This window comes from Salmo salar, chromosome ssa20, assembly GCF_905237065.1.
Source record: "Salmo salar chromosome ssa20, Ssal_v3.1, whole genome shotgun sequence".
NCBI lineage: Eukaryota > Metazoa > Chordata > Actinopteri > Salmoniformes > Salmonidae > Salmo > Salmo salar.
The window spans coordinates 91,921,020-91,993,108 of record NC_059461.1 but is presented as its reverse complement, the minus strand read 5'-3'; the positions used below and the strand labels follow the sequence as shown (position 1 = coordinate 91,993,108).

Below are 72,089 nucleotides of genomic sequence, written 5' to 3'. Positions count from 1 at the left end.
TCCAGACCTAACAGTAACCCAGTCTAACCCAGTCCAGCCCTAACAGTAACCCAGTCTAACCCAGTCTAGCCCTAACAGTAACCCAGTCTAACACAGTAAAGCCCTAACAGTAACCCAGTCCAGCCCTAACAGTAACCCAGTCTAACCCAGTCTAGCCCTAACAGTAACCCAGTCCAGTCCTAACAGTAACCCAGTCTAACCCAGTCCAGCCCTAACAGTAACCCAGTCTAACACAGTATAGCCCTAACAGTAACCCAGTCCAGCCCTAACAGTAACCCAGTCTAACCCAGTCTAGCCCTAACAGTAACCCAGTCCAGTCCTAACAGTAACCCAGTCTAACCCAGTCCAGCCCTAACAGTAACCCAGTCTAACACAGTATAGCCCTAACAGTAACCCAGTCCAGACCTAACAGTAACCCAATCTAACCCAGTCTAGCCCTAACAGTAACCCAGTCTAACCCAGTCCAGCCCTAACAGTCTAACCCAGTCCAGTCCTAACAGTAACCCAGTCTAACCCAGTCCAGCCCTAACAGTAACCCAGTGCAACCCAGTCCAGCCCTAACAGTAACCCAGTCTAACCCAGTCCAGCCCTAACAGTAACCCAGTCTAACACAGTCTAGCCCTAACAGTAACCCAGTCTAACCCAGTCCAGCCCTAACAGTAACCCAGTCCAGTCCTAACAGTAACCCAGTCTAACCCAGTCCAGCCCTAACAGTAACCCAGTCTAACCCAGTCCAGCCCTAACAGTAACCCAGTCTAACCCAGTCCAGCCCTAACAGTAACCCAGTCCAGCCCTAACAGTAACCCAGTCCAGTCCTAACAGTAACCCAGTCTAACCCAGTCCAGCCCTAACAGTAACCCAGTCCAGTCCTAACAGTAACCCAGTCTAACACAGTCTAGCCCTAACAGTAACCCAGTCCAGCCCTAACAGTAACCCAGTCTAACCCAGTCCAGCCCTAACAGTAACCCAGTCTAACCCAGTCCAGCACTAACAGTAACCCAGTCTAACCCAGTCCAGCCCTAACAGTAACCCAGTCTAACCCAGTCCAGCCCTAACAGTAACCCAGTCTAACCCAGTCCAGCCCTAACAGTAACCCAGTCTAACACAGTCTAGCCCTAACAGTACTAACCCAGTCCAGCCCTAACAGTAACCCAGTCTAACCCAGTCCAGCCCTAACAGTAACCCAGTCTAACCCAGTCCAGCACTAACAGTAACCCAGTCAACCCCAGTCTAGTCCTAACAGTAACCCAGTCTAACCCAGTCCAGCCCTAACAGTAACCCAGTCCAGACCTAACAGTAACCCAGTCTAACACAGTCTAGCCTAACAGTCCAGACCTAACAGTAACCCAGTCTAACCCAGTCCAGCCCTAACAGTAACCCAGTCTAACCCAGTCCAGCACTAACAGTAACCCAGTCTAACCCAGTCCAGCCCTAACAGTAACCCAGTCTAACCCAGTCCAGCCCTAACAGTAACCCAGTCTAACCCAGTCCAGCCCTAACAGTAACCCAGTCTAGCCTAACAGTAACCCAGTCCAGACCTAACAGTAACCCAGTCTAACCCAGTCCAGCCCTAACAGTAACCCAGTCTAACCCAGTCCAGCACTAACAGTAACCCAGTCTAACCCAGTCCAGCCCTAACAGTAACCCAGTCTAACCCAGTCCAGCCCTAACAGTAACCCAGTCTAACCCAGTCCAGCCCTAACAGTAACCCAGTCCAGCCCTAACAGTAACCCAGTCTAACCCGGTCCAGCCCTAACCCAGTCCAGCCCTAACAGTAACCCAGTCTAACCCAGTCCAGCCCTAACAGTAACCCAGTCTAACCCAGTCCAGCACTAACAGTAACCCAGTCTAACCCAGTCCAGCACTAACAGTAACCCAGTCTAACCCAGTCTAGCCCTAACAGTAACCCAGTCTAACCCAGTCTAGCCCTAACAGTAACCCAGTCTTACCCTAACAGTAACCCAGTCTAACCCGGTCCAGCCCTAACCCAGTGGCTAGTCTAACCAGAGTCCAGTCTAACCCAGTCTAGCCCTAACAGTAACCCAGTCTAACCCAGTCTAGCCCTAACAGTAACCCAGTCTAACCCAGTCCAGCCCTAACAGTAACCCAGTCCAGCCCTAACAGTAACCCAGTGTAGCCCAGTCTAGCCCTAACAGTAACCCAGTCTAACCCAGTCCAGCCCTAACAGTAACCCAGTCTAGCCCTAACAGTAACCCAGTCTAACCCAGTCCAGCACTAACAGTAACCCAGTCTAAACCAATCCAGCCCTAACAGTAACCCAGTCCAGGCCAGTCCAGCCCTAACAGTAACCCAGTCTAACCCAGTCTAGCCCTAACAGTAACCCAGTCTAACCCAGTCTAGCCTTAACAGTAACCCAGTCTAACCCAGTCCAGCCCTAACAGTAACCCAGTCCAGCCCTAACAGTAACCCAGTCTAACCCAGTCTAGCCCTAACAGTAACCCAGTGCAACCCAGTCCAGCCCTAACAGTAACCCAGTCTAACCCAGTCCAGCCCTAACAGTAACCCAGTCTAACAGTCTAGCCCTAACAGTAACCCAGTCCAGCCCTAACAGTAACCCAGTCTAACCCAGTCCAGCCCTAACAGTAACCCAGTCTAACCCAGTCCAGCCCTAACAGTAACCCAGTCTAACCCAGTCCAGCCCTAACAGTAAACCAGTCCAGCCCTAACAGTAACCCAGTGTAACCCAGTCTAGCCCTAACAGTAACCCAGTCTAACCCAGTCCAGCCCTAACAGTAACCCAGTCTAGCCCTAACAGTAACCCAGTCTAACCCAGTCCAGCACTAACAGTAACCCAGTCTAAACCAATCCAGCCCTAACAGTAACCCAGTGCAACCCAGTCCAGCCCTAACAGTAACCCAGTCTAACCCAGTCCAGCCCTAACAGTAACCCAGTCTAACCCAGTCTAGCCTTAACAGTAACCCCGTCTAACCCAGTCCAGCCCTAACAGTAACCCAGTCCAGCCCTAACAGTAACCCAGTCTAACCCAGTCTAGCCCTAACAGTAACCCAGTGCAACCCAGTCCAGCCCTAACAGTAACCCAGTCTAACCCAGTCCAGCCCTAACAGTAACCCAGTCTAACCCAGTCCAGCCCTAACAGTAACCCAGTCCAGACCTAACAGTAACCCAGTCTAACACAGTCTAGCCCTAACAGTAACCCAGTCCAGACCTAACAGTAACCCAGTCTAACCCAGTCCAGCCATAACAGTAACCCAGTCTAACCCAGTCCAGCCCTAACAGTAACCCAGTCTAACCCAGTCCAGCCCTAACAGTAACCCAGTCCAGCCCTAACAGTAACCCAGTCTAACCCGGTCCAGCCCTAACCCAGTCCAGCCCTAACAGTAACCCAGTCTAACCCAGTCCAGCCCTAACAGTAACCCAGTCTAACCCAGTCCAGCCCTAACAGTAACCCAGTCTAACCCAGTCCAGCACTAACAGTAACCCAGTCTAACCCAGTCCAGCACTAACAGTAACCCAGTCTAACCCAGTCTAGCCCTAACAGTAACCCAGTCTAACCCAGTCTAGCCCTAACAGTAACCCAGTCTTACCCTAACAGTAACCCAGTCTAACCCGGTCCAGCCCTAACCCAGTCTAGCCCTAACAGTAACCCAGTCTAACCCGGTCCAGCCCTAACCCAGTCTAGCCCTAACAGTAACCCAGTCTAACCCAGTCTAGCCCTAACAGTAACCCAGTCTAACCCAGTCCAGCCCTAACAGTAACCCAGTCCAGCCCTAACAGTAACCCAGTGTAACCCAGTCTAGCCCTAACAGTAACTCAGTCTAACCCAGTCCAGCCCTAACAGTAACCCAGTCTAGCCCTAACAGTAACCCAGTCTAACCCAGTCCAGCACTAACAGTAACCCAGTCTAAACCAATCCAGCCCTAACAGTAACCCAGTCCAGGCCAGTCCAGCCCTAACAGTAACCCAGTCTAACCCAGTCTAGCCTTAACAGTAACCCAGTCTAACCCAGTCCAGCCCTAACAGTAACCCAGTCCAGCCCTAACAGTAACCCAGTCTAACCCAGTCTAGCCCTAACAGTAACCCAGTGCAACCCAATCCAGCCCTAACAGTAACCCAGTCTAACCCAGTCCAGCCCTAACAGTAACCCAGTCTAACCCAGTCCAGCCCTAACAGTAACCCAGTCCAGACCTAACAGTAACCCAGTCTAACACAGTCTAGCCCTAACAGTAACCCAGTCCAGACCTAACAGTAACCCAGTCTAACCCAGTCCAGCCCTAACAGTAACCCAGTCTAACCCAGTCCAGCCCTAACAGTAACCCAGTCTAACCCAGTCCAGCCCTAACAGTAACCCAGTCCAGCCCTAACAGTAACCCAGTCTAACCCGGTCCAGCCCTAACCCAGTCCAGCCCTAACAGTAACCCAGTCTAACCCAGTCCAGCCCTAACAGTAACCCAGTCTAACCCAGTCCAGCCCTAACAGTAACCCAGTCTAACCCAGTCCAGCACTAACAGTAACCCAGTCTAACCCAGTCCAGCACTAACAGTAACCCAGTCTAACCCAGTCTAGCCCTAACAGTAACCCAGTCTAACCCAGTCTAGCCCTAACAGTAACCCAGTCTTACCCTAACAGTAACCCAGTCTAACCCGGTCCAGCCCTAACCCAGTCTAGCCCTAACAGTAACCCAGTCTAACCCGGTCCAGCCCTAACCCAGTCTAGCCCTAACAGTAACCCAGTCTAACCCAGTCTAGCCCTAACAGTAACCCAGTCTAACCCAGTCTAGCCCTAACAGTAACCCAGTCCAGCCCTAACAGTAACCCAGTGTAACCCAGTCTAGCCCTAACAGTAACTCAGTCTAGCCCAGTCCAGCCCTAACAGTAACCCAGTCTAGCCCTAACAGTAACCCAGTCTAACCCAGTCCAGCACTAACAGTAACCCAGTCTAAACCAATCCAGCCCTAACAGTAACCCAGTCCAGGCCAGTCCAGCCCTAACAGTAACCCAGTCTAACCCAGTCTAGCCCTAACAGTAACCCAGTGCAACCCAGTCCAGCCCTAACAGTAACCCAGCTTAACCCAGTCCAGCCCTAACAGTAACCCAGTCCAGCCCTAAAAGTAACCCAGTCTAACCCGGTCCAGCCCTAACCCAGTCCAGCCCTAACAGTAACCCAGTCTAACCCAGTCCAGCCCTAACAGTAACCCAGTCTAACCCATTCCTGCCCTAACAGTAACCCAGTCTAACCCTAACAGTAACCCAGTCTAACGCAGTCCAGCCCTAACAGTAACCCAGTCTAACCCGGTCCAGCCCTAACCCAGTCTAGCCTTAACAGTAACCCAGTCTAACCCAGTCCAGCCCTAACAGTAACCCAGTCTAACCCATTCCAGCCCTAATAGTAACCCAGTCAAATCAAATCAAATGTATTTATATAGCCCTTCTTACATCAGCTGATGTCTCAAAGTGCTGTACAGAAACCCAGCCTAAAACCCCAAAGAGCAAGCAATGCAGGTGTAGAAGCACGGTGGCTAGGAAAAACTCCCTAGAAAGGCCAAAACCTAGGAAGAAACCTAGAGAGGAACCAGGCTATGAGGGGTGGCCAGTCCTCTTCTGGCTGTGCCAGGTGGAGATTATAACAGCACATGGCTTAGATGTTCAAATGTTCATAAATGACCAGCATGGTCAAATAATAATAATCATAGTAGTTGTCGAGGGTGCAACAAGTCAGTAACACAAGAGTAAGTGTCAGTTGGCTTTTTCATAGCCGATCCTTGAGAGTATCTCTACCGCTCCTGCTGTCTCTCGAGAGTTGAAAACAGCAGGTCTGGGACAGGTAGCACATCCGGTGAATAGGTCAGGGTTCCAGCAGGTCTGGGACAGGTAGCACGTCCGGCGAACAGGTCAGGGTTCCATAGCTGCAGGCAGAACAGTTGGAACTGGAGCAGCAGCACGGCCAGGTGAAGTGGGGACAGCAAGGAGTCATCAAGCCAGGTAGTCCTGAGGCATGGTCCTAGGGCTCAGGTCCTCCGAGAGAGAGAAAGAAAGAAAGAGAAAGAGAGAATTAGAGAGAGCATATTTAAATTCACACAGGACACCGGAAAAGACAAGAGAAATACTCCAGATGTGACAGACTGAACCTAGCCCCCCGACACATAAACTACTGCAGCATAAATACTGGAAGCTGAGACAGGAGGGGTCAGGAGACACTGTGGCCCCATCCGATGAAACCCCTGGACAGGGCCAAACAGGTAGGATATAACCCCACCCACTTTGCCAAAGCACAGCCTCCACACCACTGGAGGGATGTCTCCAACCACCAACATACCATCCCGGGACAGGGCCAAGTATAGCCGACAAAGATCTCTGCCACGGCACAGCCCAAGGGGGGGGCGCCAACCCAGACAGGAAGACCACGTCAGTGACTCAACCCACTCAAGTGATGCACCCCTCCCAGGGATGGCATGGAAGAACACCAGTAAGCCAGTGACTCAGCCCCCGTAATAGGGGCAGAGGCAGAGAATCCCAGTGGAAAGAGGGGAAACCGGCCAGGCAGAGACAGCAAGGGCGGTTCGTTGCTCCAGCCTTTCCGTTGACCTTCACACCCCTGGGCCAGACTACACTTAATAATAGGACCTACTGAAGAGATGTGTCTTCAGTAAAGACTTAAAGGTTGAGAGTGAGTCTGCGTCTCTCACATGGGTAGGCAGACTTTTCCATAAAAATGGAGCTCTATAGGAGAAAGCCCAGGGCTGGACTGGCCCAGTCCAGGCCAGTCTAGCCCTAACAGTAACCCAGTCTAACCCAGTCCAGCCCTAACAGTAACCCAGTCCAGCCCTAACAGTAACCCAGTCTAGCCCTAACAGTAACCCAGTCTAACCCAGTCCAGCCCTAACAGTAACCCAGTCCAGCCCTAACAGTAACCCAGTCCAGCCCTAACAGTATCCCAGTCTAACCCTAACAATAACCCAGTCTAACCCAGTCCTGCCCTAACAGTAACCCAGTCTAACCCGGTCCAGCCCTAACAGTATCCCAGTCTAACCCTAACAGTAACCCAGTCTAACCCAGTCCAGCCCTAACAGTAACCCAGTCCAGCCCTAACAGTAACCCAGTCTAACCCTAACAGTAACCCAGTCTAATCCAGTCCAGCCCCAACAGTAACCCAGTCTAACCCAGTCTAGCCCTAACAGTAACCCAGTCTAGCCCTAACAGTAACCCAGTCCGGTCCTAACAGTAACCCAGTCTAACCCAGTCCAGCCCTAACAGTAACCCAGTCTAACCCAGTCCAGCCCTAACAGTAACCCAGTCTAACCCAGTCTAGCCCTAACAGTAACCCAGCCTAACCCAATCCAGCCCCAACAGTAACCCAGCCTAACCCAGTCTAGCCCTAACAGTAACCCAGTCTAACCCGGTCCAGCCCTAACAGTAACCCAGTCTAGCCCTAACAGTAACCCAGTCTAACCCAGTCTAGCCCCAACAGTAACCCAGCCTAACCCAGTCCAGCCCTAACAATAACCCAGTCCAGCCCTAACAGTAACCCAGCCTAACCCAGTTTAGCCCTAACAGTAACCCAGTCCAGCCCTAACAGTAACCCAGTCTAACCCTAACAGTAACCCAGTCTAACCCAGTCCAGCCCTAACAGTAACCCAGTCTAACCCAGTCCAGCCCTAACAGTAACCCAGCCTAACCCAGTCCAGCCCTAACAGTAACCCAGTCTAACCCAGTCCAGCCCTAACAGTAACCCAGTCTAACCCTAACAGTAACCCAGTCTAACCCAGTCTAGCCCTAACAGTAACCCAGTCTAACCCAGTCCAGCCCTAACAGTATCCCAGTCTAACCCAGTCTAACCCAGTCTAGCCCTAACAGTAACCCAGTCTAGCCCTAACAGTAACCCAGTCTAACCCAGTCTAACCCAGTCTAACCCAGTCCAGCCCTAACAGTAACCCAGTCTAACCCAGTCTAGCCCTAACAGTAACCCAGTCTAACCCAGTCTAACCCGGTCTAACCCGGTCCAGCCCTAACAGTAACCCAGTCTAGCCCTAACAGTAACCCAGTCTAACCCAGTCTAGCCCCAACAGTAACCCAGTATTACGTTCTCCCCTCGGGTGTAGCTCGTCTGAGGAGGAGACGTAAATGCCTGGGCCTAAACACACCAGGTAATACAGATGAAAAGGGAAGAAATGTGGGGTGCAATGAGCGATAAATAAATCAGACCACAACCAGAACTCAATTTTAACCCTCAGGGGATGTTTAGTGAATTAGTTAAATAAACAATATAACACACCCATAAATAATTAATAAGAAACAAAACAACCACAACAAGGGAAGGTAAGAGAAGGAAATGTTTGGGTTCGGGGTCCAAGTAATGAAAATAAACAAAAGGTCCCTCCTCTTCTACACACCTAATCCTTCCTAACACATTCTAAACCCTAACCCACTGTCCTACCTGGTTCCAAGAAAAATACAAGGGTGACACCCGCCCGGCTAACCTAGTGTATAAAACAATGGGTTATCTACGTGAGAATGTACACCCATGGGCAGATCTACCTTTTCCCTTCTCCAGGACCTAGGTAGGGTGGAGCGCCTCAGGAGGACAGGCTGAAACACAAGGAAATTAACACAAATAATCAAACAAAAAACAAGTGTCCTCTCTCTCTCTCCCCCTCCTCCCTTCTCTTCTCACACGGCAAACAGATATCCTCTCTGTAATCAGCTACAGCCACGCCCACCATCGTTAGCCGCAACTCGGTACACCTGTAATGCCCAAGACAAACACACTAGCAGGGGAAAAATGGGGAACAAGAAAAACGTAACACGTAACACGCCCCCAAAAAGAGTAAACCCCTGGGTTTATGATAAAACCCTTACATACATATATATCTTTTTTACAACAGCGAAGTTATCAATGCCTGGTGCTATTAATATTTTTTTTTTTACTAGGCACGGGACAAAGCATCCGCAACGATGTTTTCCGAACCCTTTATGTGCTGAATTTGTAAATTATAACCCTGTATAACCAACGCCCAACGCATAAGACGTTGGTTGTGGTTATACATGCGGCTCAAGAAAGTTAAAGGGTTGTGGTCTGTGTATACCACAACAGGCAACACACTGGAACCAACATAAACTTCAAAAAATTGTAGGGCAAATAACAGCGCCAGGGTCTCCTGTTCGATAGTGGAATACCTTGACTGACAGCTGTTGAATTTTCGAGAGAAGTAGCAAACTGGGTGATCTAGACCATCGTGTTCCTGTAATAGTACAGCACCTGCACCCACTGAACTGGCATCCACCTCCAACTTAAATGGTTTCTGGAAATCAGGGGCAGAAAGAACAGGAGAAGTACACAATAGTGCTTTTACAGAGTCAAAAGCAGATTGACACTCAGCGGTCCACTCAAAGGATACTGAAGGACTGAGTAACCTAGTCAGTGGGGCTACAACTGTTGAGAAATTCCTACAAAATGTACGATAATAACCAGTCATGCCTAAAAATCTGCGTAATTCTCGGCGAGTGGCAGGGGCAGGAAACCGGGTGATAGCATCCACCTTAGCTGCTACGGTACGCACCTGACCCCGACCTACCTCTTTACCCAAATATGTAACAGTTGCCTTTCCAAACTCACATTTGGCTAAGTTAAGGGTCAAAGAAGCGTTGGCCAAGCGTGCAAACACAGCCCTCAAGGTGCTCAGGTGATTAAGCCAGGTAGTCGAATGAACAACCAGGTCATCCAGATATGCAGTACAATCAGGAACATCAGCCAACACAATATTTACCAAACGTTGAAACGTGGCTGGAGCATTCCTCATTCCAAAAGCCATCACTGTGTACTGACAGAAACTGTCAGGAGTTACAAAAGCAGACACCTCAGAGGCACGAAGGGTTAAAGGCACCTGCCAATAACCTTTTAACAAGTCAAGCTTAGTAACATACGCAGCCGATCCAATGGTGTCTATACAGTCATCCATGCGAGGTAAAGGGAATGAGTCAGGTATAGTAACATTATTCACTTTCCTGTAGTCAGTGCAAAATCTTTGAGTCCCGTCAGGCTTTGGAATCAGCAGACAGGGGGAACTCCAAGGACTGCCACTGGGGATTGCCATCTCATTTTCCAGTAAATAAGTTACCTCTTTCTTCATCACTCCTCTCTTGATTGAATTCACACGATAAGGGTGCTGTTTGATTGGAGCAGCATCACCTACATTTATATCATGTTTCAACACATTGGTACGACTGGGAACATCCTGAAAGAGACTTGGAAAATCAGTGATTAGTAACTCAATATCAGATCTCTGCTGATCATTCAAATGCAACAAATGGGTTGGGAGAGACGCCACCATCTCAGAATTACACAAACGAGCACACTGCTCAGGAGTATTCCGCATCACCAAACCGTCCTCATCATTTAGGCTGACTCCTGGGTGAGTAACCAGGCTCACAGAAGCAACAGAGGATACAACAGGTTTTTCACTGGTAATGGGAGACTCGGTACCACCTCTAACAAGATAGGCTTTAATCATGTTAATGTGACATACCCTAAATGGTCGTCTACGGTCTGGCGTTTTGATAACATAATCAGTATCACTGAGTTTTCGGTCCACTACATATGGGCCAGAGAAACTGGAAGAGAGACACGAGCCGGGTACCGGCAACAACACCAAGACTTGGTCACCTGGTTGAAAAGAACGAAACACAGATTTAACATCAAAATGACGTTTCATTTTCTTTTGTGTGGAAGACAGATTTTCTCTGGCTACAGCACAGGCGTCATGCAACCGCTCCCGGACTTGACTAACATAGTCTAGTACATTAGTAGGGGACCCAACTGAATCATCAGCCATAAGTTGTTCTTTCAGTACCTTGAGAGGCCCTCTCACGGTATGACCAAAGATTAGCTCAGCTGGGCTAAACCCAAGAGACTCCTGTACGGTCTCCCGAATAGCAAACAGCACGTAGGGCACCCCCTCATCCCAATCTTTTCCTGTGTCCATACAGTATTTACGCAACATAGCTTTTAGCGTCTGATGCCAACGTTCCAGCGCCCTGACTCTCCGGGTGATAAGCGCTAGACATCTGATGGGACACTGACAAGGACTTCAACACACTTCCAAACAATTTTGATGTAAAATTTGTGCCTTGATCTGTCTGTACAATTTTTGGAAATCCAAAGGTAGAGAAATACTTAATCAGCGCCTTCACAATTGCCTTACTTGTGATTTTACGCATAGGAATCGCCTCTGGGTACCTTGTAGCAGTGCACATTATTGTTAACAAGAATTGATTACCCGACTTAGTCCTGGGCAAGGGACCAACACAATCAATGATTACCTTCTCAAACGGCTCTCCCATGACCGGAATAGGGCAGAGAGGAGCCGGGAAATTACCTGGTTAGGCTTCCCACCACCTGGCAAGTACTACATGTACGGCAATAGCGAGCCACATCCCGTTTCATTCCCGGCCAGAAGAAATGACGGAGGAGTCGGTCGTAGGTTTTAGTCACCCCTAGATGACCAGACCAGGGAATATCATGAGCTAGGGACAACACCTTTGTCTGAAACGGGGCAGGAACTACAATCTGGCTAACGGAACTCCAATCATTTTCTAGGTCAGCACGGGGAGTCCATTTTCTCATCAGAAGCCCCTTTTCAAAGAAATACGTCACACCTTTCCTGTTTTTGTTACTCAAAGGTAACATGGAGGAAAAACATTTGGCCAAGCCCACATCCTCTATCTGTGCAGCTATTAGCTCCTCCCGAGTAACTGGCAACCTTAAACAGTCCACCGAGGAAGCCATTGTCTTGTCTTTATTTCCATCATCATGATCAGAACTCCCTGGGAACACAGGAGTAGAACACTGAATATCTTCCCCATTTAACATAGGTGCAAGCACACAGTCAGCTAAGTCTACCATGGTACCTAAGCGACGTGACTGCGCACGCGTAATGGCACACGCTGGAAATGCGTCGGGAAACGTAGTTCCCAAAACATCAGCACTTAACTGAGCATCAGGCTTGTCTAGTACTTCTAACACAGGCACAACTTTGCCTCCTGCTAGATCGTTACCCATGATTAGGTCAACCCCATGTACGGGAAGCTCGGACTGTACACCGATTCTGAAATATCCACTCACTAGATCAGAAGTCAAATGGACAGTATGTAACGGAACAGGCACACAACCCATTTCGATCCCCCTCAATAATACACTAGAGCCACAATAAGACTCTTCTGACCAAGGCAGAACACTCGAGAGAATTACAGACTGAGCCGCACCAGTATCTCTCAATATCAAAACTGGCTTTTGGTCTCCAGAATCACCTGTCAGGGAAACAAAGCCTTTAAATATGAACGGGTCGTATGATTGATCAGGACGACTTAGTACAACTTCAGGACTCTCCTTTACAGAGCTCTTATGGGTTACTTTAATCAAACCCACACTTTTATGGAGTTTAGGGGTTGAAGCTGGTGACTTGTGTTTTAGAGACATACATTCTGAAATTACGTGTCCTACTTTATGACAGTAAAAACATGCGCGTTCCTCCTTTTGATTCAGCCGTGTACTTCCTGAGTAACGGGGTGAATAGTAGACAGAAGAGGATACAACCGGTCTAGTCTCACTACGGTGTGTGGGAAACACCGTTTTATGTGTTAACACAAATTCATCTGCAAGCACCGCGGCGTCAGATAACTTTAACACTTTCTGTTCATTAATGTATACAACCAACCGCTCTGGGAGGCTGTTTTTAAATTCTTCCAATAACATTAATTCACGAAGACCTTCAAAGTCATTGATTTTACTCACTGAGCACCATTTGTCAAAGAGAGACTCCTTCTCTCTAGCGAATTCAACAAAAGTTTTTATAGAGGATTTGGAGTGCTTTCTAAACTTTTGTCTATAAGCCTCTGGCACAAGCTCATACCCACGGAGCACAGTAGCCTTAACTATGTCGTAATTAAGACTATCAGCGAGAGAAAGAGTACCCAATACCTCCTGCGCTTTACCGGACAATTTACATTGGAGTAAAAGCGGCCACACGTCCCTAGGCCAATTCAAAGCCACTGCTATGCGTTCGAATGCACAAAAGTAAGAGTCAACCTCAGACTCACGGAATTGTGGAACTAAAGCAATATGCCGGCTAATGTCAAAGGTAGAGGCAGATCCTGGGGTGGAAAACACACTATTGGAAATGGCAGGGACAGCGGCCAGCCTCGCCATCTCCGCCTCTAATTCCAATTTGCGCATTTCGAAGTCCATCTGCCTTATCTTAAGGTCCTTTTCTGCTTCCAACTCCAGTCGGGCGCATCTCCAACTTGAGATGTAGCTCATCCTTTCGGATTTGTGCTCGCTCTTCTGCCTCCATCTGCAAATGTATAGCCGTAGGCACAGGAGAAAGAGGGTCAAATCGAGGCAAGGTGTCCGGGGATTTATACTCGACCTCATCGTCGGGCCTAGTCGGGGTACCCAGAGCATCCACCACCTCTCCAACCGTAGGCCGAGGCAAAACCAACACCTGCTTTTCCATCAGTGCCGCTAATACCAATGCCTTTACCTCCGCCTTAACAAAACCCCTAGGCACGGAGATATCGAAATGGTCTGCCAAAGTCTCTAAATCCACTCTCCTACAATTCTCAAAACCCTCCCACGTTGGGTTATCCAGAAAAAACTAAAGTTGGCCATATTCTAAATCCAGCACCTAACGACTACACAGCACTAAACACTACACCAAACACAACAACCACCCAATCCACCTTTACTACCCTAGTGTGCAGGCACAAGCTGGATCAAAAATATCCCGGATGAGCCCCCATCTTACGTTCTCCCCTCGGGTGTAGCTCGTCTGAGGAGGAGACGTAAATGCCTGGGCCTAAACACACCAGGTAATACAGATGAAAAGGGAAGAAATGTGGGGTGCAATGAGCGATAAATAAATCAGACCACAACCAGAACTCAATTTTAACCCTCAGGGGATGTTTAGTGAATTAGTTAAATAAACAATATAACACACCCATAAATAATTAATAAGAAACAAAACAACCACAACAAGGGAAGGTAAGAGAAGGGAAATGTTTGGGTTCGGGGTCCAAGTAATGAAAATAAACAAAAGGTCCCTCCTCTTCTACACACCTAATCCTTCCTAACACATTCTAAACCCTAACCCACTGTCCTACCTGGTTCCAAGAAAAATACAAGGGTGACACCCGCCCGGCTAACCTAGTGTATAAAACAATGGGTTATCTACGTGAGAATGTACACCCATGGGCAGATCTACCTTTTCCCTTCTCCAGGACCTAGGTAGGGTGGAGCGCCTCAGGAGGACAGGCTGAAACACAAGGAAATTAACACAAATAATCAAACAAAAAACAAGTGTCCTCTCTCTCTCTCCCCCTCCTCCCTTCTCTTCTCACACGGCAAACAGATATCCTCTCTGTAATCAGCTACAGCCACGCCCACCATCGTTAGCCGCAACTCGGTACACCTGTAATGCCCAAGACAAACACACTAGCAGGGGAAAAATGGGGAACAAGAAAAACGTAACACGTAACACCCAGCCTAACCCAGTCTAGCCCCAACAGTAACCCAGCCTTACCCAGTCCAGCCCTAACAGTAACCCAGTCCAGCCCTAACAGTAACCCAGCCTAACCCAGTTTAGCCCTAACAGTAACCCAGTCCAGCCCTAACAGTAACCCAGTCTAACCCTAACAGTAACCCAGTCTAACCCAGTCCAGCCCTAACAGTAACCCAGTCTAACCCAGTCCAGCCCTAACAGTAACCCAGCCTAACCCAGTCCAGCCCTAACAGTAACCCAGTCTAACCCTAACAGTAACCCAGTCTAACCCAGTCTAGCCCTAACAGTAACCCAGTCTAACCCAGTCCAGCCCTAACAGTATCCCAGTCTAACCCAGTCTAACCCAGTCTAACCCGGTCCAGCCCTAACAGTAACCCAGTCTAGCCCTAACAGTAACCCAGTCTAACCCAGTCTAGCCCTAACAGTAACCCAGTCTAACCCGGTCCAGCCCTAACCCAGTCTAACCCAGTCTAGCCCTAACAGTAACCCAGTCTAGCCCCAACAGTAACCCAGTCAGGGACAGGTTGAAAATGTCAGTGAAGACACTTGCCAGTTGGTCAGCGCATGCTCAGAGTACACGTCCTGGTAATCCGTCTGGCCCTGCGGCCTTGTGAATGTTGACCTGTTTAAAGGTCTTACTCACATCGGCTACAGATAGCGTGATCACACAGTTGTCCGGAACAGCTGGTGCTCTCATTCATGTTTGAGTGTTACTTGCCTTGAAGCGAGCATAGAAGTGATTTAGCTTGTCTGGCAGGTTTGTGTCACTGGGCAGCTCACGGCTGTGCTTCCCTTTGTAGTCTGTAATAGTTTGCAAGCCCTGCCACATCCGACGAGCGTCGGAGCCGGTGTAGTACGATTCGAACTTAGTCTTGTATTGACACTTTGCCTGTTTGATGGTTCGTCGGAGGGCATAGTGAGATTTCTTATAAGCTTCCGGGTTAGAGTCCCACTCCTTGAGAGCGGCAGCTCTACCCTTTAGCTCAGTGCGAATGTTGCCTGTAATCCATGGCTTCTGGTTGGGGTATGTCCGTACAGCCACTGTGGGGATGACATCATCAATGCACTTATTGATGAAGCCAATGACTGAGGTGGTGTACTCCTCAATGCCATAGGATGAATCCCGGAACATATTCCAGTCTGCGCTAGCCAAAACAGTCCTGTAGCTTAGCATCTGCTTCATCTGACCACTTTCTTATTGACAAGGTCACTGGTGCCTCGTGCTTTAGTTTTTTTCTTGTAAGCAGGAATCAGGAGGACAGAATTATGGTCAGATTTGCCAAATGGAGGGTGAGGGAGAGCCTTGTACGTGTCTCTGTGTGTGGAGTAAAGGTGGTCTAGAGTATTTTCCCCTCTGGTTGCACATTTAACATGCTGATAGAAATTAGGTCAAACGGATTTAAGTTTCCCTGCATTAAAGTCCTCCGGCCACTAGGAGCGCCGTCTCTGGGTGAGCGTTTTCCTGTTTGCTTATGGCGGAATACAGCTCATTGAGTGCCAGCATCGGTCTGCTGTGGTATATAGACAGCTATGAAAAATAAACTATTTTTGTAAATATCTTGGTAAATAGTGTGGTCCACAGCTTATCATGAGATACTCTACCTCAGGTGAGCAAAACCTTGAGACTTCCTTAGATTGTTTACAAATATACATAGGCACATTTTGATTTGATCAGTGATATATTTAACACCTGCTGTTTGCAACAAGCTTTTATCCAAATCATACACGCATACAATTTTATGAATGGGCGGTCCTGGGAATGAAACCCACTACGCTGGCATTACAAGGTCCCCGCTGTACCAGCTGAACTACAGAGGACCACTAAATTGTAATGTAAATTATCTTTATGGAAATGACATTGATATGCCCACAGGAAACAGATGTGAAGTTTTAACTAAACGTCTTTGTGGTGACTACTAGTTGTATTAAGTGCTCCCAATTGAGTTAGATCTCATTTAAGATTTAAAAGACTGGTTTCTGGAATCTCATTGAATACATTTCCAATTGTCTCCCATGACGTGTGTTTTTCTCTCTTCGGTCTGTGTGTTCATTAAGAAAAGGCCCCTGTGAAGGCTGCCTTCACGTTAAGTTTCCTATTTAAAAAATAAATTAAAAAACTGTAGAAAAAGGTTGTCAAGGCAAGACTAGTTGGCGTGGCAACAAGCTGGAATGATCGCAAACTGACACCCAGGCTAAGGTAAATGAAAGACATCACAACGGTCTTTATTTTCTGTAATAAATCATACATTGTTAAGTTACCATTTATTTAAATATTAAAGACAAAACATCTCTGATTAATCGAAAAAAGCTAAGCAGAGATCACTCAATTAGGTAAAAAAAGCTCTTTCACCTGTTCTCATCATTACTCTTCAATACATTTTAAAACATTTTTTTTTATTTACATTTTCCTCAGTGGAATACTTTCGAATAAAGACATTTAGTTAAAAAGTATGAACAGTATCACAAAGTTGTTCATCATACAGTCAAAAAAACATGACTGATTCCCATTGAAGTAATTCATATCCATGATTTCAAGATGTAAACAGTGCAATAAATATGTAAACAGTACATGAAAGGGGCATCCCAGGAGTGGTATGTAGTACTGATCAGTGTACAGTATAGGAATTAGTGATGAATTAATACTGCTATCCATCACTCATAGGTCCACCCCTCATCTCACCTGAGTCATATTCACTAGGCACCGAACAGAAGAAATGGACTGAAACAGGGAGGGACTAACTGAATGGCTGAAACAGGGAGGGACTACCTGAATGGGCTGAAACAGGGAGGGACTACCTGAAGGGCTGAAACAGGGAGGGACTACCTGAATGGGCTGAAACAGGGAGGGACTACCTGAATGGGCTGAAACAGGGAGGGACTACCTGAAGGGCTGAAACAGGGAGGGACTACCTGAATGGGCTGAAACAGGGAGGGACTACCTGAATGGGCTGAAACAGGGAGGGACTACCTGAAGGGCTGAAACAGGGAGGGACTTCCTGAAGGGCTGAAACAGGGAGGGACTTCCTGAATGGGCTGAAACAGGGAGGGACTACCTGAAGGGCTGAAACAGGGAGGGACTACCTGAAGGGCTGAAACAGGGAGGGACTACCTGAAAGGCTGAAACAGGGAGGGACTTCCTGAAGGGCTGAAACAGGGAGGGACTACCTGAAGGGCTGAAACAGGGAGGGACTACCTGAAGGGCTGAAACAGGGAGGGACTACCTGAAGGGCTGAAACAGGGAGGGACTACCTGAAGGGCTGAAACAGGGAGGGACTAACTGAAGGGCTGAAACAGGGAGGGACTTCCTGAAGGGCTGAAACAGGGAGGGACTACCTGAATGGGCTGAAACAGGGAGGGACTACCTGAATGGCTGAAACAGGGAGGGACTACCTGAATGGCTGAAACAGGGAGGGACTACCTGAAGGGCTGAAACAGGGAGGGACTACCTGAATGGGCTGAAACAGGGAGGGACTATCTGAACATTTCCCATAAGAAACACTTGTTTTCAGTTGTAAAACGTTTCACTACTGTGTGCACTAATGAATATGACCCTCGTGATCAGGAAGGAGTAAAGTTCAGAACTGCACTGCACAGTAAATTCTATGCAACTATTCAGTATTCAGCCTACATTACACAACGAATGACTGACAAAACTGATAATCTGACAATAGTCGTAATAAAAAGGGTCTTCCTGAATGAAAAACACACACGTGCACGTAATGTTGATATGTACTTATCTTTGCCTTTACACTTACTAGTATAGATTTTGCGGACAGCTGGGTGTTTGAAGGTTTCTCTTGTACAGTGATTGTGCCAGTTGATTTATCTACTGTAGTTGAAAGAACTGATTGATTGTAAGCCGCTCTGGAAAGGAGTTAATGCTGAAGGACTCCATTGTAATGGAAATTATCTTTATGGAAATCACATGAACATCCCCACAGAAAAAACAGTTCAAGGGAAGTTTGGTGACTCGTTTCAGTTGGATTAAAGTGCTGTCATTTAGTCATTCATATGTAATACATAAGATGAAATGCAATCTGGGTGTATTGTGGCAGTGTGTATTGTAATTGAGCGTGTATTATGGCAGTGTGTATTGTGGCATGTGGCAGTGTGTATTGTAATTGTGTGTATTGTGGCAGTGTGTATTGTGGCAGTGTGTATTGTGGCAGTGTGTATTGTTATTACGTGTATTGTGGCAGTGTGTATTGTGGCAGTGTGTATTGTGGCAGTGTGTATTGTGGCAGTGTGTATTGTGGCAGTGTGTATAGTGGCAGTGTGTATTGTGGCAGTGTGTATTGTGGCAGTGTGTATTGTGGCAGTGTGTATTGTGTGTATTGTGGCAGTGTGTATTGTGGCAGTGTGTATAGTGGCAGTGTGTATTGTGGCAGCGTGTATTGTAATTGCGTGTAATTTAGCAGACGCTCTTATCCAGAGCGACTTACAGTAGTGAATGCATACATTTCATACATTTCTTTTGTACTGGCCCCCCGTGGGAATCGAACCCACAACCCTGGCGTTGCAAACACCATGCTCTACCAACTGAGCCACACATACAGTGTGGACAAACTGTTGTAGTTTACAGACTACTGTAGTGGACAGACAGACTACTGTAGTGGACAGACAGATTAGTGTAGTGGACAGACAGATTAGTGTAGTGGACAGACAGACTACTGTAGTGGACAGACAGTGCTTTATTAGGACCCCTTGACTTTTCCCACATTTTGTTACATTACAGCGTTATTGTAAAATGTATTAAATCATTTTTTCCCCTCATCAATCTACACACAATACCTCGTAATGACAAAAGTGAAAACAGGTTTTTAGAAATGTTTGCAAATGTATAGAAAATAAGAAAACAAAAAGCACCTTATTTACATAAGTATTCAGCACCGGGCTGAGATAATTGAGCTCAGGTTTATCCTGTTTCCATTGAAAGCATTTCAATGTAAGGTCTACTACACCTGTTGTATTCAGTGCATGTGACAAATACCATTTTATTTTATTTTGATCATCCTTTGAGATGTCTCTACAACTTGATTGGAGTCCACCTGTGGTAAATTCAATTGATTGGACATGATTTGGAAAGGCACACACCTGTCTATATAAGGTCCCACAGTTCACAGTGCATGTCAGAGCAACAACCAAGCCATGAGGTGGAAGGAATTGTCCATAGAGCTCCGGGACAGGATTGTGTCGAGGCACAGATCTGGGGAAGGGTACCAAAACATTTCTGCAGCATTGAAGGTCCCCAAGAACACAGTGGCCTCCATCATTCTTAAATGGAAGAAGTTTGGAACCACCAAGACTCTTCCTAGAGCTGGCTGCCCAGCCAAACGGAGCAATCGAGAGAGAGAAGGACCTTGGTCAGGGAGGTGACTAAGAACCTGATGGTCACTCTGACAGAGCTCCAGAGTTCCTCTGTGGAGATGGGAGAACCTTCCAGAAGAACAACCATCTCTGCAGCACTCCACCAATCAGGCCTTTACGGTAAAGTGGCCAGATGAAAGCCACTCCTCAGTAAAAGGCACATGACAGCCCGCTTGGAGTTTCCCAAAAGGCACCTAAAGACTCTCAGACCATCAGAAACAAGATTCTCTGGTCTGATGAAACCAAGATTGAAGTCTTTGGCCTGAATGCCAAGCGTCATGTCTGGAGGAAACCTGGCACCATCCCTACGGTGAAGCATGGTGGTGGCAGCATCATGCTGTGGGGATGTTTTTCAGCGGCAGGTACTGGGAGACTAGTCAGGATCAAGGCAAAGATGAACAGAGCAAAGTACAGAGAGATCCTTTATGAAAACCTGCTCCAGAGCGCTCAGGATATCAGACTGGGGGAAGGTTCACCTTCCAACAGGACAATGACCCTAAGCACACAGCCAAGACAATGCAGGAGTGGCTTCAGGACAAGTCTCTGAATGTCCTTGAGTGGCCCAGCCAAAGCCCAGACTTGAACCCGATCGAACATCTCTGGAGAGATCTGAAAATAACTGTACAGCGACGTTCCCCTCCAACCTGACAGAGCTTGAGAGGATCTGCAGAGAAGAATGGGAGAAACTCCCCAAATACAGATGTGCCAAGCTTGTAGCATCATACCCAAGAAGAATCGATGATATAATCGCTGCCAAAGGTGCTTCAACAAAGTACTGAGTAAAAGGGTCTGAATACTTATCAAAAATGTCTAAAAAACAGTTTTTGCTTTGTCATTATGGGGTATTGTGTTTAGATTGATGGGGGGGGGGGCGATTTAATCAATTTTAGAACAAAGCTTTAACGTAACAAAATGTGGAATATGTCAAATGGGTCTGAATAGTTTCCCAAGGCACCGTAGACCACTGTAATGGACATCCTGTAGACAAGTGGACATAAAGCTAGGTAGGCAGATCGCTAGGTAACATCAGTGGTCCATAGACATCTGCTCTAGTTCATCCATCCAGTCACAGGGACAGTCCTCTTCAAAGTCTCTGAGAATAGGACATGGGGATTGTTAGAAAACAGGGCCACTGTATGTATCAAGCTCCTCGTGGACCCCCCCCCTCCAATGTCCATGTAATCTTATTCATTATTATTTAAAAGGACACAACTGATCCTAAAAATCAGCACTCTTACTCTGATACATACATGCTCAGATTAAAGAATAAAAAGGGGAATATAAACAGAATGGATGGGTATGGACTGGTCAATATAATCGCACTGAAACATTAGTTATTTAACTCATTCAATGCATCAGAGGGACCAATACTGCCTTACAAAGCAAAAAGACAGTAACTGATCATAGCGTAAAACTGAGGAAATAAAAAAATAAAAAAAGGCTTTTATTTACCTTTGGTTTCACAGTAACTTTATTCAGTTACTACTAACATGACCCCCATTTATTCTCCTGAACACAATACAATACGAGGCAGGATACTTGTCCACATGATTAAGTATGTATTTAAATGTAGCAAAAATTACATTAACTACGTTTTTTGACCAAATGAGCAGTTACTGCCTTTTTTGCTTGTTAGGGCAGTATAATCTAATGGTTATTACTACTTTCTACTCTCTCTGTCTGTCCCAAAGGAGACCCTATTCACCTTTATAGTGTACAGGCCCATAGGGCCCTGGTTAAAAGTAATGCACTATATGGGGGAATAGGATTCCGTTTGGGATACACAATATGTCTGGTCTGGCCAATGGGCTTCCAGGAGGACTCACGTGTCCTCGTCATCAGAGCGTGGCTGTAGCCTTTCTTCATCCTCTGTCTCTCCAGCCGTCGGTCCGTCTGTGTCGTCACTTCCTCCCGGGGACAGGGGACCTACCAGAGGGTCTTCACCTGGAGGAGAGGGACACGATTCAAATCGGACCCTTTACCCTATGTAGTGTGGGACAAGGCCCTGTTCCCTACATTCTAGGGCCCTACTTTAGACCCGATAAATTAATGCCTAGTCCTAAAAATCAGGATGAGTGTTCATGTACACTGAGTATACAAAACATTAAGAACACCTTAATATTGAGTTGAACTGCCTTTTTGCCCTCAGAACAACCTCAATTCGTCGGGGCATGGACTCCACGAGGTGTCGTAAGCTTCCCACAGGGATGCTGGTCCATGTTGACTCCATTGCTTCACACAGTTGTGTCAAGTTGGCTGGATGTCCTTTGGATGGTGGACCATTCTTGATACACACGGGAAACTGTTGAGTGTGAAAAACCCAGCAGCGTTGCAGTTCTTGACACAAACCGGTGTGCCTGGTACCTACTACCATACCCCGTTCAAAGGCACTTCAATATTTAGTCTTGTTCATTCACCCTCTGAATGGCACACATACACAATCCATGTCTCAATGGTCTCAAGGTTTAAAAATACTTCTTTAACCTTTAATCCCATTAATCTACACTGATTTGAAGTGGATTTAACAAGTGACATCAATAAGGGATCACAGAGTTCACCCGGATTCACCTGGTCAGTCTATGTCATGGAAAGAGCAGGTGTTCTTAATGTTTTGTATACTCAGTGTATATTATATCCTGCTCAATTCCCCCCAACCCCCCCAAAAAAAACATTGAAAAATATTGCAGGTACCCAAGCACTACGGGGCACTATAAGGAATGTGGTGTGACGGTGTACTAGACTGCACTTCAGGAAGACATGACTCCGTACAATCGCCATGCACCGTCAGTTGTAATAACGAATAGGATTTTAATATGGACACCTCCTCTCCTCAAAAAATGACCTGTGAAGGCTTTTCGACTACATCTATTAGTACCAGTGTTTCAGTTCCTAAAGTACCTGCTCTGAGTCACAGTAACTTACAGTAACAACTGTCAATCACATCCCCTTCTCATCAAGTTCAAGTTCAACTAAAAAGTAAAACTGGAAACAGAACCAAAAGGTGTATCTTTTAACGCTACAGTTTGCAGCTCCTTGACATGTTCAACCATCTTGGGTAGCGCACCTTTCAACAGTTCTGGCACAGACACAGGCATGTCAATTTATCTTTGAAATTATTGTGTCTTTGTTGGGTCAAACCATCACATAAAGTCTGCGAAGATTTTTCTTTGCTGATTACAATTTGCATCCTGAACTTAAAAAATAAAAATAAAAATACTTGCTAGCCGCTAGCCATGTGAAAATGAATCTCTCCTCTTCAGTGCTGCCTTGGTTTTTGAATTTGGCCAGAGAGGCGATTTGTCTTGCGCTGAACTAATAATATGAAACTCCTGCAAAATCATGAAAGCTGTGCTTCCAACTTGTGGCAACAGTTTGGGGAAGGTCCTTTCCTGTTTCAGCATGACAATGCCCCCGTGCACAAAGCGAGATCCATACAGGAATGGTTTGTCGAGATCGGTGTGGAAGAACTTGACTGGCCTGCGCAGAGCCCTGACCTCAACCCCATCGAACACATTTCGCCGACTGCGAGCCAGACCTAATCGCCCAACATCAGTCTTCCCGACCTCACTAATGCTCTTGTGGCTGAATGGAAGCAAGTCCCCACATCAACGTTCCAACATCTAGTGGAAAGCCTTCCCAGAAGACTGGAGGCTGTTATAGCAGCAAAGGAGGGGACCAACTCCGTATTAATGCCCGTGATTTTGAAAAGAGATAAATCGACGAGCAGGTGTCCACATACTTTTGGTGATGTTGTGTATCATAGCTTTAAATAGCTGTGGTAGAACCTTACAGTAAGTCAAAACAGTAGAGATGGAAGCAAATGGAAGAGGTGTAACTGCATCGATCACTTATAGGTTGTTGAGAGATCGACATCACATGGAAAGTCATACGTCAATCATCTATTACAATACCTTCAATCAGAAATAAGGGATTCCGCACGCATGACCAACCATGTGGTAGACAAGTAAATTATACTGTAAAATGTTTTCTAGAAAGATTCCCCTCTAAGCGGGACTTACCTTCTCTGTGTATGGAGTAGGTTCTGAAAGCGGTGCTGAGCTGGGCTTTCTCTAACAGTCTTAGTAGCTTCTCTGGTGGACTCCTGTCCCATCGTTTCCGCTCTCTGTTCTCTACAAAATACAGAAACTTTTTTTTTTTTTTTTTATAAATACGTTTTATTTTATTGAATGGTGAAATCTGAGGGCAGATTGTAGGACTCAAATGTTCGTGGACGCTTTAGTGGGCTCAAAACATCACTTCTCAAATGTTTATTGCAAATATATACTGTGGCTGTTCATTCTACGTTGTTTTAGTGTACCTGGATATCCTGTGATGTTTGTACGACGACAACGTTACTTTCTCGAATGTTTCAGTGAGTCGGCCTGTCGAGGGGTGTTGTCAAGCATTGTTTCAGTCCCTGAGTAGGGGTGTGTCAAGCATTGTTTCAGTCCCTGAGTAGGGGTGTGTCAAGCATTGTTTCAGTCCCTGAGTAGGGGTGTGTCAAGCATTGTTTCAGTCCCTGAGTAGGGGTGTGTCAAGCATTGTTTCAGTACCTGAATAGGGGTGTGTCAAGCACTGTTTCAGTCCCTGTCTAGGGGTGTGTCAAGCATTGTTTCAGTCCCTGAGTAGGGGTGTGCCTGGCCTGTCTCAGTGAGAGTACCTGCATACCTAAATGTGTCTGGCCTGTAGTTGCCAGACTCCTAGAGGAGAGGAGGTCTGCGTTAGCCAACACCTGTAGAGCTGTGTCTGAGGGGCCTGGGGTCCACTGTCTACGAGGGCCACGCTGCTCTCTACTGGTGCTGATCCCAGCAGGGGCCTCAGTAGGGGCCACACAGGACTCCAGACCTGTATGAAGACATGATCAAACATGTTCAAGTTCCTTTTATATATATATATATATACACAGTCGTGGCCAAAAGTTTTGAGAATGACACAAATATTGATTTTCACAAAGTTTGCTGCTTCAGTGTCTTTAGATATTTTTGTCAGATGTTACTATGGAATACTGAAGTATAATTAAAAGCATTTCATAAGTTTCAAAGGCTTTTATTGACAATTACATGAAGTTGATGCAGTGTTGACCCTTCTTTTTCAAGACCTCTGCAATCCGCCCTGGCATGTTGTCAATTAACTTCTGGGCCACATCCTGACTGATGGCAGCCCATTCTTGCATAATCAATGCTTGGAGTTTGTCAGAATTTGTGGGTTTTTGTTTGTCCACCCGCCTCTTGAGGGTTGACCACAAGTTCTCAATGGGATTAAGGTCTGGGGAGTTTCCTGGCCATGGACCCAAAATATCGATGTTTCGTTCCCCGAGCCACTTAGTTATCACTTTTGCCTTATGGCAAGGTGCTCCATCATGCTGGAAAAGGCATTGTTCGTCACAATATCCAGAAAAACGTATGTCAGAATTGTTATAAATTGATTTGCATTTTAATGAGAGAAATAAGTATTTGACCCCCTCTCAATCAGAAAGATTTCTGGCTCCCAGGTGTCTTTTATACAGGTAACGAGCTGAGATTAGGAGCACACTCTTAAAGGGTGTGCTCCTAACCGCAGCTTGTTACCTGTATAAAAGACACCTGTCCACAGAAGCAATCAATCAATCAGATTCCAAACTCTCCACCATGGCCAAGACCAAAGAGCTCTCCAAGGATGTCAGGGACAAGATTGTAGACCTACACAAGGCTGGAATGGGCTACAAGACCATCGCCAAGCAGCTTGGTGAGAAGGTGACAACAGTTGGTGCGATTATTCGCAAATGGAAGAAACGCAAATGAACTGTCAAAATCCCTCGGCCTGGGGCTCCATGCAAGATCTCACCTCGTGGAGTTGCAATGATCATGAGAACGGTGAGGAATCAGCCCAGAACTACACGGGAGGATCTTGTCAATGATCTCAAGGCAGCTGGGACCATAGTCACCAAGAAAACAATTGGTAACACACTACGCCGTGAAGGACTGAAATCCTGCAGCGCCCGCAAGGTCCCCCTGCTCAAGAAAGCACATATACATGCCCATCTGAAGTTTGCCAATGAACATCTGAATGATTCAGAGGACAGATGAGACCAAAATGGAGCTCTTTGGCATCAAATCAACTCGCCGTGTTTGGAGGAGGAGGAATGCTGCCTATGACCCCAAGAACACCATCCCCACCGTCAAACATGGAGGTGGAAACACTATGCTTTGGGGGTGTTTTTCTGCTAAGGGGACAGGACAACTTCACCGCATCAAAGGGACGATGGACGGGGCCATGTACCGTCAAATCTTGGGTGAGAACCTCCTTCCCTCAGCCAGGGCATTGAAAATGGGTCATGGATGGGTATTCCAGCATGACAATGACCCAAAACACACGGCCAAGGCAACAAAGGAGTGGCTCAAGAAGAAGCACATTAAGGTCCTGGAGTGGCCTAGCCAGTCTCCAGACCTTAATCCCATAGAAAATCTGTGGAGGGAGCTGAAGGTTCGAGTTGCCAAACGTCAGCCTCGAAACCTTAATGACTTGGAGAAGATCTGCAAAGAGGAGTGGGACAAAATCCCTCCTGAGATGTGTGCAAACCTGGTGGCCAACTACAAGAAACGTCTGAACCTCTGTGATTGCCAACAAGGGTTTTGCCACCAAGTACTAAGTCATGTTTTGCAGAGGGGTCAAATACTTATTTCCCTCATTAAAATGCAAATCATTTTATAACATTTTTGACATGCGGTTTTCTGGATTTTTGTTGTTATTATTCTGTCTCTCACTGGTCAAATAAACCTACCATTAAAATTATAGACTGATAATTTCTTTGTCAGTGGGCAAACGAACAAAATCAGCAGGGGATCAAATACTTTTTTCCCCTCACTGTAAATACTGTTTTTCAGAATACATTCTCATATGTTTCAGTGAGAGGGCCTATGTAGGAGTGTGTCAAGCATTGTTTCAGTACCTGAATAGGGGGTGTGTCTGGCATGTTAATAAAAAAATAAAATAAACTGGTTTTCACACAAGGACACTTTTACCACGAGTGGTTTAAAGGAATTGTCATACATGGAGGGACAGGATGGATTAAAATGTTTAGTTTAATTCAAATGAATCTCACAGAAACACAGTAATTCATAGGTTATGACTGTTATTACTACTCTACCGCGTAATATATAGTAAATACATATATATATGTATATATATACACACACACACCATAAAATAAAGTCTTACCATACTTGCATTGGTATGTAAAGTATAACAGGTTGTAAATTGATGATAAATTATGTTTACATTTCCTGCTCAACCTGCTCGTCTATCCACTAGGACCCTGGAGTTCAATCTCACTACGAAATGAATAACATATCTGAATGGGTGTTAATCGTCTCCTTACCCTCCAGGGTAGAGCCTGTCATGAGGGTCTTCTGCCCCAGGAGTGAGGCAACCTTCTCCCCCTCCTCTCTCCTCCATCTCCCTGTTCTCCTCTCCGACTCCTACAGATCAGATCCAGAAAGCAACATGCTGAATCAGAAACTATCAGACAGACAGACAGACAGACAGACAGACAGACAGACAGACAGACAGACAGACAGACAGACAGACAGACAGACAGACAGACAGACAGACAACAATAAGCTGATTGATGTGCTGCTGTGATTTTTTTTTTTTTATTGTAGCTAGACGTGTTTTATTTCTACTAAATGTCTTGGTAAGTCATGGTATTTAACAAACTTTCAAATGTACTTTATTTTTTTTAAGGGAGAGATTGGCCAACGCACAGCAGCAGCTCAAGATCATTTTGATTGGTCGCCTGAACTGCTTCAGAAACCTCATGCTTTTACAGACCGGTAAAATGGCCGTTCATATCTCCAGAGAAGAAGGTTTCGTGTCGGCATTTTTTAAATAAAACGTTGTGTAGCCTAACCCTAACAGACAGACTTGCTATAACTGGAGGCACTTTCTAGAGGCCACATTCCATTATGTATGAAAAAGGGGTAATCGATAAAGGCTACTGGTTGCCTACTGTAATATAGAGCTGTCTAACCCGAGCTCGTAAAGACTGACCCAAAGATACCACTGTATCCCGAAGGTGGTGCCATGAATAGGCTAGGATATTCTACTTCCCAACAGACCGAAGACTGAACACACACTTGCATCATTAGCAGAGAGAGAGAGAGAGAGAAAGAGAGAAAGAGAGAGAGAAAGAGAGAGAGAGAGAGAAAGGGCAGGCCGAAACGTGCTCAAGCATGCACGAACAAACTGGTAAGTGTCTTCACTGACATTTTTCAACCTCTCCCTGTCTGAGTCTGTAATACCAACATGTTTCAAACAGACCACCATAGTCCCTGTGCCCAAGAATGCTAAGGCAACCCGCATAAATGATTACCGCCCTGTAGCACTCACGTCGCTAGCCAAGAAGTGTTTTGAAAGGCTGGTCATGGCTCACATCAACACCATCATGCCAGAAACCCTGGACCCACTCCAATTCGCATACCTCCCCAACAGATCCATCAATTTTGGCCCATTCATCCTGACAGAGTTGGTGTAACTGAGTCAGGTTTGTAGGCCTCCTTGCTCACACACGCTTTTTCAGTTTTGCCCACAAATCTTCTATAGGATTGAGGTCAGGGCTTTGTGATGGCCACTCCAATACCTTGACTTTGTTGTCCTTAAGCCATTTTGCCTCAACTTTGGACGTTTGCTTGGGGTCATTGTCCATTTGGAAGACCCATTTGCGACCAAGCTTTAACTTCCTGACTGATGTCTTGACATGTTGCTACAATATATCCACATCATTTTCCTTCCTCATGACGCCATGTATTTTGTGAAGTGCACCAGTCCCTCTTGCAGCAAAGCACCCCCACAACATGATGCTGCCACCCCCGTGCTTCACGGTTGGGATGGTGTTCTTCGGCTTGCAAGCCTCCCCCTTTTTCCTCCAAACATAACGATGGTCATTATGGCCAAACAGTTCCATTTTTGTTTCATCAGACCAGAGGACATTTCTCCTAAAAGTACGATCTTTGTCCCCATGTGCAGTTGCAAACCGTAGTCTGATTTTTTATGGCGGTTTTGGAGCAGTGGCTTCTTCCTTGCTGAGTGGCCTTTTAGGTTATGTCGATATAGGACTCGTTTGACTGTGGATATAGATACTTTTGTACCTGTTTCCTCCAGCATCTTCACAAGGTCCTTTGCTGTTGTTCTGGGATTGATTTGCACTTTTCGCACCAAAGTACGTTCATCTCTAGGAGACAGAACGCGTCTCCTTCCTGAGCGGTATGACGGCTGCGTGGTCCCATGGTGTTTATACTTGCGTACTATTGTTTGTACAGATGAACGTGGTACCTTCAGGCGTTTGGAAATTGCTCCAAGGATGAACCAGACTTGTGGAGGTCTACAATTATTTTCTGAGGTCTTTGCTGATTTCTTTTGATTTTCCCATGATGTCAAGCAAAGAGGCACTGAGTTTGAAGGTAGGCCTTGAAATACATCCACAGGTACACCTCCAATTGACTCAAATTTTGTCAATTAGCCTATCAGAAGCTTCTAAAGCCATGACATGATTTTCTGGAATTTTCCAAGCTGTATAAAGGCACAGTCAACTTAGTGTATGTAAACTTCTAACCCACTGGAATTGTGATACAGTGAATTATAAGTCAAATAATCTGTCTGTAAACAATTGTTGGAAAAATTACTTGTGTCATGCACAAAGTAGATGTCCTAACCGACTTGCCAAAACTATAGTTTGCTAACAAGACATTGTGGAGTGGTTGAAAAACGAGTTTTAAGTACTCCAACCAAAGTGTATGTAGACTTCGGACTTCAACTGTATATGAAATGTATAGACTATAATGATTTAATAGAACAAAACGTTGTTTAAATGTGGTGAGCTTAATGTCCCAGGCTCCCTGCAAGCCTAGTGTCACACTCCCAAATTCTTCACAATGTATTTCTTCGTAGGCTATAGCCTTGAAATAATTGAAATAGCATAGCCTAAATCGTTCATTTTTGTTGCTTCTTAGGCTCCCTGTTTGAAATGACGAGCGCTTCTTCCATTTACCTTTCTCATGTTAATTAAAATACTTTTCAAAAATCACCAAATCATATGGTTTGGTTTCAATACTTCAAAACCCAAATGGAAAGGTCCAGGTAACCACAAAAAAATAGATTCGTTTTTGGTTAAATTCTGATTTTAATGAACGGATCGAAGCACCGCTCCACGAGCGATGAGCGGGATTTCCGACCGCTCAACTCCGCTCAAATGCTCTGGTAAGGGATGGTGCCTTGTGGGCAAGGACGTGGTTCTGAACTGGGCTTACATCTAGCACCTTGTTGGGCAGGTGTCTGTGCAGGAGACCGGCTACGCGGTGAGACGTGAGGATGGTGTGGAGGGACGGACGGTCTTTGGGGTTGGTCTTGAACATTTGTTTGATCAGGTAGTGCAGCTCATAGGGCAGGTGTTGGGGAAGAGGAGGGTAGGAACCACGACACACCTTCATGATCAGACTCTTCCAACTAGGAGCCTGGAACTGAGATGAGGAAGGAGAACAGAGGTTTAGGAGGATTCCTGGAAACACAAGACAGACTGCTACGGTTCCAGACAGACAGCTACAGGCTACAGCTCCAGACAGCTACAGGCTACGGCTCCAGACAGACAGCTACAGGCTACGGCTCCAGACGGCTACAGGCTACAGCTCCAGACAGCTACAGGCTACAGCCCGCCGCGGACAGAGGCTACAGCTCCAGACAGCTACAGGCTACAGCTCCAGACAGCTACAGGCTACAGCTCCAGACAGATGGCTACAGGCTACGGCTCCAGACAGACGGCTACAGGCTACGGCTCCAGACAGCTAAAGGCTACAGCTCCAGACAGCTACAGGCTACAGCTCCAGACAGCTACAGGCTACAGCTCCAGACAGATGGCTACAGGCTACGGCTCCAGACAGACGGCTACAGGCTACGGCTCCAGACAGATGGCTACAGGCTACGGCTCCAGACAGACGGCTACAGGCTACGGTTCCAGACAGACGGCTACAGGCTACGGTTCCAGACAGCTACAGGCTACGGCTCCAGACTGACACTCTGCTACAGGCTACAGCTCCAGGCTACAGCTCCATACTACTACAGGCTACAGCTCCAGACAGCTACAGGCTACGGCTCCAGACAGCTACAGGCTACGGCTCCAGACAGCTACAGGCTACGGTTCCAGACAGACAGCTACAGGCTACGGTTCCAGACAGCTACAGGCTACGGTTCCAGACAGCTACAGGCTACGGTTCCAGACAGACAGCTACAGGCTACGGTTCCAGAAAGCTACAGGCTACGGTTCCAGACAGCTACAGGCTACGGCTCCAGACAGACGGCGACAGGCTACAGCTCCAGAAAGCTACAGGCTACAGTTCCAGACAGACGGCTACAGGCTCCAGACAGACAGTTACATGTTCCAGACAGCTACAGGCTCCAGATCCAGGCAGCTACGGCTCCAGACAGAAAGCTACAGGCTACGGCTCCAGACAGCTACAAGCTACAGATCCAGGCTACAGCTCCAGGCTACAGCTCCAGGCTACAGCTCCAGGCTACAGCTCCAGACTGACACTGCTACAGGCTACAGCTCCAGACTACAGCTCCATACTACTACAGGCTACAGCTCCAGACTGACACTGCTACAGGCTACAGCTCCAGACTACAGCTCCATACTACTACAGGCTACAGCTCCAGACTGACACTCTGCTACAAGCTACAGCTCCAGGCTACAGCTCCATACTACTACAGGCTACAGCTCCAGACTGACACTCTGCTACAGGCTACAGCTCAGGCTACAGCTCCATACTACTACAGGCTACAGCTCCAGACTGACACTCTGCTACAAGCTACAGCTCCAGGCTACAGCTCCATACTACTACAGGCTACAGCTCCAGACTGACACTCTGCTACAGGCTACAGCTCCAGGCTACAGCTCCATACTACTACAGGCTACAGCTCCAGACTGACACTCTGCTACAGGCTACAGCTCCAGGCTACAGCTCCATACTACTACAGGCTACAGCTCCAGACTGACACTCTGCTACAGGCTACAGCTCCAGGCTACAGCTCCAGACTGCTACAGCTCCAGACTGCTATAGGCTACAGCTCCAGACTGCTACAGGCTACAGCTCCAGACTGCTACAGGCTACAGCTCCAGACTGCTACAGGCTACAGCTCCAGACTGACACTGCTCCAGGCTACAGCTCCCTGGGCTGGGACACATGTCCTGATTCAACTCTGCTGAAGACACCGTCCTTCCCTCACTATGAAACAATGGTTCTTACAGTGGGAGTCACGAGTCAGCTGAACCACTGTACACACACACAATATTTAGACAGACGAGACAGTGTGTGAGTACCGGGTGTCGTAGGGTGCAGAGCTCGTAGAGGACACAGCCGAGAGACCACACATCGCTGTAACACACACACACACACACACACACACACACACACACACACACACACACACACACACACACACACACACACACACACACACACACACACACACACACACACACACACACACACACACACACGAGAGATGGCATGGGAATCACACATCACTGTAACACTGACAGAGTTAGATATCCCACATCCCTAAGTTCAAAATTAAACTATTTCAAAATGGATAATCCACAAATATATATTATTTCAATACAGTAGATTGTAGGGTTAAACATAATTATAAACGGGGTGGGTTCGAGTCCTGAATGCTGATTGGCTGAAAGCCGTGGTATGCAGTCTGATATACCACGGCTTTCAGCCAATCAGCATTCAGAGTATGACAAAACATTTTTTTACTGTTCTAATTAGGTTGGTAAACAGTTTATAACAGCAATACGGCACCGCGGGGGGGGGGGGTTTGTGGTATACAGCCGATATACCACGGCTAAGGTCCGTGTCCCGTGTCCTTTAGCCGTGATATATCAGCTATCTACCACACCCTCCTCGGGGCCTTATTGCTTAAATATAAATCATTGATCAATACAATAAGGATGTCATTGTACAGGTTACTATGACCCTACCTCTTATTGTTGTATGGCTTACTGTCCCAGATCTCTGGAGAGACATAGTAAGGCGTACCGACGTACGTGTGAGCATAGGCCTTCGCACTGTGACAGAGAATACAGGACATCATTTAAAGCAATGAGAAATAACATCTTAAAACGATTACATACACTGAGTGTACAAAACATTAAGAACACCTGCTCTTTACCGTGACATAGACTGACCAGGTGAATCCGGGTGAAAGCTACGATCCCTTATTGATGTCACTTGTTAAATCCACTTCAAATCAGTGTAGATTAATGGGATTAAAGGTTAAAGAAGGATTTTTAAACCTTGAGACAATTGAGACATGGATTGTGTGTGTGTGCCATTCAGAGGGTGAACGGGCAAGACAAAATATTTAAAGTGCCTTTGAACGGGGTATGGTAGTAGGTGCCAGGCACACCAGTTTGTGTCAACAACTGCAACACTGCTGGGTTTTTCACGCTCAACAGTTTCCCGTTTGTATCAAGAATGGTTCACCACCCAAAGGACATCCAGCCAATTGGACACAACTGTGGGAAGCATTGGAGTCAACATGGACCAGCATCCCTGTGGGACCGCTTTCAACACCTCGTAGAGTCCATGACCTGATGAATTGAGGATGTTCTGAGGGAAAAGGCGGGGGGAGGTGCAACTCAATATTATAAAAGGTGTTCTTAATGTTTTGTCCACTCATTGTATAATTATAGTAATATAAAAACAGTATTAGCGCACAAAGCATCTTCTGGTACCTGTTTAGAACACAGGCTGAGCCAAAGTCACCCAGCTTCACTGTCCCATCGTCTGTCAGGAAAATATTCTGAGGAGAAACGAGAAGGAAGCCATGAAAAATGTACAGTAAAAAAAAAAAAAAAATGGCAGAACTTCAACTCACACTGATTCCTTCTGTCTCTTTCTGTGTTTCTCTCTCGGAGGACCTGAGCCCTAGGACCATGCCTCAGGACTACCTGGTATGATGACTCCTTGCTGTCCCCAGTCCACCTGGCCGTGCTGCTGCTCCAGTTTCAACTGTTCTGCCTGCGGCTATGGAACCCTGACCTGTTCACCGGACGTGCTTGTTGCACCCTCGACAACTACTATGATTATTATTATTTGACCATGCTGGTCATTTATGAACATTTTAACATCTTGACCATGTTCTGTTATAATATCCACCCTGCACAGCCAGAAGAGGACTGGCCACCCCTCATAGCCTGGTTCCTCTCTAAGTTTCTTCCTAGGTTTTTGGCCTTTCTAGGGAGTTTTTCCTAGGGAGTTTTTCCTAGCCACCGTGCTTCTTTCACATGCATTGCTTGCTGTTTGGGGTTTTAGGCTGGGTTTCTGTACAGCACTTTGAGATATCAGCTGATGTACGAAGGGCTATATAAATACATTTGATTTGATTCTATCACTGACCAGATTTAGGAGGTGAAACATAACGTGAATGAGCTTTAAATGCTTTTCAGACGAAGGCTTACAATACAGTGAGGGAAAAAAGTATTTGATCCCCTGCTGATTTTGTACGTTTTTGCCCACTGACAAAGAAATGATCAGTCTATAATTTTAATGGTAGGTTTATTTGACCAATGAGAGACAGAATAACAACAAAAAAATCCAGAAAAACGCATGTCAAAAATGTTATAAATTGGTTTGCATTTTAATGAGGGAAATAAGTATTTGACCCCTCTGCAAAACATGACTTAGTACTTGGTGGCAAAACCCTTGTTGGCAATCACAGAGGTCAGACGTTTCTTGTAGTTGGCCACCAGGTTTGCACACATCTCAGGAGGGATTTTGTCCCACTCCTCTTTGCAGATCTTCTCCAAGTCATTAAGGTTTTGAGGCTGACGTTTGGCAACTCGAACATTCAGCTCCCTCCACAGATTTTCTATGGGATTAAGGTCTGGAGACTGGCTAGGCCACTCTAGGACCTTAATGTGCTTCTCTAGGATGTATATGTGCTTTCTTGAGCAGGGGGACCTTGCGGGCGCTGCAGGATTTCAGTCCTTCACGGCGTAGTGTGTTACCAATTGTTTTCTTGGTGACTATGGTCCCAGCTGCCTTGAGATCATTGACAAGATCCTCCCGTGTAGTTCTGGGCTGATTCCTCACCGTTCTCATGATCATTGCAACTCCACGAGGTGAGATCTTGCATGGAGCCCCAGGCCAGGCCGAGGGAGATTGACAGTTCTTTTGTGGTTCTTCCATTTGCGAATAATTGCACCAACTGTTGTCACCTTCTCACCAAGCTGCTTGGCGATGGTCTTGTAGCCCATTCCAGCCTTGTGTAGGTCTACAATCTTGTCCCTGACATCCTTGGAGAGCTCTTTGGTCTTGGCCATGGTGGAGAGTTGGGAATCTGATTGATTGATGGCTTCTGTGGACAGATGTCTTTTATACAGGTAACAAACTGAGATTAGGAGCACTCCCTTTAAGAGTGTGCTCCTAATCTCAGCTCGTTACTTGTATAAAAGACACCTGGGAGCCAGAAATCTTTCTGATTGAGAGGGGGTCAAATACTTATTTCCCTCATTAAAATGCAAATCAATTTATAACATTTTTGACATGCGTTTTTCTGGATTTTTGTTGTTGTTATTCTGTCTCTCACTGTTCAAATAAACCTACCATTAAAATTATAGACTGATCATTTCTTTGTCACTGGACAAACGTACAAAATCAGCAGGGGATCAAATACTTTTTTCCCCTCACTGTACATACCAGTGGTTCCTCAAAATTAAAGGTTTCGAGGTTATTGCCACAACAGTTTGTCGTAGAGGACGGCAGATGGTGGTAAATTGCATCATTCTGTCATTGCGCCACACTATCACAAGGGTGAGTTAGTGTAACAGTGTAGCTTCCGTCCCTCTCCTCGCCCCAACCTGGGCTTGAACCAGGGGACCCTCTGCGCACATCAACACCTGACACCCCACGAAGCATCGTTACCCATCGCGCCACAAAAGCCGAGGCCCTTGCAGAGCAAAGGGGAACAACTACTTCAAGGTCTCAGAGCGAGTGACGTCACCCGATTGAAACGCTATTAGCACTCACCACCGCTAACTAGCTAGCCGTTTCACATCGGTTACATTAGAACGCTGATAAATCGGTAGTCTAAACCTGTGTGGCAAATTGTGGGATTTTTTTTTCACAATCTAGCCGAGCTATTAGAATATCCTTTTGTAAATGAATGGTGTGAATGTTTCTGTCTGCGAGTCACTCTCCTCTTGCACTAGAGTCCTGCATCAGGCCAACAACAACAACAAAAATTGCTTGCGGGTAGTTTCCGGAGTTGAGCGAGAACTTGGGTAAATAACAATGGAGCAATTACACTTGACATGTGGACTGACAAAAAAAAAAAAAAAAAAAAATATATATATACCATATATATATTTGAATAAAGTAGGCTAACGAAATTGAAGGCATCACATTAATGCTTCCTGAAACACCCAAAGTCATCCAATTGTTATAGCAAGATTTTGAAATATATCGTTCATTATTTACTCAGTATTCTTCATGCACATTCTCCACTCAAGAGAAATGTACATGAAAATATCAAAAGATGGCAGCAACGGGACGATAAACATCATGTCTGCAACTCACACCGTGACCTTTAAAATAAAAATATATGTGTTGCCAATCAGAAAAGGTAACTATGTAAAAACTCTGAACCTTACCTTCGACTTGAGATCCCTGTGTAAAACCCGTTTGTCATGGATGTGCTTCGTACCAGAACACATCTGAGCAAACCACTTCAGAATCTAGTAACACATGAAATACAGTCTGAGTGGGGTCCTGTTTCAGAGAATACACAAGAGTTAGGGATGGCACAATGACCATATAAACGCGTAACTGACCTGCACTCCTTTTTTCTCTCCTATTTCCTGGTATTCAAATGGTAGTTACAGTCTTGTCTCATCGTTGCAACACCTGTACGGACTCGGGAGAGGTGAAGGTCGAGAGCCGTGCGTCCTCCGAAACACAACCCAACCAAGCCGCACTGCTTCTTGACACAATGCCCACTTAACCAGGAAGCCAGCCGTACCAATGTGTACGTACACCTGGCGACCTGGTCAGCGTGCACTGCGCCCGGCCCGCCACAGGAGTCGCTAGTGCGCGATGAGACAAGGATATCCCTGCCGGCCAAACCCTCCCTAACCCGGACGATGCTGGGCCAATTGTGCGCCGCCCCATGAGCCTCCCGGTCGCGGCTGAGCCTGGACTCGAACCCAGGATCTCTAGTGGCACAGCTTACACTGTGATGCAGTGTCTTAGACCACTGCGCCACTCGGGAGGCTGGACTGGACTCTTAACAATGTGATGAAACTGTGTTGCCCTTTGCTAAAACAAGTAAGGTGTTTTAGCAAACAGTGAATAGAATGGGCTTGGATCGGCTGCCTGGTATTGTGATGCAATAATTTCCATGGTAATGTAAAATGTTCATTAAAATTATGTTAAGTGATGTGGCTCATGCAATGGAATGTAAAAGCTTCATACCATAACCGCTACACACAGCCTACATCATTGTCACCATATTAGCTGGCTCACCATATTTGTAGGCAGAGTTGCAAAGAAAAAGCCATATCTCAGACTGGCCAATAAAAATAAAAGATTAAGATGGGCAAAAGAACACAGACACTGGACAGAGGAACTCTGCCTAGAAGGCCAGCATCCCGGAGTCGCCTCTTCACTGTTGACGTTGAGACTGGTGTTTTGCGGGTACTATTTAATGAAGCTGACAGTTGAGGATATGTGAGGCATCTGTTTCTCAAACTAGACACTCTAATGTACTTGTCCTCTTGCTCACTTGTGCACCGGGGCCTCTCACTCCTCTTTCTATTCTGGTTAGAGCCAGTTTGCGCTATTCTGTGAAGGGAGTATTACACAGCGTTGTACGAGAGCTTCAGTTTGTTGGCAATTTCTCGCATGGAATAGCCTTCATTTCTCAGAACAAGAATAGACTGACGAGTTTCAGAAGAAAGGTCTTTGTTTCTGGCCATTTTGAGCCTGTAATCGAACCCACAAATGCTGATGCTCCAGATACTCAATTAGTCTAAAGAAGGCCAGTTTTATTGCTTCTTTAATCAGAACAACAGTTTTCAGCTGTGCTAACATAATTGCAAAAGGGTTTTCTAATGATCAATTAGCCTTTTAAAATGATAAACTTGGATTAGCTAACACAACGTGCCATTGGAACACTGGAGTGATGGTTGCTGATAATGGGCCTCTGAACGCCTATGTAGATATTGAATTAAAAATCATCCGTTTCTAGCTACAATAGTAATTTACAACATTAACAATGTCTACACTGTATTTCTGATCAAGTTGATGTTATTTTAATAGACCAAAAAAAAAAGTGCTTTTCTTTCAAAAACAAGAACATTTCTATGTGACCGTAAACTATTGAACAGTCGTGAAAATATATATATTTTTTGCTATTCGAATGGTTATTACGGAGACCGCGGTCATTTGGCTGGCCAATTACAGTCATCCAAAATTCCATGTTCGTCACAGCCTTCCTTACCAGTTAGTTTGTACCAGTTCGTACCAGTTCGTGTTTTCAAAACAGTGGGAAACCATTTACTGGTCTACTATTTGAGATATGGCTGAGTTAGCGATCCATGAATTGATGAATTAAAGTGTCATACTGTATCCTGTGAGAACAGTGTGTTTTTCTGTTGCTGTATCCTCTGGAGCAGGTCTCCACCACCACAGAACTCCATTACTATGTAGAGGTGGCCGTCACCTACAGGAGGACAAGACACAAGCTCTACTTTATTTGGAACAGTTTCCTATATACAGACTTCACATATCACATTCATAAGCCACACATACCCAACTACATACATACGCAGAACAAAAGCATTCGACTGACTGTGGTCACAGACGTCGGTTCAACGTCTAGATTTGACTTACATTTGGTTGAGTTGTCAACTAAATGTGAATTTAACATGAAATCAACCAAAAAAATGACACTATGTCATTGTATTTAGGTTAAAAGTTGGGTGAAAAAAAAATTACCAAAAAAATTCCCTTACTGATGACTTTTCAAATCTAAATCTTTTTTTCCAATGTTGATTGAATGTTATGTCATTACATTCGGGTGTTGAAAATAACGTGGAAACAACATTAATTCAACCAATTTTTTGCCCAGTGGGATTGCATAATCTGACAAGGACGGCAGTATCAAAAGCAGTTGCATTTCAAAATCAAGATCGCCACAGTGTCTACCTTCAAAAGAGTCCCTGAAGGCCACTATGCTGGAATGTTTCATCCTGGACAGGAGTACAGCTTCTCTTCTGGTGTTCGCCATCTTGGATTGTGTCTGAAAAAAGACGGTTATTACTTTTATTTCTTTTTTTAATTTAAATTCTTATTTACAATGATGGAGCCCTGCAGGGCTGGGCGTGCCTGGGATTAAAATAAATAAATACATACAATATAAATATAGGACAAAACACACATCACAACAAGAGAGACAACACAACACTACCTAAAGAGAGACCTAAGACAACAACATAGCATGGCAGCAACACATGACAACACAGCATGACAACAACATGGTACAAACATTATTGGGCACAGACAACAGCACAAAGGGCAAGAAGGTAGAGACAACAATACATCACACAAAGCAACCACAACTGTCAGTAAGAGTGTCCATGATTGAGTCTTTGAATGAAGAGATTGAGATAAAACTGTCCAGTTTGAGTGTTTGCTACAGCTCGTTCCAGTCGCTAGCTGCAGCGAACTGAAAAGGAGGAGCGACCCAGGGATGTGTGTGCTTTGAGGACCTTTAACAGAATGTGACTGGCAGAACGGGTGTTGTATGTGGAGGATGAGGGCTGCAGAAGGTATCTCAGATAGGGGGGAGTGAGGCCTGAGAGGGTTTTATAAATAAGCATCTTTCGACAGATATACAGAGATGACCAGTTTACAGAGGAGTATAGAGTGCAGTGATGTGTCCTATAAGGAGCACTAGTGGCAAATCTGATGGTCGAATGGTAAAGAACATCTAGTCGCTCGAGAGCAGCCTTACCTGCCGATCTAAAAATTATGTCTCCGTAATCAAGCATGGGTAGGATGGTCATCTGAATCAGGGTTAGTTTGGCAGCTGGTGTGAAATAGGAGCGATTACGATAGAGGAAACCAAGTCTAGATTGAACTTTAACCTGCAGCTTTGATATGTGCTGAGCTGGTCCAGTGTTAAGAAGCCATGAAGAAGAAGGAAGTAGACACATCTGAACCAGATGTAGTTATTTTGATAAATGCGTTAACATGTAGGTTAACGACCAAAAGGAAAACAGGCAAAGTGATATAGCTAGATATCCAGGTAAGTGCCAAATAATCGAAACAATTGAAGTAAATGAGGGATACCAAGTATAGTGAAAGCAGGTGCTTCGACACAGTAGGGACGATACCAGTATCGCGATACTCGTTAGTATACTGGCAAGGAAACAAAACGCGAAGTGGATTTCACAATGGAAGGGAAATGATGGAAACAAACATAATTATGTTGTTAACTAAAGTCACATTTACTTTATTTTCTTCAGCACACAATATTTTACATACACTTTTTTTTTTTTAAAGGACCAAAGAGTTTGGTCTGCTTCCCAACAACAGGTGTGGTTCCTGAGTTAAAAAAATTAACATCATGTTTAGAAATACAGGGCAGGTCATTATTGTGACAACCACAGCTATGTTGTTATGTTGCCCTACAAGAAATATGTCACAAACAACCACAGATCCTCAAAAGGTTTTACAGCTGCACCATCGACAGCATCCTGACTGGTTGCATCACCGCCTGGTATGGCAACTGCTCAGCCGAGGGTAGTGGGTAGTGCTCGGAAACTGCTCGGCTTCCGACCGCAAGGTAACACAGAGGGTAGTGCGTACGGCCCAGTACATCACCGGGGCCAAGCTTCCTGCCATGCAGGACCTCTATACCAGGCGGTGTCAGAGAGAAGGCCATAGAAATTGTCAAAGACTCCAGCCACCAGATTCATACAGTTGAAGTCGGAAGTTTACATACATCTTAGCCAAATACATTTAAACTACATTTTTCACAATTCCTGACATTTATTCCTAGTAAAGGTCAGTTAGGATCACCACTTTATTTTAAGAATAATAGTAGAGAGAATGATTTATTTCAACTTTTATTTCTTTCATCACATTCCCAGTGGGTCAGAAGTTTACATACACTCAATTAGTATTTGATAGCATTGCCTTTAAATTGTTTAACTTGGGTCAAAGCGTTTCGGGTAGCCTTCCACAAGCTTCCCACAATAAGTTGGGTGAATTTTGGCCCATTCCTCCTGACAGAGCTGGTGTAACTGAGTCAGGTTTGTAGGCCTCCTTGCTCACACACACTTTTTCAGTTCTGCCCACAAATGTTCTATGGGATTGAGGTCAGGGCTTTGTGATGGCCACTCCAATACCTTGACTTTGTTGTCCTTAAGCCATTTTGCCACAACTTTGGAAGTAGACCAGAGGACATTTCTCCAAAAAGTATAATCTTTGTTCCCATGTGCAGTCGCAAACTGTAGTCTGGCTTTTTTATGGCGCTTTTGGAGCAGTGGCTTCTTCCTTGCTGAGCGGCCTTTCAGGTTATGTCGATATTGGACTCGTTTTACTGTGGATGTAGATACTTTTGTACCTGTTTCCTCCAGCATCTTCACAAGGTCCTTTGCTGTTGTTCTGGGATTGATTTGCACTTTTCGCACCAAAGTACATTCATCTCTAGGAGACAGAACGCATCTCCTTCCTGAGTGGTGTGACGGCTGCGTGGTCCCATGGTGTTTATACTTGCGTACTATTGTTTGTACAGATGAACGTGGTACCTTCAGGCGTTTGGAAATTGCTCCCAAGGATGAACCAGACTTGTGGAGGTCTACAATATTTTCTCTGAGGTCTTGGCTGATTTCTTTTGATTTTCCTATGATGTCAAGCAAAGAGGCACTGAGTTTGAAGGTAGGCCTTGAAATACATCCACAGGTACACTCCCAATTGACTCAAATGATGTCAATTAGCCTATCAGAAGCTTCTAAAGCCATGACATAATTTCCTGGAATTTTCCAAGCTGTTTAAAGGCACAATCAACTTAGTGTATGTAAACTTCTGACCCACTGGAATTGTGACACAGTGAATTTTAAGTGAAATACTCCCAAGCCATAAGACTCCTGAACAGCTAATCAAAAGGCTACCCAGACTATTTGCCCCCCCTGCTGCTACTCTCTGTTATCTATGCATAGTCACTTTAATAACTCTACCTACATGTACATATTACTTCATTTACCTTGACACCGGTGCTCCTGCACATTGACTCTGTACCGTAACACCCTGTATATAGCCTCCACATTGACTCTGTACCGGTACCCCCTGTATATAGCCTCCACATTGACTCTGTACCGGTACCCCTGTATATAGCCTCCACATTGACTCTGTACCGGTACCCCATGTATATAGCCTCCACATTGACTCTGTACCGGTACCCCCTGTATATAGCCTCCACATTGACTCTGTACCGGTACCCCCCTGTATATAGCCTCCACATTGACTCTGTACCGTAACACCCTGTATATAGCCTCTACATTGACTCTGTACCGGTACCCCCTGTATATAGCCTCCACATTGACTCTGTACAGGTACCCCCTGTATATAGCCTCCACATTGACTCTGTACTGGTACCCCCTGTATATAGCCTCCACATTGACTCTGTACCGGTACCCCCTGTATATAGCCTCCACATTGACTCTGTACAGGTACCCCCTGTATATAGCCTCCACATTGACTCTGTACCGGTACCCCCCTGTATATAGCCTCCACATTGACTCTGTACCGGTACCCCCTGTATATAGCCTCCACATTGACTCTGTACCGGTACCCCCTGTATATAGCCTCCACATTGACTCTGTACCGGTACCCCCTGTATATAGCCTCCACATTGACTCTGTACCGGTACCCCCCTGTATATAGCCTCCACATTGACTCTGTACCAGTACCCCCCTGTATATAGCCTCCACATTGACTCTGTACCGGTACCCCCTGTATATAGACTCCACATTGACTCTGTACCGGTACCCCCTGTATATAGCCTCCACATTGACTCTGTACCGGTACCCCATGTATATAGCCTCCACATTGACTCTGTACAGGTACCCCTGTATATAGCCTCCACATTGACTCTGTACCGGTACCCCCTGTATATAGCCTCCACATTGACTCTGTACCGGTACCCCTGTATATAGCCTCCACATTGACTCTGTACCGGTACCCCATGTATATAGCCTCCACATTGACTCTGTACCGGTACCCCCTGTATATAGCCTCCACATTGACTCTGTACCGGTACCCCCCTGTATATAGCCTCCACATTGACTCTGTACCGTAACACCCTGTATATAGCCTCTACATTGACTCTGTACCGGTACCCCCTGTATATAGCCTCCACATTGACTCTGTACAGGTACCCCCTGTATATAGCCTCCACATTGACTCTGTACTGGTACCCCCTGTATATAGCCTCCACATTGACTCTGTACCGGTACCCCCTGTATATAGCCTCCACATTGACTCTGTACAGGTACCCCCTGTATATAGCCTCCACATTGACTCTGTACCGGTACCCCCTGTATATAGCCTCCACATTGACTCTGTACCGGTACCCCCTGTATATAGCCTCCACATTGACTCTGTACCGGTACCCCCTGTATATAGCCTCCACATTGACTCTGTACCGGTACCCCCCTGTATATAGCCTCCACATTGACTCTGTACCGGTACCCCCTGTATATAGCCTCCACATTGACTCTGTACCGGTACCCCCTGTATATAGCCTCCACATTGACTCTGTACCGGTACCCCATGTATATAGCCTCCACATTGACTCTGTACAGGTACCCCCTGTATATAGCCTCCACATTGACTCTGTACCGGTACCCCCTGTATATAGCCTCCACATTGACTCTGTACCGGTACACCCTGTATATAGCCTCCACATTGACTCTGTACCGGTACCCCCTGTATATAGCCTCCACATTGACTCTGTACCGGTACCCCCTGTATATAGCCTCCACATTGACTCTGTACCGGTACCCCCCTGTATATAGCCTCCACATTGACTCTGTACCGGTACCCCCTGTATATAGCCTCCACATTGACTCTGTACAGGTACCCTCTGTATATAGCCTCCACATTGACTCTGTACCGGTACCCCCTGTATATAGCCTCCACATTGACTCTGTACCGGTACCCCCTGTATATAGCCTCCACATTGACTCTGTACCGGTACCCCCTGTATATAGCCTCCACATTGACTCTGTTCCGTAACACCCTGTATATAGCCTCCACATTGACTCTGTACCGTAACACCCTGTATATAGCCTCCACATTGACTCTGTACCGTAACACCCTGTATAGAGCCTCCACATTGACTCTGTACCGTAACACCCTGTATATAGCCTCCACATTGACTCTGTACCGTAACACCCTGTATATAGTCTCCACATTGACTCTGTACCGGTACCCCCTGTATATAGCCTCCACATTGACTCTGTACCGTAACACCCTGTATAGAGCCTCCACATTGACTCTGTACCGTAATACCCTGTATATAGCCTCCACATTGACTCTGTACCGGTACCCCCTGTATATAGCCTCCACATTGACTCTGTACCGTAATACCCTGTATATAGCCTCCACATTGACTCTGTACCGTAATACCCTGTATATAGCCTCCACATTGACTCTGTACCGTAATACCCTGTATATAGCCTCCACATTGACTCTGTACCGTAATACCCTGTATAGAGCCTCCACATTGACTCTGTACCGTAACACCCTGTATATAGCCTCCACATTGACTCTGTACCGTAATACCCTGTATATAGCCTCCACATTGACTCTGTACCGTAATACCCTGTATATAGCCTCCACATTGACTCTGTACCGTAATACCCTGTATATAGCCTCCACATTGACTCTGTACCGTAATACCCTGTATATAGCCTCCACATTGACTCTGTACCGTAATACCCTGTATATAGCCTCCACATTGACTCTGTACCGTAATACCCTGTATATAGCCTCCACATTGACTCTGTACCGTAATACCCTGTATATAGCCTCCACATTGACTCTGTACCGTAACACCCTGTATATAGCCTCCACATTGACTCTGTACCGTAATACCCTGTATATAGCCTCCACATTGACTCTGTACCGTAACACCCTGTATAGAGCCTCCACATTGACTCTGTACCGTAACACCCTGTATATAGCCTCCACATTGACTCTGTACCGTAATACCCTGTATATAGCCTCCACATTGACTCTGTACCGTAATACCCTGTATAGAGCCTCCACATTGACTCTGTACCGTAATACCCTGTATATAGCCTCCACATTGACTCTGTACCGTAATACCCTGTATATAGCCTCCACATTGACTCTGTACCGTAATACCCTGTATATAGCCTCCACATTGACTCTGTACCGTAATACCCTGTATATAGCCTCCACATTGACTCTGTACCGGTAACCCCCTGTATATAGCCTCCACATTGACTCTGTACCGGTAGCCCCTGTATAGAGCCTCCACATTGACTCTGTACCGTAATACCCTGTATAGAGCCTCCACATTGACTCTGTACCGTAATACCCTGTATATAGCCTCCACATTGACTCTGTACCGTAATACCCTGTATATAGCCTCCACATTGACTCTGTACCGTAATACCCTGTATAGAGCCTCCACATTGACTCTGTACCGTAATACCCTGTATATAGCCTCCACATTGACTCTGTACCGTAATACCCTGTATAGAGCCTCCACATTGACTCTGTACCGTAATACCCTGTATATAGCCTCCACATTGACTCTGTACCGTAATACCCTGTATATAGCCTCCACATTGACTCTGTACCGTAATACCCTGTATATAGCCTCCACATTGACTCTGTACCGTAATACCCTGTATATAGCCTCCACATTGACTCTGTACCGTAACACCCTGTATATAGCCTCCACATTGACTCTGTACCGTAATACCCTGTATAGAGCCCTGCTATTGTTATTTACTGTCTGCTGGTCTTTCATGATTCGTTATTCTTATCTCTTACTTTTTTTGTTGTTGGTATTTTCGGTATTTTCTTAAAACTGCATTGTTTGTTAAGTCTACACCTGTTGTATTCGGCGCATGTGACAAATAACATTTGATTTGAAGTGGTCACTGAATGTACCAATCTACCATGGCTATGCCCCCATAGGATAACAATGCCCACGAGTCGGCACGAGTCGTCACTGAATGGTTTGATGAGCATGAAAACCATGTAAACCGTACGCCACAGCCGTCTCAGTCACCAGATCTCAACCCCAATTTCACACTTATGGGAGATTCAGGAGCGACACCTGAGACAGCGTTTTTCCACCACCATCAACAAAACACCAAATTATGGAATTTATTGTGGGGGAAAAAATGGTGTCGCATCCTTCCAATAGAGTTCCAGACACTTGGAGAACCTAGACATGGTGCATTGAAGCTGTTCTGGCTCCTCGTGGTGGATCTACTTCCTGTTAGACACTACGTTGGTGTTTCCTTTACTTTGGCAGTTACCTGTATACTGTATTCCTTTTTTTTTTTTAATAGTAATAATAACCTACCTTTGGGAGTAGGATCTCTTTCATGACATAGTTCTCATGGTTGATTCTGGATTGGACAAGTAGTGCCCGACCAAAAGACCCTGTACCTATTACTTTACGGACCGAGTATCCATCCATTGTCACACTGGCATTGACCTGAAACAAGAAGAATATATTACTAGAAAAATCATTACAATCAATGTGTATGTTGTTGTTTTGTATTTATTCTAGCCATCTCAAACATTGGCCTGTCTTTATCACCCAATGTTTGTACCATGTTTTGTGATGCTACCATGTTGAGTTTCTACCATGCTGTGTTTTCATGTGTTGCTGCCATGCTATATCTGTTGTTTTTAGGTCTCTCTTTGTGTAGTGTTGTGGCGTCTCTCTTGTCCTGATGTGTTTTGTCCTATATTTTTTTATCCCAGGCCCCCGTCCCTGTAGGAGGCCTTTTGCCAGGCCGTCATTGTAAATAAGAATATGTTCTTTAACTGACTTGCCTGGTTAAATAAAGGTTTAAATAAATAAAAAATAACATCACTTTATTTATAAAGTGGTCTGTCAATTTGACTTGATGGCTTGGGCTATCACCTGACAGTTGAGCCAAAGATAGGTTACTAGCCAAACGTTTCACCTTCTATTTGAAGTTGAGCTGACAGTCTGAGCTGACAGTCTGATAATGAAACAAGAAACGGTGTAACTACTGTACACAATCTGGTTCACTAACATAATCAAATATTGAATAGACGAGGTAAAAAAATAATAATAAATGCTGACGTGTCGTTTATAGCTTGGTAGGTAACGTAAATAAAATGCTGTTTTTACATACTTTTCTGGTGGGATTGTGTCAATATTATCCGCGTGTTTCCGGTATTCTTTGTCCACCGCTCTGCTTCCGTATTATTGTATGACGTGTGCAAGGCGTAGTCCTTTTAAAGACATGCTCTAATACCATTCAGCCACTAGATGGAGGTAGAAGTACAGTAATACATCCACTATGTAAGTAGGATATTTTGAGCGTTTTTTTTTTTACAATAATGTAATTTAGTTACAAGTCATGAAATGGTTGCAGAAAAGTAACAGCCATCTTACCATATGTGTGATTAATTACTCAGTGATAAGATTTTAGCCTAAATGAGGAGCCCTGTCTCTCTGATATTAGGGAGGCAGGTAGCCTGAATGAGGAGCCCTGTCTCTCTGATGTAGGGCGGCAGGTAGCCTAAATGAGGAGCCCTGTCTCTCTGATGTAGGGCGGCAGGTAGCCTAAATGAGGAGCCCTGTCTCTCTGATGTAGGGCGGCAGGTAGCCTAAATGAGGAGCCCTGTCTCTCTGATGTAGGGCGGCAGGTAGCCTAAATGAAGAGCCCTGTCTCTCTGATGTAGGGCGGCAGGTAGCCTAAATGAGGAGCCCTGTCTCTCTGATATTAGGTCGGCAGGTAGCCTGAATGAGGAGCCCTGTCTCTCTGATGTAGGGCGGCAGGTAGCCTAAATGAGGAGCCCTGTCTCTCTGATGTAGGGGCGGCAGGTAGCCTAAATGAGGAGCCCTGTCTCTCTGATGTAGGGCGGCAGGTAACCTAAATGAGGAGCCATGTCTCTCTGATGTAGGGCGGCAGGTAGCCTAAATGAAGAGCCCTGTCTCTCTGATGTAGGGCGGCAGGTAGCCTAAATGAGGAGCCCTGTCTCTCTGATGTAGGGCGGCAGGTAACCTAAATGAGGAGCCCTGTCTCTCTGATGTAGGGCGGCAGGTAGCCTAAATGAAGAGCCCTGTCTCTCTGATGTAGGGCGGCAGGTAGCCTGAATGAGGAGCCCTGTCTCTCTGATGTAGGGCGGCAGATAGCCTAACGGAGCAATAAAACACGTCTTTATGACTAACTCCTCATTTCTGTCCTTTCATCCTCCTACACAACATTATGTTACTGACAGGGAACAAAGACAGTGAAATGTTTAGTAATTTGACACATTATAAAAAAAGGAAAAAGCAGAGCTCTATCAATGTAAGCTGGATGAGGACACACTGAGCTGTGTTCTCTGAAATGAGAGACAACCAAACAAGATGACTGGTAGGCCCTATAACCAAACTGTCCGGCCCTGGCCATAGAGAGGTTTTTGTTCTCTATTTTGGTTAGGCCAGGGTGTGACTAGGGTGGGCATTCTATGTTCTTTTTTCTATGTTTTTGTATTTCTTTGTTTTTGGCCGGGTATGGTTCTCAATCAGGGACAGCTGTAGATCGTTGTCTCTGATTGGGAGCCATACTTAGGTAGCCTGTTTTCCTTTGGGTTTTGTGGGTAGTTAATTTCTGTTTAGTTCTAGTTATCCTGACAGAACTGTTGGCTGTCGTTGTGTTTATTTGTAAAGTGTTCGTTTTTTTTCCATTAAATTACAAAGATGAATAAAATTCCACGCTGCACCTTGGTCTCTTCACAACGATGACCGTTACACAAACAAGATGACACGGCCGCCGGGTAAATGTGTGGCGAGCTGACATATGTACCAGCAGTTTTCAATCCATTTTGATATTAGTATAATAAAAACATTGAGGTGAAAACGTTAAAAGGAGGATAAAAAAAAAGTATGCTACAGTTTTTTTTTTATACTGACTTGCCACATGATTCGTCAACTCGTGCAAATTGTATCTGTCCTTCACATATCAGAGCGCTGCAAGTTCTGTGTGTTCTTTGACCAATCAGATTTACAGAAATCCCCGGTCGCGAGGGCCGGGCACAATGCAGGTTTAGCAATGAGACACTTTCCTCTGGTATTTATTTAGCCAACCTGGTCTCAGAGCATTTCATATTATTCTGTACATAAATTTGAAACATTATATTTAGTATATGGTATGTACAGTATACATTTTTTATTACAATTCGTAAGATATGTTACAAAGTTAAATTCGTACAACATGTTTGAATTGCAATTTGTAAGATATGTTACGAATTTGCGAAACGTACAGCTAACTGGCTAACGTTAGCTAGGCTAGGGGTTAGTGTTAGTGTTATGGTTAGCAGTTAGGTTAAAGGGTTAAGGTTTGGGTTATAGGGGAAGGGTTAGCTAGCATGCTAAGTAGTTACAAAGTAGCTCATTAGCTGAAATGCAAAAATTGTCCATCATGAGATTCAGACACGCAACCTTTGGGTTGCAAAATGTTCACGTTATACACACACCCATCCACCCTCCTTTCACATATCACACTAATTTGAGTTGACCAGATTTATATTTATTATGTTACGTCTAGTCTATGAGACCAGACTGCGCTCACAGCATGTCAGATCTGAGATTACTATTGTTTAGGTGTAGGCTGCTGCAACATTTATTTTTAAAAGTTTTTGCTTATGTCTGTTGGTAGTGATATGTTTATCATGTTTGCTAAATCAGCCTGGTCTCAATAGACTGTACGGGATGAAAACAAGACCATTTTTCAGTCTGATCAACTATAGGCTTACTGATAACTGCAGCTGCGTACAGATTACAGAACCCCTGTCCACTCTGGCCAGGGTCAACAAAGCGGTAACATTATGTATTTAAAAAACATTTATTTGTGTAAGAAGAAAAATGTGAACGTGATCAAATGTAGTTTATATTCAAACTTGGGTTTGTAGCCTACCTAGACCTTATCAATCCAAAACTGTAATTAGTCAAGCAACACAATAGTGATGACATAAAGGCAAAGAGAAAAGGAAAGGGGGGGGGGGATACCTAGTCAGTTGTACAACTGAATGCATTCAAATGAAAAGTGTCTTCCACATTTAACCCCAACCCCTCTAAATCAGAGAGTTGCTGTGGGCTTGTCACGTCCTGACCAGCAGAGGGCGTAATGGTGTTAGTCTTGGTCAGGATGTGGCAGGTGCTTTGTGTTTGTTAAATGTTTGTGTTGTTGATTGGGACTTCCAATTGAAGGCAGGTGTGTTGAGTTGCCTTTGATTGGAAGTCCTATATAGGTGTGTGTGTTTTTTTCTTTGGGGTTGTGGGTGTTTGTTTTGCACTGCGTTTTTTTTTTAGCCTGCAAACTGTTGCTGCTGTCGTGTTTATTGTTTCCTGTGGATGCTTTACTCCTTTTGTTGGGTAATTAAATATGAGAATTCACATACCTGCTGCGCCTTGGTCCATTTCTGAAGACAGCCGTTACAGGGCTGTCATAATCAACATCTAGGTCTTCGACGCCCTGGGAACAGAGTGTTAACTGCGTTGCTCAACTGTGTGAGTAACTTTTTAAATACAGTTGCATAGGCCTATATGACGCAAACCTGCATAAACCAAGCTGAGCCCTGTGGGTTCTATTGTACAATCACAGCTATTTTGTCTGTGTAAAGGAAACCCTGTCTAGTTTTATATGATTCATACGAACAAGTACAAGGAGCTTCAGGAGTTTTTTTATCCTCCCTAGGGGCCAGGTTTTTGTTTTCTTTTAAACCATGTGACCTAACTAGAAAAACTCTGGTCCCATCATACCCCATACAAAACCTTTTTTTTTTATAAATGATTAATTACGGTCATACCCTATATGGCCTGGAGTTTTACCTGGTTGGGTTGCCGGACCCCAGAGGCAAAAACAATCGCCCCACCACTCTGGGACCTGTGGTGCCACCTCATGATATGTGTTGGGTGAACCAAGGCAGAAACTTTGAGTCCCGTGTGTTCGCCACCATGTGTGAGAGGCTGGGTATGCACAAGACCCGCACTACTCCTCTCCATCCTGAAAGTGATGGCCTTGTGGAGCGCTTCAACCAAACGCTTGGACAGCAGTTGGCCATCGTCTCTCAGCCAAACACCAGCGTGACTGGGACAAGCACCTGCCCATGGTCCTCATCGCATGCTGCTCCGTTGTCCAAGACTCCACCTCCTGCACGCCTGGCCTCCTCATGCTGGGGAGAGAGATCCGCACCCCTGCAGAGATGGTGTTTAGTAAGCCCCTAGATAGCCCTCCTGTTCCGGAGTATGTTCTGGAGCCCTCCTGTTCCGGAGTATGTTCCGGAGCCCTCCTGTTCCGGAGTATGTTCTGGAGCCCTCCTGTTCCGGAGTATGTTCCGGAGCCCTCCTGTTCCGGAGTATGTTCCGGAGCCCTCCTGTTCCGGAGTATGTTCCGGAGCCCTCCTGTTCCGGAGTATGTTCCGGAGCCCTCCTGTTCCGGAGTATGTTCTGGAGCCCTCCTGTTCCGGAGTATGTTCTGGAGCCCTCCTGTTCCGGAGTATGTTCCGGAGCCCTCCTGTTCCGGAGTATGTTCCGGAGCCCTCCTGTTCCGGAGTATGTTCCGGAGCCCTCCTGTTCCGGAGTATGTTCTGGAGCCCTCCTGTTCCGGAGTATGTTCTGGAGCCCTCCTGTTCCGGAGTATGTTCTGGAGCCCTCCTGTTCGGAGTATGTTCCGGAGCCCTCCTGTTCCGGAGTATGTTCTGGAGCCCTCCTGTTCCGGAGTATGTTCTGGAGCCCTCCTGTTCCGGAGTATGTTCTGGAGCCCTCCTGTTCCGGAGTATGTTCTGGAGCCCTCCTGTTCCGGAGTATGTTCCGGAGCCCTCCTGTTCCGGAGTATGTTCTGGAGCCCTCCTGTTCCGGAGTATGTTCCGGAGCCCTCCTGTTCCGGAGTATGTTCCGGAGCCCTCCTGTTCCGGAGTATGTTCCGGAGCCCTCCTGTTCCGGAGTATGTTCCGGAGCCCTCCTGTTCCGGAGTATGTTCTGGAGCCCTCCTGTTCCGGAGTATGTTCTGGAGCCCTCCTGTTCCGGAGTATGTTCTGGAGCCCTCCTGTTCCGGAGTATGTTCTGGAGCCCTCCTGTTCCGGAGTATGTTCTGGAGCCCTCCTGTTCCGGAGTATGTTCCGGAGCCCTCCTGTTCCGGAGTATGTTCCGGAGCCCTCCTGTTCCGGAGTATGTTCCGGAGCCCTCCTGTTCCGGAGTATGTTCCGGAGCCCTCCTGTTCCGGAGTATGTTCTGGAGCCCTCCTGTTCCGGAGTATGTTCTGGAGCCCTCCTGTTCCCCCGAGGCCGGAGTACGCCCGGAGACTCCAGGACCGCCCGGAGACAGCCCACACCTTCGCCAGAGAGCACCTGGTGAATGCAGGTGTGAGGCACAAGAGGAACTATGATGTGCACACCAGAGGAAAGCACTTTGTGGCTGGGGAGCTGGTCTGGGTCTACAGCCCCCTGAGAAAGAAAGGCAGATGCCCCAAGTTGGACAGTCACTGGGTGGGGCTCTGCAGCGTCTTGGAGAGGGCAGGGGAGGTTGTTTACCAGGTGCAGCTTCCTCCCAGGGGAAGAAAGGTGACACTGCACCGGGACAGGTTAGCCCCATACAGAGGGGCCTCTTCTCCCCAAACCCCAGGGACCCCCACAATTCCCCTCTCTGGCAATGGCATTCCCCAAGCACCCACCCCCAGGCGCCGCAGCCGCAGACAGGGCTCCAGACAGCCCACTAACCAAGTTTCCCTCCCTGTGTCAACATGTGGTTCCCACACACTGCTAACCCTAACCTTTACCACCCTGCTAACCTTAACCTTAACCACACTGTTAACCCTAACCTTAACCACACTGTTAACCCTAACCTTAACCACCCTGCTAACCCTAACCTTAACCACCCTGCTAACCCTAACCTTAACCACCCTGCTAACCCTAACCTTAACCACCCTGCTAACCCTAACCTTAACCACCCTGCTAACCCTAACCTTAACCACCCTGCTAACCCTAACCTTAACCACACTGCTAACCCTAACCTTAACCACCCTGCTAACCCTAACCTTAACCACACCGCTAACCCTAACCTTAACCACACTGCTAACCCTAACCTGAACCACCCTGCTAACCTTAACCACCCTGCTAACCCTAACCTTAACCACCCTGCTAACCCTAACCTTAACCACCCTGCTAACCCTAACCTTAACCACACTGCTAACCTTAAACCTTAACCACCCTGCTAACCCTAACCTTAACCACCCTGCTAACCCTAACCTTAACCACCCTGCTAACCCTAACCTTAACCACACTGCTAACCTTAAACCTTAACCACCCTGCTAACCCTAACCTTAACCACCCTGCTAACCCTAACCTTAACCACAATGCTAACCCTAACCTTAACCACAATGCTAACCCTAACCTTAACCACACTGCTAACCTTAAACCTTACATTAAGACACAAAAAGCACGTTTCTTTTTCATACATTTTTACGATATAGTCAATTGACTATGTGGCTGTGGTAGGTAGTGACAACCATTCTGCTGTGCTTCGGTGCCTGTTTATTGTACGACGTAAACAAGGCGTGTCCCTGTCAAAATGTAATGCGATACAAGCTTTAGCCTCTAGATGGTGGTAAATGTACAGTTATAAAGCCAGAGATTACTGGTAGGCCAGTTATATAAAACGCGTGTTGGGTGGAGCTGTAGGTAATAAGAAAGAGGCGGGGTGGAAAAATCAAAACTTTGACTAGCTAGCTGACATCTAATACAATGACCACTGACTGGGCCTTACAGGAAATGAACCTTTATGTGGCAACACTGACTTTTGACGCTCCTTGTCTTGAGACACATATGAACTTAACATTGTTAAAAGAGGAACTTGGTCAGAGTGGTGGATATCTAAAAGAGATTGTGATGTAATGTCCATTCCGTCGACTTCCTGTTCGTGTGTGTTTTACGAAATAAGCAGTGAAGAAGGGATGTGATGTTGAGTTTTGATCCTCACGGATTAGAAACGAACCAAGTTGGAACAGTATGGAGAGAGTCATTGAGGGTTCATCTATAGATCAAGATCCTACAAATGCGTATGAAAATGTGACAGCCAAACAGGACACCAGAGACAGCTCAGAATCAACTCAGCACTCAAGGAGAAGAGTCTACAAATTAGTTGCTGTGGGTTTTGGGTTGCTGTGTGTCCTACAAGTTATTCTTAACATTTCCCTGCGTTTAGTCGACAACCTGAGTGAAGGGAGAGATCAGTTGGTATGTGAGAAAGACGTCCGCAAGATATGTCCCCAAGACTGGATGATACAGTCCGGCTGCAGTTGTTACTTCATCTCCCTTGACACTAAAAACTGGACTGAGAGCAGACAGGACTGTCTGGACAGAGGAGCAGACCTAGTGATCATCAACAGCAGAGAGGAACAAGTTTTCATCAAAGCATTGGGCCACAGAACCTGGATCGGTCTGACTGACGAGGAAGTTGAGGGAACCTGGAGATGGGTGGATGGGAAACTACTGACCGCAAGTTACTGGACTGGAACCGGCGAACCGAATGGACGAACTGAAGAGAACTGTGCTGAGATTATCGCCATTCACAATGACCCAGTATTGGCCTGGAATGATCAATCGTGTGACATTGACCAGCGTTGGATCTGTGAGAGGTCGTTGATTCTGTGAAAGGTCGTTGGTTCTGTGAAAGGTCGTTGGTTCTGTGAGAGGTCGTTGGTTCTGTTAGAGGGTCCAATCACAATCTCTAGATTCAGCCCTAACATGTCCCTAACGCCTACAATGGTATCCGCATCCATTCCAGAACCCAACCACCAAACAACATTATCTTAAGCGAGTAAGGCAAGTCACAATTAATTTAGGGAAAAGCAGGTCCCGCATTTATAAAAGTATTGCAATTGTTTTTCCTCTCTCTTTTGACTCCTTCTCACAGTTTCATCGCTTTGTTCCTTTTTTTTTTCTCTTCCCCATGCTCACGTAACACGTGTTGAATTTCATGTTGTATAATGACCCAGAATCTGAATAGTTACATGAAAATCATAATCAATCCTGTATGTTAAAAACACTTCAAAAAAAGTTTGTATGGTCACGGATAGTGTTTTATAATGGTCTCCCAACATTATATTGGGATATGTATGCATTTCAGTCATTTATGAACTTTGATTGATTTGTGAACACTGCACTGTTACATTTTACTTAGGGGCACAACTTTCACTGGGGGGGGGGGCATGTCCCCCCAACCAGTTTTATCATTTGGAATGTGATTCAAAACGAGGCAACGGTGTGCTTTAGGACCATGCAGACGCCTCCGAGCGGATGGGTAGGCTGTTTAGAGTGTTTATCCGACTGAATAAAAAAATTTAAAACATGTAAAAAAATATATTTATATGCCCCTCCCACTTCTAAAACCAAAGTTGCGCCCCTGATTTTACTACACGTGGTCATTGGGCTAGCATGGCTATTTCATGGCCCCCCTTTCGTTGTTCATTTGTACTTTACAGAGGATGTGGTGCATTAGGGGCAGCACAACATTTGTTTTTTGGAAGTTGTTATTGTCATTATCAGCTATGTCATGTGTTTTTGTTAAGATATTTTGACAATATTTTACTGTTCGCAAGAGCACATAATGTACTGTAATGTACCTAACACCTGGCTGTAATTAAGAACGTTGTCTGGCTGAGGCCTATAGGCTACTGGATATTTACATTTAAAACTGTACATTTCATTTTTTATGTCAAACAACATTATTGTTATTGACCCCTGTCTACATTCACCAGTAATGACTCCTCTCTGGTAATGTATAGGATCTGCAGTTCTGGAGTTTAGAGAACAATTTGTACTGATGTGGATTAGAACAAACAACCCAACCGTCTAAATACAGTGGTGGATTAGAACAAACAACCCAACTGTCTAAATACAGTGGTGGATTAGAACAAACAACCCAACTGTCTAAATACAGTGGTGGATTAGAACAAACAACCCAACCGTCTAAATACAGTGGTGGATTAGAACAAACAACCCAACTGTCTACATACAGTGGTGGATTAGAACAAACAACCCAACTGTCTAAATACAGTGGTGGATTAGAACAAACAACCCAACCGTCTAAATACAGTGGTGGATTAGAACAAACAACCCAACTGTCTAAATACAGTGGTGGATTAGAACAAACAACCCAACTGTCTAAATACAGTGGTGGATTAGAACAAACAACCCAACCGTCTAAATACAGTGGTGGATTAGAACAAACAACCCAACTGTCTAAATACAGTGGTGGATTAGAACAAACAACCCAACTGTCTAAATACAGTGGTGGATTAGAACAAACAACCCAACTGTCTAAATACAGTGGTGGATTAGAACAAACAACCCAACCGTCTAAATACAGTGGTGGATTAGAACAAACAACCCAACTGTCTAAATACAGTGGTGGATTAGAACAAACAACCCAACTGTCTAAATACAGTGGTGGATTAGAACAAACAACCCAACCGTCTAAATACAGTGGTGGATTAGAACAAACAACCCAACTGTCTAAATACAGTGGTGGATTAGAACAAACAACCCAACTGTCTAAATACAGTGGTGGATTAGAACAAACAACCCAACCGTCTAAATACAGTGGTGGATTAGAACAAACAACCCAACTGTCTAAATACAGTGGTGACGACATATTATATTATATTATTATTGTATTATTACGTTTGTGTATGTTTTGTTATCAACATATCACTTTCCAGTTTAAATTTCTCTTTGAACAAAGTGAAGTGTGTGGCTTTCACTTTTTCCAACTTTAACTTGCTTGCAACTTGAATAAAAAACACGCATACAAATGAATGTGGTTAATAAAACACTTTTTTTTTCACTCCATGTTTCAAATAAAAGTATGTGAAGTCGGTGTGGGTGTATTTTCAGACTAAATTAAACATTACATCTTTCTTTAACTGCATATTTTCCAGACTTACACCCACGTCCATCAAATCCCTCCTTCACCTGGGCTCTTTGATATTTGATCCATAAAGTATATTCTGACTGTTCCATGTAACCTTAAAAAAAACAACTCAAAAACAGCCTCCCGAGTGGCGCAGCGGCCTAAGGCACTGCATCGCAGTGCTTGAGGCGTCACAACAGACCCGGGTTCAATCCCAGGCTGTGTCACAGCCGGCCGTGACCGTGAGGCGGTGCACAATTGGCCCAGCGTCGTCTGAATTAGGGGAGGGTTTAGCCGGACAGGATGTCCTTGTCCCATTGTGCTCTAGTGACTCCTTGTGGCGGGCCGGGCGCCTGCAGGCTGACTTCGTTCGCCAGCTGGACGGTGTTTCCTCCGACATATTGGTGCGTCCCGGTTAAGCGGCTACTGTCGTGTTTCAGAGGACGCGCGGTTTTCGACCTTCGCCTCTCCTGAGTCCGTACGGGAGCTGCAGCGATGAAACAAGACTGTAACTACCAAATGGATACCAGGAAATAGGGGCAGTCTTGAATTAATCAACACAGATTTTTATCTTGTTTACATGTTATCTAAAATAGTATTACACATCCTTCGTATTACTTCTGAATGGTTCTATTTCAATATCAGATTAAGTACATTATTAACTGTTAATAATTTCAACATCAGATAAGTACATTATCAAATAAAATTTCCTTGACATGGTGTTACTCAACATATTTTCTTTCATTCCTACTTTATTAAGTAATGCATCTTTATAGTGAAATATCTAAGAAACTGAACTGGTAGACAGATTTTGGCATTAGCTGTCCAAGCTTCTTTCGCTTGATGTTTTGAATCATTCATATTTAATCATTTCTGACAAAGTATTAAAGCATTAGACCTATCACTAAAATCTTCAATCATACAAAAGTTATATTTAATCCAAACTGGTTTTCCAGAAGATTAGTAAGAATGTTTCACCCCATGTTCAAGAATGGCCTTTTCCCCTTTATTCAGATTACAGCCTCTCACTTTCGGTTATTTGAAAATGAAATAATCTCGAGAATATCGCTATATTTAAAACAAGCCGTAGAAAGTTGGTTCCAATTTCAGTTTAATCCACCAGAAAAGACAGGACAAATATTACAACAAATATTATGGTTAAACTCAAATACACTAATTGATAAAAAAAACTATTTTTTTTATAAAAAGGTAGAATCTTAGTAAATTATATCATAAATAGGACTGATGGAGTTGTAACACACGCAGCTAACAAGAATATATGGAAATGTCTGTTCTACTCAAAAATTACAACCAACTAATTGCGGCATTACAGCAAAAATAGAAGAGGCAAGTGGAAGGAGGAGAAGGAACTTGCATTAAAGACCAAAATTGGCTAAAGAAAATTGTGATGGATAAAAAAGTATACCAGTTTAATTTAAGGACCAAAAAATGTGCAGCTCTGCCATATAGATTGCAAAATACAGAGCATTCAGAAAGTATTAAGACCCCTTGACTTCTTCCACATTTTGTTACGTTACAGCCTTATTCTAAAATGTATTTTTTTAAAAAATCCCTCATCAATTTACACGCAATACCCCATAATGACAAAGCAAAAACAGATTTTAGAAATGTTTGCAAATGTAAAAAAAAATGAAATATTACATTTACATAAGTATTCAGACCCTTTACTCAGTACTTTGTTGAAGCACCTTTGGCAGCGATTACAGCCTTGAGTCTTCTTGGGTATGTCGCTACAAGCTTGGCACATCTGTTTTTGGGGAGTTTCTCCAATCCTTCTCTGCAGATCCTCTCAAGCTGTGTCAGGTTGGATGGGGAGTGTCGCTGCACAGTTATTTTCAGGTCTCTCCAAAAATGTTAGAAAAGGTTTCAAGTCCGGACTCTGGCTGGGCCACTCAAGAACATTCAGAGACCACTCCTGCGTTGTCTTGGCTGTGTGCTTTGGGTCGTTGTCCTGTTGTAAGGTGAACCTCTGGAGCAGGTTTTCCTCAAGGATCTCTCTGTACTTTGCTCTGTTCATCTTTCTTGACTATTCTCCCAGTTCCTGCCGCTGAGAAATATCCTGACAGCATGATGCTGCCACCACCATGCTTCACCGTAAGGGTGGTGCCAGGTTTCCTCTAGAAATTACGCTTGACATTCAGGCCAAAGTGTTCAATTGTGGTTTCATCAGACCAGAGAATCTTGTTTCTCATGGTCTGAGAGTCCTTTAGGTGTCTTTTGGCAAACTCAAAGCGGGCTGTCATGTGCTTTTTACTGAGGAGTGGCTTCCGTCTGGGTACTCTACCATAAAGGCCTGATTGGTGATTGGTGGAGTGGTGCATAGATGGTTGTCCATCAAGGTTCTCCCATCTCCACAGAGGAACTCTGGAGCTCTGTCATGTTTAAAAAACAGTTTTCGCCTTGTCATTATGGGGTATTGTGATGTCATTATGGGGTATTGTGATGCCATTATGGGGTATTGTGACGTCATTATGGGGTATTGTGATGTCATTATGGGGTATTGTGATGTCATTATGGGGTATTGTGTATAGATTGGTGAGGAAAATGTTTTATTTCATCCATTTTAGAATAAAGCTGTAACGTAACAAAATGTGGAAAAAGGGAAGGGGTCTGAATGCTTTCCGACTACACTGTAGTTGGGAAGAGATTTTCGATGTACCGATTCCATGGCAAATGGTTTATGAACTGACACACAAAACAATGCAAGATTCAAAACATAGAGTTTTTCAATTGAAATTATTATATAAAATTCTTGGAACCATATATATATGGGCATACAACTATCCCAGCTTTGCAGATTTTGCTGCGAAGAAACAGAATCATTAGACCATTTGTTTTGGTACTGTTCATATGTAGCTTGTTATTGGTCACATGTTATTGGTCGCATGAAGAATTGTAACATTTACCTGGAGCTAACTCTGCAGATAGCACTACTGGGTGATTTAAAAAGTCAGTCAATCGATCAATAATATAATAAAACTCTTAGCAAATCTTTTTATTTTTTTTATTTACAATCCTTAGAAACTATGAGAATAGAAAGGTTCAGAACTTTTGTGAAACATCACAGCACAGTTGAAAAATATATGGCAAATAGAAATCAAAACTGGATTGTGTTTAGAGAGATGGGAGGGGTTGAGTGGAGCTGAAGGATGGGACTGGATGGTGTTCAGAGATAGATGGGAGGGGTTGAGTGGAGCTGAAGGATGGGACTGGATGGAGCTGAAGGATGGGACTGGATGGTGGTCAGAGATAGATGGGAGGGGTTGAGGGGAGCTGAAGGATGGGACTGGATGGTGTTTAGAGATAGATGGGAGGGGTTGAGGGAGCTGAAGGATGGGACTGGATGGTGTTCAGAGATAGATGGGAGGGGTTGAGGGAGCTGAAGGATGGGACTGGATGGTGTTCAGAGATAGATGGGAGGGGTTGAGTGGAGCTGAAGGATGGGACTGGATGGTGTTGAGCGATAGATGGGAGGGGTTGAGTGGAGCTGAAGGATGGGACTGGATGGTGTTGAGAGATAGATGGGAGGGGTTGAGGGGAGCTGAAGGATGGGACTGGATGGTGTTGAGCGATAGATGGGAGGGGTTGAGTGGAGCTGAAGGATGGGACTGGATGGTGGTCAGAGATAGATGGGAGGGGTTGAGGGGAGCTGAAGGATGGGACTGGATGGTGTTCAGAGATAGATGGGAGGGGTTGGGGGTAGCTGAAGGATGGGACTGGATGGTGTTGAGAGATAGATGGGAGGGGTTGAGGGGAGCTGAAGGATGGGACTGGATGGTGTTAGGAGATAGATGGGAGGGGTTGAGTGGAGCTGAAGGATGGGACTGGATGGAGCTGAAGGATGGGACTGGATGGTGGTCAGAGATAGATGGGAGGGGTTGAGTGGAGCTGAAGGATGGGACTGGATGGTGGTCAGAGATAGATGGGAGGGGTTGAGGGGAGCTGAAGGATGGGACTGGATGGTGGTCAGAGATAGATGGGAGGGGTTGAGTGGAGCTGAAGGATGGGACTGGATGGAGCTGAAGGATGGGACTGGATGGTGTTAGGAGATAGATGGGAGAGGTTGAGGGTTGAGGGATGGGACTGGATGGTGTTCAGAGATAGATGGGAGGGGTTGAGGGGAGCTGAAGGATGGGACTGGATGGAGCTGAAGGATGGGACTGGATGGTGTTAGGAGATAGATGGGTGGGGTTGAGGGTTGAGGGATGGGACTGGAAGGTGTTTAGAGATAGATGGGAGGGGTTGGGGGTAGCTGAAGGATGGGACTGGATGGTGTTCAGAGATAGATGGGAGGGGTTGAGTGGAGCTGAAGGATGGGACTGGACGGTGTTCAGAGATAGATGGGAGGGGTTGAGGGTAGCTGAAGGATGGGACTGGATGGTGTTCAGAGATAGATGGGAGGGGTTGAGGGGAGCTGAAGGATGGGACTGGATGGTGGTCAGAGATAGATGGGAGGGGTTGAGGGGAGCTGAAGGATGGGACTGGACGGTGGTCAGAGATAGATGGGAGGGGTTGAGTGGAGCTGAAGGATGGGACTGGATGGTGGTCAGAGATAGATGGGAGGGGTTGAGGGGAGCTGAAGGATGGGACTGGATGGTGTTAAGAGATAGATGGGAGGGGTTGAGGGGAGCTGAAGGATGGGACTGGATGGTGTTCAGAGATAGATGGTAGGGATTGAGTGGAGCTGAAGGATGGGACTGGATGGAGCTGAAGGATGGGACTGGAAGGTGTTAGGAGATAGATGGGAGGGGTTGAATGGAGCTGAAGGATGGGACTGGATGGTGGTCAGAGATAGATGGGAGGGGTTGAGTGGAGCTGAAGGATGGGACTGGATGGTGTTAGGAGATAGATGGGAGGGGTTGAGTGGAGCTGAAGGATGGGACTGGATGGTGGTCAGAGATAGATGGTAGGGATTGAGTGGAGCTGAAGGATGGGACTGGATGGAGCTGAAGGATGGGACTGGAAGGTGTTTAGAGATAGATGGGAGGGGTTGAGGGGAGCTGAAGAATGGGACTAAAAACAAAGAAAATATTTTTTTACTATTGTAAAATATACTGTGTCCATAAAATGTATATATTATAGTATTTATGAGCTGGAAGTAGAAGCCTAAGAGTTGTCCCAATTAAGGGAGGGATGGTAAGGACAGGGGAAAATAATACATGATTTATTTTTTATATATATGTTATATACATTTACATAAAAATATATGGGGGATTGGAAAAGATTCAGACAATTACATTGATCGAAGCTGACCCCCCCCCCCACCAAAAAAACATAATAAAATATATTTTCTTATTCCTACGTACGCTACATGGCCAAAAGTTTGTGGACATTGTTAAGGCTGTTTTTCATGGTTCGGGTTAGGCACCTTAGTTCCAGTGAAGGGAAATCTTAACTCTACAGCGTACAATGACATTCTAGACGATTCTATGCTTCCAACTTTGTGGCAACAGTTTGGGGAAGTCCCTTTCCTGTTTCAGCATGATATTGCACCCGTGCACAAAGCAAGGTCCATACAGTAACGGTTTGTTGAGTTCAGTGTGGAAGAACTTGACTGGCCTGCACAATGCCCTGACCTCAACCCCATCGAACACCTTTGGGATTAATTGGAACGCCGACTTGTGAGCCAGGCCTGATCGACCAACATCAGTGCCTGACCTCACTAATGCTCTTGTGGCTGAATGGAAGCAAGTCCCCACAGTAATGTTCCAACATCTAGTGGAAAGCCTTCTCAGAAGAGCGGAGGCTGTTATAGCAGCTAAGGGGGGACCAACTAATGCACATCATTTTGGAATTAGATGTTGGACAGGAAGTGTCCACATACTTTTGGTCATGTAGTGTATGTCTTGAGCTTTATGAGGTCACAAGTAAAACACTTCTATTCCATTGAGTCACATACATCACAGAGAGAGAGGGACACAGAGAGAGAGAGAGAGAGAGAGAGAGAGAGAGAGACATGATGAGAGAGAAAGAGAGAGAGAGAAAGAGAGAGAGAAAGAGAGAGAGAGACAGAGAGGGGAGAAAAATAAGATAGAGGAACTCCTGACTTATTAAAGAGGGAACACAGAGAGACAGCACTGGGAGAGATCACTGAGAGACAGAGATCGAAAGGGAGAGAGGGGAAGAGAGAGAAAGGGAGAGAGGGGAAGAGAGAGAAAGGGAGAGGGGGAAGAGGGAGAAAGGAAGAGAGGGGGAGAGAGAGAAAGGAAGAGAGGGGAAGAGAGAGAAAGGGAGAGAGTGAGGGAGAGGGAAAAGAAGAGGGGGAGAAAGGGAGAGAGGGGGGAAGAGAGAGAAAGGGAGAGGGGGAAGAGAGAGAAAGGGAGAGGGGGAAGAGAGAGAAAGGGAGAGGGGGGAAGAGAGAGAAAGGGAGAGGGGGAAGAGAGAGAAAAGGAGAGAGGGGGGAGATAGAGAAAGGGAAAGAAGGGGAAGAGAAAGAAAGGGAGAGGGGGGAGAGAGAGAAAGGGAGAGAGGGGGAAGAGAGAGAAAGAGAGAGGGGGAGAAAGGGAGAGGAGGGAGAGAGAAAAGGAGAGAGGGGGAAAGAGAGAGAGAAAGGGAGAGGGGGGGAGAGAAAGGGGGTTCAGGGGTAGGTTACCATCATCCAGGGTTCAGGGGTAGGTTACCATCATCCAGGGTTCAGGGGTAGAGTACCATCATCCAGGGTTCAGGGGGTACAGTACCATCATCCAGGGTTCAGGGGTAGGTTACCATCATCCAGGGTTCAGGGGTAGAGTACCATCATCCAGGGTTCAGGGGTACAGTACCATCATCCAGGGTTCAGGGGTAGAGTACCATCATCCAGGGTTCAGGGGGTACAGTACCATCATCCAGGGTTCAGGGGTAGAGTACCATCATCCAGGGTTCAGGGGTAGAGTACCATCATCCAGGGTTCAGGGGTAGAGTACCATCATCCAGGGTTCAGGAGTAGAGTACCATCATCCAGGGTTCAGGGGTAGAGTACCATCATCCAGGGTTCAGGAGTAGAGGACCATCATCCAGGGTTCAGGGGTAGAGTACCATCATCCAGGGTTCAGGGGTAGAGTACCATCATCCAGGGTTCAGGGGGTACAGTACCATCATCCAGGGTTCAGGGGTAGAGTACCATCATCCAGGGTTCAGGGGTAGAGTACCATCATCCAGGGTTCAGGGGTAGAGTACCATCATCCAGGGTTCAGGGGTAGAGTACCATCATCCAGGGTTCAGGGGTAGAGTACCATCATCCAGGGTTCAGGGGTAGAGTACCATCATCCAGGGTTCAGGAGTAGAGTACCATCATCCAGGGTTCAGGAGTAGAGGACCATCATCCAGGGTTCAGGGGGTACAGTACCATCATCCAGGGTTCAGGGGTAGAGTACCATCATCCAGGGTTCAGGAGTAGAGTACCATCATCCAGGGTTCAGGGGTAGAGTACCATCATCCAGGGTTCAGGAGTAGAGGACCATCATCCAGGGTTCAGGAGTAGGGTACCATCATCCAGGGTTCAGGGCTAGAGTACCATCATCCAGGGTTCAGGGGTAGGGTACCATCATCCAGGGTTCAGGAGTAGAGGACCATCATCCAGGGTTCAGGGGGTACAGTACCATCATCCAGGGTTCAGGGGTAGAGTACCATCATCCAGGGTTCAGGAGTAGAGTACCATCATCCAGGGTTCAGGGGTAGAGTACCATCATCCAGGGTTCAGGAGTAGAGGACCATCATCCAGGGTTCAGGAGTAGGGTACCATCATCCAGGGTTCAGGGGTAGAGTACCATCATCCAGGGTTCAGGGGTAGAGTACCATCATCCAGGGTTCAGGGGTAGAGTACCATCATCCAGGGTTCAGGAGTAGGGTACCATCATCCAGGGTTCAGGGGTAGGGTACCATCATCCAGGGTTCAGGAGTAGGGTACCTAACACACCTAATCTGAACCCAGGGCTAGAGTTACTTTATGTTGTTGATAGGTGGAAACACAGCACTGGGAAGCCTACTCAGCATGGAACACAGAGGGAGGGAGGGAGGGAGGAGGGAGGGAGGGAGGGAGGGAGGGAGGGATGGAGGGAGGGAGGGAGGGAGGGAGGGAGGGAGGGAGGGATGGAGGGAGGGATGGATGGAGGGATGGAGGGAGGGAGGGAGGGAGGGAGGGAGGGAGGGAGGGAGGGAGGGATGGAGGGAGGGAGGGAGGGAGGGAGGGAGGGAGGGAGGGAGGGAGGGAGGGAGGGATGGAGGGAGGGATGGAGGGAGGGAGGGAGGGAGGGATGGATGGAGGGATGGAGGGAGGGAGGGAGGGATGGAGGGAGGGAGGGAGGGAGGGAGGGAGGGAGGGAGGGATGGATGGAGGGATGGAGGGAGGGAGGGAGGGAGGGAGGGATGGAGGGAGGGAGGGAGGGATGGAGGGAGGGAGGGAGGGAGGGAGGGAGGGAGGGAGGGAGGGAGGGAGGGAGGGATGGATGGAGGGAGGGATGGAGGAGGGAGGGAGGGAGGGAGGGAGGGAGGAGGGAGGATGGAGGGATGGAGGGAGGAGGGATGGAGGGAGGGAGGGAGGAGGGAGGGAGGGAGGGAGGGGGAGGGAGGGATGGATGGAGGGATGGAGGGAGGGAGGGAGGGAGGGAGGGAGGGAGGATGGAGGGAGGGAGGGAGGGAGGGAGGGAGGGAGGGAGGAGGGAGGGATGGATGGAGGGAGGGAGGGAGGGAGGGAGGGATGGAGGGAGGGAGGGAGGGAGGGAGGGAGGGAGGGAGGGAGGGAGGGAGGGAGGGATGGAGGGAGGGAGGGAGGGAGGGAGGGAGGGAGGGATGGAGGGATGGATGGAGGGAGGGAGGGAGGGAGGGAGGGAGGGATGGAGGGAGGGAGGGAGGGAGGGAGGGATGGATGGAGGGAGGGATGGAGGGAGGGAGGGAGGGAGGGAGGGAGGGAGGGAGGAGGGAGGAGGAGGGAGGGATGGAGGGAGGGAGGGAGGGAGGGAGGGAGGGAGGGAGGGATGGATGGAGGGAGGGAGGGAGGGAGGGAGGGAGGGAGGAGGGATGGATGGAGGGAGGGATGGAGGGAGGGAGGAGGGAGGGAGGGAGGGAGGGAGGGAGGGAGGGAGGGAGGGAGGGAGGGAGGGAGGGAGGGATGGAGGGATGGAGGGAGGGAGGGAGGGAGGGAGGGAGGGAGGGAGGGATGGAGGGATGGAGGGAGGGAGGGAGGGAGGAGGGAGGGATGGATGGAGGGAGGGATGGAGGGAGGGAGGGAGGGAGGGATGGAGGGAGGGAGGGAGGGAGGGAGGGAGGGAGGAGGGAGGGAGGAGGGAGGGATGGAGGGAGGGAGGGAGGGAGGGAGGGAGGGAGGGAGGGATGGATGGAGGGAGGGAGGGAGGGAGGGAGGGAGGGAGGGAGGGATGGAGGAGGGAGGGAGGGAGGGAGGGAGGGAGGAGGGAGGGAGGGAGGGATGGAGGGAGGGAGGGAGGGAGGGAGGGAGGGATGGAGGGAGGGAGGGAGGGAGGGAGGAGGGAGGATGGAGGGATGGAGGGAGGAGGGAGGGATGGAGGGAGGGAGGGAGGGAGGGATGGAGGGAGGGAGGGAGGGAGGGAGGGAGGGATGGAGGGAGGGAGGGAGGAGGGAGGAGGAGGGAGGGAGGGTGGGAGGGTACAGGACTTGTGTTCGTCAGATAATGCACCACACAATGTTGATAATCCCTGATTCTGTCTCATTCTCCATTTCTTGGTCAAAACAGGAGGCAGAAGATGTCATTTCATCCGTAGATATAATTTAGGGAAGTCTAGTCAGTCACAACTGAATGCATTCAACCGAAATGTGTCTGAATCGTAGAGAGGTGGCGAGGGCTGCCTTAATCGACGGGGAGCAGTTGTTTGGGGGTTAACTGCCTTGCTCAAGAGCAGAAAAGTAGATTTCACCACCTCGCTGACTCGGGGATTTGAACCAACGACCTTTCGGTTACTGGCCCAACGCTCTTAACTGCTAGACTACCTGACTCCCAATATACAGTATATCCAAGTATACAAAGAGAGCCATTGTCATTTCAAGAGTAGTATAACTCTTCAAAACAAATCGAGGGGGCGATCCTCTCCGTTTTTATAGTAAGCAGGGTCTTTGGGAATGTGAAGCTAGCAGTGAAGATTTAGTAACCTGATCAAAGAAATATGGACTGACGAAACGCTGGAGGTCAGGGGGTTATAAAACCTTCCTATCCTCTACAGCTGCTGCCTGTTACCTTCTAAAGTGTGATCATGGAAGCATCCCAAATGACACCCTATTCCCTATATAGTACACTACTTTAGACCAGAGCCCTATTCCCTATATAGTACACTACTATAGACCAGAGCCCTATTCCCTATATAGTACACTACTTTAGACCAGAGCCCTATTCCCTATATAGTGCACTACTTTAGACCAGAGCCCTATTCCCTATATAGTACACTACTTTAGACCAGAGCCCTATTCCCTATATAGTACACTACTTTAGAATGGCACCCTATTCCCTATATAGTACACTACTTTAGAATGGCACCCTATTCCCTATATAGTACAGTACTTCAGACCAGAGCCCTATTCCCTATATAGTACACTACTTTAGAATGGCACCCTATTCCCTATATAGTACACTTATTTTAACCAGAACCATATGAGTACTGTATATAGAGTGTCATTTGGGACACAAGCCAGATAATTACTCCCAGTACGCCGAGTAAATCTAGAATTCAGTTTTCCCTGCTGTTCAACGGATGAACGTGTGAATGGTTAAACTTCAGTCAGCCTCCCCCCCTCAGCTTTAAAGTCAGGATTGTGACGTTCCTACAACCTAGACATGAGCGTCACAGACAGCAGGAATAATATCTGTTTAATCGTTGAATAGATTCACTGCTCTTTGCTTTAGTTCAGGGAACGTTGACAAGAAAATCATTTGTAAACAAAAATAAAAAATAAATGGACATACTAAATACTGTATATTTAGATAAACAACATTTATTTACACACAGTGAGAAATAACAACGAGGACTTACTTGAAATGTGTATACAAAACATATGCTAATATGATAAACTCATTGTATATACTGTATCTATACTGTATCTAAAAAAATATATGTTAACTCATAACAATGATTAGGTGTTTTTTGGATCTGAGCAGGCTGTATTTAGGAAGAAGGTTGGATTGCTTTTACATCATAGAGATTATTGCATTTTTTTTTTTTTAATGAAAAAAACCAATACAGAAACACTCCACAATACCAATGGAAGAATCCCAGGTCTAGACTATTGTACAACTAAACCACAACAACCAGAGAGATGGAGGGAAGGAAAGAAAGAACGAGAGAAAGAAAGAAGGCATTCTTTAAAAAGAGACAGTTAGGTAAATGACAGAGAAACAAAGAAGAGATTGGTCCATACATTCTGCATATAGGAAGAACAGTCAGAGAGGAGGAATAAGGACAGTCAGGGAGGAGGAATAAGGACAGTCAGGGAGGAGGAATAAGGACAGTCAGGGAGGAGGAATAAGGACAGTCAGGGAGGAGGAATAAGAACAGTCAGGGAGGAGGAATAAGGACAGTCAGGGGGGAGGAATAAGGACAGTCAGGGAGGAGGAATAAGGACAGTCAGGGGAGGAGGAATAAGGACAGTCAGGGAGGAGGAATAAGGACAGTCAGGGAGGAGGAATAAGGACAGTCAGGGGGGAGGAATAAGGACAGTCAGGGAGGAGGAATAAGGACAGTCAGGGAGGAGGAATAAGGACAGTCAGGGGGGAGGAATAAGGACAGTCAGGGAGGAGGAATAAGGACCGTCAGGGAGGAGGAATAAGGACAGTCAGGGAGGAGGAATAAGAACAGTCAGGGAGGAGGAATAAGGACAGTCAGGGAGGAGGAATAAGGACAGTCAGGGAGGAGGAATAAGGACAGTCAGGGAGGAGGAATAAGGACCGTCAGGGAGGAGGAATAAGAACAGTCAGGGGGGAGGAATAAGGACAGTCAGGGAGGAGGAATAAGGACAGTCAGGGAGGAGGAATAAGGACAGTCAGGGAGGAGGAATAAGGACAGTCAGGGAGGAGGAATAAGGACAGTCAGGGAGGAGGAATAAGGACAGTCAGGGAGGAGGAATAAGGACAGTCAGGGAGGAGGAATAAGGACAGTCAGGGGGGAGGAATAAGGACAGTCAGGGAGGAGGAATAAGGACCGTCAGGGAGGAGGAATAAGAACAGTCAGGGAGGAGGAATAAGAACAGTCAGGGAGGAGGAATAAGGACATTCAGGGAGGAGGAATAAGAACAGTCAGGGAGGAGGAATAAGGACAGTCAGGGAGGAGGAATAAGGACCGTCAGGGAGGAGGAATAAGAACAGTCAGGGGGGAGGAATAAGGACAGTCAGGGAGGAAGAATAAGGACAGTCAGGGAGGAGGAATAAGGACAGTCAGGGAGGAGGAATAAGGACAGTCAGGGAGGAGGAATAAGAACAGTCAGGGGGGAGGAATAAGGACAGTCAGGGAGGAGGAATAAGGACAGTCAGGGAGGAGGAATAAGGACAGTCAGGGAGGATGAATAAGGACAGTCAGGGAGGAGGGATAAGGACAGTCAGGGAGGAGGAATAAGGACAGTCAGGGAGGAGGAATAAGGACAGTCAGGGAGGAGAAATAAGGACAGTTTTGTCTGACTGTAATCATAACAGAACAATATGATCAGTTTTTTTAAGACGGTATTTGTTTACTGTTGTACATTTTGTCTTGTCCTGACTGTTATGACTACAGGACAAGACAGACCAAGGCTGTCCTTATTCCTCCTCCCTGACTGTCCTTATTCCTCCTCCCTGACTGTTCTTCCTATATGCACAATGTATAGACTAATCTGCCTTGGTCTGTCTTGTCCTGTAGTCATAACAGTCAGTCTCTGTCTTGGTCTGTCTTGTCCTGTAGTCATAACAGTCAGTATCTGCCTTGGTCTGTCTTGTCCTGTAGTCCTAGTAGTCAGTCTCTGCCTTGGTCTGTCTTGTCCTGTAGCCCTAGTAGTCAGTCTCTGCCTTGGTCTGTCTTGTCCTGTAGTCCTAGTAGTCAGTCTCTGCCTTGGTCTGTCTTGTCCTGTAGTCCTAGCAGTCAGTATCTGCCTTGGTCTGTCTTGTCCTGTAGCCCTAGTAGTCAGTCTCTGCCTTGGTCTGTCTTGTCCTGTAGTCCTAGTAGTCAGTCTCTGCCTTGGTCTGTCTTGTCCTGTAGTCCTAGTAGTCAGTCTCTGCCTTGGTCTGTCTTGTCCTGTAGTCCTAGTAGTCAGTCTCTGCCTTGGTCTGTCTTGTCCTGTAGCCCTAGTAGTCAGTCTCTGCCTTGGTCTGTCTTGTCCTGTAGTCCTAGTAGTCAGTCTCTGCCTTGGTCTGTCTGATGACCTGTCCCATGTGGCGCGGAGCATATGAAAGTGGATGCATTGTTCATTTAGGAAGAGGAAGAATGATGCCTAAGCTTCTGAAGACGTGTGTTGTCTTGTACTGCAGTTGTAGCAGTCAGTTTTGTCTCTGCCCTGGTGTGATGACCTGTGTTGGCCTGGGTCCCATCATGATCAGAGCAGAACACTTCAGGTCACTCAGTGTGCCTTTGATTGTTATGTATACTATAGCCTGTAGCTGTTATCTGTCATCACTAGCTACTGCAGGCTACTGTAGCTGCAGTAGTCTGCAGTAGTCTGTAGTAGTCTGTAGTAGTCTGTAGTAGCCTACAGTAGCCTGTAGTAGTCTGTAGTAGTCTGTAGTAGTCTGTAGTAGCCTGCAGTAGCCTGTAGTAGCCTGCAGTAGTCTGTAGTAGTCTGTAGTAGCATGTAGTAGTCTATAGTAGTCTGCAGTAGCATGTAGTAGTCTGTAGTAGCCTGTAGTAGCATGTAGTAGTCTGTAGTAGCCTGCAGTAGCCTGCAGTAGTCTGTAGTAGTCTGTAGTAGTCTGTAGTAGCCTGCAGTAGCCTGTAGTAGCCTGCAGTAGTCTGTAGTAGTCTGTAGTAGCATGTAGTAGTCTATAGTAGTCTGCAGTAGCATGTAGTAGTCTGTAGTAGCCTGTAGTAGCATGTAGTAGTCTGTAGTAGCCTGCAGTAGCCTGCAGTAGTCTGTAGTAGTCTGTAGTAGTCTGCAGTAGCCTGCAGTAGTCTGCAGTAGCCTTTAGTAGCATGTAGCAGTCTGTAGTAGCCTGTAGTAGTCTGCAGTAGCTTGCAGTAGTCTGCAGTAGCCTTTAGTAGCATGTAGCAGTCTGTAGTAGCCTGTAGTAGTCTGCAGTAGCATGTAGTAGTCTGTAGTAGCCTGTAGTAGTCTATAGTAGTCTGCAGTAGCCTTTGGTAGCATGTAGCAGTCTGTAGTAGCCTTTAGTAGCATGTAGTAGTCTGTAGTAGCCTGTAGTAGTCTGTAGTAGTCTGTAGTAGCCTGCAGTAGCATGTATTAGTCTGTAGTAGCCTGTAGTAGCCTGCAGTAGTCTGTAGTAGCCTGTAGTAGCATGTAGTAGCATGTAGTAGCATGTAGTCGTCTGTAGTAGCCTGTAGTAGTCTGTAGTAGTCTGTAGTAGCCTGCAGTAGCATGTATTAGTCTGTAGTAGCCTGCAGTAGTCTGTAGTAGCCTGTAGTAGCCTGTAGTAGCATGTAGTAGCATGTAGTAGTCTGCAGTAGTCTGTAGGCCTGTCTCTTCTCTTTCCTCCCACCAAGTGGCTCCTCTAGGATGCCTTCCAAATGCCACTCCTCCCTCCCCCAGCTGGTTCATCTAGTAGGGGTACCCCCCTCTCCTCCCTCCCCCAGCTGGTTCATCTAGTAGGGGTACCCCCCTCTCCTCCCTCCCCCAGCTGGTTCATCTAGTAGGGGTACCCCCCTCTCCTCCCTCCCCCAGCTGGTTCATCTAGTAGGGGTACCCCCCTCTCCTCCTCCCTCCCCCAGCTGGTTCATCTAGTAGGGGTACCCCCCTCTCCTCCTCCCTCCCCCAGCTGGTTCATCTAGTAGGGGTACTGCTTCTGTTTCTTCCC

At 46.4% G+C, this 72,089-nt stretch overlaps 2 protein-coding genes across 3 annotated transcripts in view; both read right to left on the bottom strand.

Moving 5' to 3' along the window:
* Positions 1-20,720: 20,720 nt before the first annotated feature.
* Positions 20,721-47,465, bottom strand: nek3 (NIMA related kinase 3). 2 transcript variants are annotated; one of them, XM_045704122.1, is made up of 14 exons: positions 47,379-47,465; positions 46,571-46,705; positions 39,142-39,235; positions 38,559-38,656; positions 36,588-36,671; positions 33,669-33,736; positions 32,913-32,999; positions 32,244-32,298; positions 30,181-30,390; positions 27,255-27,354; positions 24,566-24,742; positions 23,917-24,027; positions 21,724-21,841; positions 20,721-20,990 (listed from the first exon to the last, which is right to left on the bottom strand). In XM_045704122.1, the coding sequence occupies exons 2-14, from the start codon at positions 46,685-46,687 to the stop codon at positions 20,924-20,926; spliced, it is 1,386 nt and encodes a 461-aa protein (XP_045560078.1). In that variant the 5' UTR covers positions 46,688-46,705; positions 47,379-47,465; the 3' UTR covers positions 20,721-20,923. The 2 variants fall into 2 exon arrangements, with proteins under 2 accessions (XP_045560078.1, XP_045560079.1); XM_045704123.1 differs by having other exon boundaries at positions 20,747-20,990; positions 30,190-30,390.
* A 24,181-nt stretch (positions 47,466-71,646) lies between these two features.
* LOC106581552 (LHFPL tetraspan subfamily member 6 protein) overlaps positions 71,647-72,089 on the bottom strand; it is a 160,654-nt gene continuing 160,211 nt past the window's right edge. Inside the window, exon 4 of the mRNA XM_045704121.1 lies at positions 71,647-72,089. This exon is cut by the window's right edge and continues 89 nt beyond it. Within this exon, the coding sequence (XP_045560077.1) occupies positions 72,060-72,089 (30 nt within the window). The 3' untranslated portion in view covers positions 71,647-72,059.

What these genes read in the sequence shown, in the direction of transcription:
- nek3 (XM_045704122.1), bottom strand. Translation starts at nt 46,687, where the DNA reads ATGGATGGATACTCGGTCCGTAAAGTAATAGGTACAGGGTCTTTTGGT. An exon ending in TGCCCAACAAGGTGCTAGAT is followed by an intron (nt 27,355 to 30,180) that starts GTAAGCCCAGTT and finishes TCTGATCTGTAG; the next exon opens with GAGTCGGAGAGGAGAACAGG. An exon ending in CTACTCCATACACAGAGAAG is followed by an intron (nt 21,842 to 23,916) that starts GTAAGTCCCGCT and finishes CCTCTCCTCCAG; the next exon opens with GTGAAGACCCTCTGGTAGGT.